Consider the following 72,089-nt stretch of genomic DNA (forward strand, 5'->3'; position numbering starts at 1 on the left):
GCAAAACGTGTATTTCCTGATGTTATTGCACTTATCGGAGGTTCTGTGCTCCGTCTTGGGAAAAGGTACATAACAAAAGGAGCAGTCTACACTTTTACCTCAGGGCCGCACTGAAGCCAACAAAAGACATAAATCGAGAATAATATGAAACTCGTCAGGCTTCCTCTGGTGAAAGGCTGACACGACTGCGGGGCCAGCCTGTGCCCTAGATAAGTGAGTTCCACGAAAGCTTAAGAAAAGGCTTTGGTTTAGCTTTATTTACCCTTTTTGTCCCTTGTTTCCTTCTGTCTGTTCTTATGCAAGGCTGGCTTGGGGTTTTGTCACTTCGGAGGGCAGTGTTAGGACAAGGTCACCTCGTCCAAGTGTGCTGGTGGTAGCACCTTATATCGTCTCCCCTGCCACATCCAAGCCCCTGAGGGCCAAAAGAGGATCGGCGGCAAGGAGCTGCTGCCTTTCTGCTCTTCCCCATGACTGCGGGACGGGCTCTGACCCCATGCGCAGGATTTGCTGCAGGGAGTAGCTGCCCTGCCGAGCACCGAGGGGGAGAATGTGCAGTGCTGGGTGGATTAGGGGTTAAAGAAAAAGGGAAATGGTAAAGCAGGGCTGAGAAGGGCGTTATTGTTCTCCCCTCCCGTGCCTCTTCTGCGGGGATAGCATGCTGTAATGCACAAAGAAGTGATCGCTTTCTTCCGTGTGTCTCGCTGTGCTGCTGAGTGATGGAGTCAATTAGCTTTATACCGGGAGCTTCTCTGTTTCCAGGCTGATGTTGCAGGGCTGTGGTAGAGCATTAGGTCAGATGGGTTAATTTTATAGTAGGGAATCATCAGCCAGCAAGAGCTGGGTACAGCATGTTCTGGCTGTGATCCTTTTCTGCTTCTTTCTTGGCCAAGTAGGACTGGCAAAACCAAATATTTTTATAATTTTGTTTGTGTATCCCCCCCCTCCTTAAATGTGTGTAAACAGTGGTTCTCAGGATGATGTCTCAGATGCAAAACTTGATTTTTCCAAGGGAAAAAAAGGCTAATTTGTTAGGATTCAAACAGCATGATGGAATAATGCTCTGCTTTTCTGGAACAAATTTTATTAACAAACGTTTTCAGTTATCACAGGAGAGAAATAATTGCACCATCAGCATGTATCGAATAATACATTCATCCCAGAGCATATGATTTTTTTTAACTATTGCATTTCTTTTGATTTTGAGCCAATGTATACTTGCAGGGAATTAAGGGGAGGAAATGAGTACAAAGCAGGATGACTGGTCAATAAACACCATGGTGATAAGATTTCATGTTCTTCTTCCTTGCTTGGCATACTGCATCACTGAACCCTGTATGATAAATTGTACCAGGGAGGACACAGTTTTCATTGTATTGACAAGAGGACACGTATCTTAAGCAAAGCTGACATTTTGGCAGAGGGAGAGGTGAGGGAAGACGTATGCCAATACGTGACGCTGTTTTGAATTAGACAGGAGTTTCCTGCTGTAATCCAAAAATAATAGCCATGAATTTCGTCCAAGAGAAAGGTAAGTCTCAGGAAACAATGCAAGGCCTTTTTCACCCCAATTCAGATTACGTACTTCTTTCATGAGCAAATGTAGTGAAATAGTGAAAGCCATGACAACAGCAAGCACTGTTGCTGGTGTCTCTAGTGGAAGCGGACACCGTGCTCCCAGCATGACTCTCTGTCTTCTGCAAACAAACTGAACGAAAGCATCGTTCATGCGTTGAGATGTGTACCTGGGTGGGACAGACCCCATCCGGGAGCCGGCTGTATCACCCTGGCAGTTTTCTGTGCTGTGCACATCCAGGACAGTCTCTCTATTAGCTTGTGAAACCCACCAGCTGAATACTGTCTGCACGTGGCATAACGTGACCATGCCCCTTCGCTCTGCCTGCCTGCTCCCGTTAACTCGTGTGGCCCCTGTGTTTGGGCCAAGGGCATCGTAACAGACTGCCACGCCAAAAAGAAAATGCCCCTTTAATTATTTTGCTCTTATTTTCTGGCACAGTCAAGACTTTTTTTTTTGTACAAAATAATCTGTTTCTCCTTCTAGATAATTTCCCTTGTTCTTCCCACTGGCAGCTGGCAGTCTCTCCCTTTATTGTCACTCTGGTTTTTAACATCAGTAGCAATGCAGGAAGGACAGCAGAGGCAGCCCCGTGCTGTTGTGAAACAATGTGCTAGATCCCGTCATGAAAGGAAGATGGAGCTGCAAGAAACTGAGGTACCCATGGGAGCCACGAGAAGGTCTGAATGGCTGCCTGGTTTGCTGAGAACAGACAGCCTCCAGGTGCTCAGGAAGTGCAGAGAGCTTGGTTTGGTGCACCCTTGGCCCTGGGGAAAGGAAGTGAGGACAACAGCAGCTCCTGCCCATGCTCCTGGATAAAACAGGACTCTCAAAGAGGGGTGGCGTTGCACTCAAGGGTGTCCAGCCAAAAGCTAAGACATTGGCACTTGCTATTTCCTACTCGTATATGTCCATGGGTATCACATATACATACATTTATATACAAATACATAGTGAGTGTGTCCTTTCTCACCCCTTTTCCCTCTTCCACAGCCGATTTTTGTCCCTAACACCACTTCTTCTCACAGTCTTGTGAGCGGATGTGTCTGCTCCTTATGGAGTCCTCTGACCAAACAGAGCACTAAGATCAGGCTTTCTTTTACACCTACTTCTGGTGAAACCTGGTCCCAACACCTTTTCACAGGAGATCTGGATTTCATGTGGTGTTTCAGGTAGTGGGAAAGCAATAACGCTAGGCCATGTAGATTTATTTTGGCTTCTTGAAGCTGGGGTTGCAGAATAGCCCAAGAAGTTATCTGTAAGAATAAATTGTTTGCCAGTTCCTCACAAGTGGAAAAAAAAATCCCCCAAAACCCTAACCCTTTCCTGGCACACCCAATGTTCATGCTACTGTCATTTTTGTTAAAAAATCAACTCATTCTTTGTAAATAGTTGAGCATATGCATCACTGTCTGGAAATCTGTCTGAAAGCATTATATGATCTCTTCAAGTGAATCCATTCTTTTCTTTTTTTTTTTTTTTTTTAGTTGCTGACCTCCCATCTGCTTCCTTAAGTAAAACTGACAGAAGTTTCATTTTTGTTCGCAAGTGAGGTCATGGTTCCTTGCAGACTCACATGTCTGACAGTGATTTCTGGGAATGTCCCCTTTTTACAGAGCATGTCTTTTTGTCCGGGGAAACAAGTTATAAGTTTTGCTTAAAAAAGGATGATAAATCCCAACGTGGCACAGGCTGTAATATGAAAAAGTGAGTTTATAATCTAAAGGTGCAATGAAGTAAATTTTTCTCCATGTCCTTCATCTTCATGTGATGGCATATCAACTGTTCTAGAAACTTTGCTCCTAATAATAAGTTTTTAGACACTTCTTCTGGCTGAGTAGCTCTTGATTATGGTCTTGGGGATCTTGGCCTTTCTCATGAGGAATTTCTTTTCTTCATTGGTTCAGTTTCTTGGGGGGGAGGTTCATGTCTTTAATGAATTGCAGGATCCTTCTACATTTATATATATCTCGGTGTCTCAGCTTGCTGTGGAAGTGGGATCTATGTGATCCATTTGAGATGGCATGATGCACTGTGGAGAGATCCTGTGGCTGCAGTACATTTATTTTGTCATGAATACTGGAGGTCTAATACATTAAGTATTATATTTCACAAGGTTAAATAATATTCTAAAATAGCCAGCTTTAAAAATCCAAAATATATCAAATTTGTGTAATGGAAAGGATACAAGCACAAGCCCATATTTCTCACTTGCTTTCTAATCCTTGTGGAATACTGTATTAATAGTTGTTGTAGTGTGAAGATATCTGGTTCAGCAGATTTTGATCATAAGACCTTGAATTTCATTTAAGATGTTATGCCTCAACAGGCGTCAGATCTGAGGCATTCAGAATATTAATATCTACTTCCCAAATATTCTAGTGGAAAACCTCCACATTTATCATAATAAAAATGAGAAATGCATTAAGCAAAGGAAAAAAAAAGGCAAGTGAACCCTAGTTTTCTGTGTAATTTATTCCTGCTTTACGATGTGACCATTATCTAAAAACTGCATCTGCAGGCTTTACATTATTAATACAAATAGTAGTGTTTTAATAAAATCTTTCAATTGACCCTAGTCTTTCCCTTATGGCTCATTTATAATCCTGATAGTGAGTAAACAGGCTAGACACTCAACGGTATCTTTGCATCCTGCACATTGGAAATCTCACAGACACTATAGTTGTAGGAGTGATCTAGCTTTAATAACATTTTTATCTGTGTTCAGTATTACTTGAGTGGTAGGGCCAGTTGTATGTATTCCCAAACTAAACTGAATATAACTCCCACATGCCTTTGCTGGGCCTGTTTCAATACAACTCTGCTGTTTGCAAACAAAATCTCTTAGAAACAATGGTCTTCTTTCTCTCTCTTATTTGCATTCTACTTTTCTGGACTAGTAAGTGTTAACAAATGTGATGAAGGAAGGACGTTTATCAAGTAATATACCATAACCATGCATGCCAGTACACTGGACAGATGTTTCCAGAGATAACTGCAGTTTAAAATATAAGAAAGTTCTCCCTTTGTGATGGGCACTCCAGGGAATGAGAATAATCTTAAATACCATCATTTTTTGTGTTCTTAGGACATTTTTAGAGAAAATATTTTTGTGGTAGTATCAGCAGTTTCTTTTCATCTCATTAACAGACTAGAAACCTTTGTATCCACGGGTCCCTAGACTTACATGGAATATCCTGGAGTGGGAGCCTAGCATTTCAGCTGGGGTTCTTCAGGTGCTAGAATGAAGTAGGAGGGACTGTTGCCGTATATGTATGCATATGTATATATATGTATGCATATGTATATTTATATATGTCTCTCGCTTCATAAAAATAAAGCAAAACAGGACAACAGGGAAAAAATTGAAATAACAATTATGGCATCTTGTCAAAATGGTATTTTAAAGGAAGGTGAAGCTCAGGATTTATTAAATTTACCTTAAGAACTTACTTGAAGGACCAAAATCAAGTCTGCTTGACATGGAGATTTTGGGTTTTTTTTTTGAGAACATATGGCTGCTGCTAAAAGGCTATTCCTAATGCCTTCTCCTTGCTTTAAGCAGACCCCTGTGTGCTGAGGGACGATGAGCTATATACATAGAATGTAAAATGAACAGGTTTGATGACAGTGAAAATGTACTTTTCTGTTGACTGATACCTATGTAGAGGGTAAAGAGATGAATTTATAAAGGCTGTGTTTCTATAACTTTAGTAATTACCACAATTTTTAGCATAGAAATAAATTAGGGGCTGCTGGATCATTATTTCAACAGACCTTAGGACTGTACTTTTGATGTCTGTAGACTTCCAGTGACATGTCTACAAATTTAGCTAAAATATATTACCAAGAAAAAGAGAAAAAAAAAATTATTCAAAAGATCCCACCACTAAATTTTGGAAGTCATCAGAAAAAAAAGGCATAGTATAATTAATTTGTCAGTTGGGCATATTATTTTTTGCCATTTGGATGGCTTAGCTCATTATAAGCTGCATGGTGTGGCAGACATTTGGAAAAATGTTTTGAAATTTTGATTTTCATCTTCTCCTCGTATGTATAGCCCTGACTTCAGTGAAGCATCTCATGTTGCTATCTTCTATCAACGTTCACATAAGGTATATTTCATGCTCTGAGCAGCAGAATTTGGGCCATGGTGAAAACTGATGTAACTCTCATTTTCTGTTTCATCTCACAGTTTGCCCTGTGGCTTTCCCAAAACTTTTAAAAGAGCAAAATAATTTTGTTGTTGTTGTTGTTGTATCTTAGTTACAAAATTTAGGGTTTCAGCCAGGGCACAGCATGGATTATATTGAGTGACACTAGGTTCTGTACCAAAAGGTTGAAAATAAAAACAATGAGGGCTGAAGGGGGGGTCTCTTAGTGATGCTTTCCCTCTAGGCAACCACAGTCTCTAACTGGAACTAAACCAGCTAATTGGAATCCTCTCATTGAAACATCGATCGATTCCTAGATAGTCTAATGAACTGCTAAAGCATCACAGGCTGGAATAAATTGTTATTCAAATCTTGCTGGTCCTTAACCAGGAAAGAAAGAAAATTAGAAAATATAAGACAGGTAAATCTCATATAAAGCTTAGCAATTCATACCCTAAAAAGTATTATTACTCACAATAAGAAATATTTTAATTGCCATTTGACTTGAAGACCAGCAAAAATATTATGGTTTCGCTGTCACATGTCTGCAGAGTTTATACACTATTCATTAATTTTTGTTCTAGAGTTTGTAACTTCATACTGGAAAAAAAACCCAACCAAACCTCTTGCTGATTCATCTTATGATATTTATTTTATTAATGCTTAAATATTCCCTTTCTGTTTCAAACATATTATAATAATATGGCAGTAATTCAAAGGAAAATGAAATTACCGGTTATGTTGCAAATAAAATAAAATATCATCTGTTTTTATGTGCAGCCTGTTCTGATTGAATTTGGTTTTGGGAGGCTTGATGCCACAAAATACACTTGAGAAAGGAAAAAAACAACAGGAGATGAGTTAAGGAAAGTGTTTGAACCTTTGTAGGAGAAAATTATTTCTGAAAGTTATAGTTCATACTAACATTGATAGGGAAGAACAAGAATACATTGGGACAATATAAGCTTGTGTTGCTACTTGGTGAGATGATTGCATGTAAAGATGTTTAGCTGGGGTATACACTGATGAGTACACATGTTAGTCCCTTGGAAATGAGCTATGCTGGGAGAAAAAAAGAGAATATACTTAGAAAAAAGTTATTAATCTGCCCTTTCCTCTTAAAAGCAGTGCTTGTGATAACTGTGAATCTCTAGTAAGTTGAGGGCAGTGCATCATTCGTGTATGGATGCTGGGTTTCTCTTGGTGTCTCTCAGAGAAACTGCTCTCTCTTCATACTCCCAACTAAGACCATAAAGACCGAGACAGCTGCGATGCAGCTACCACCCCATACTGGCTTCAGTGCTAGTGCTGAATCCAGTGCCAGTGTTGTTTTTTAGCAATCTTTGTAGTAATTTATTTGTTCAATGGATAGCTAGAAATACTTTCCTGTTGATCAGAAGAAATTCAGATGGTTTCTTTGGGGCCTGATACAATCTGTGTTTACTGAGTATTCACTCAGTCAGAGTGCTTGCTCAAAATAAAGGACTCTGCCAGGCAGAAATCAGAATGAGTTCATCCCAGGTTGGGTAAGACATGAATGTGGCCCAGCAGAGGCTGAAGAAGATGCATTGTTCTGTAACAAATGTCACTAACAAAATCCCTCAGAGATGGAAAGTAGTAGTTTTATAAAGTTCTACTTCTAATCAGAGAAAAAATATGCATCAAAATAGCTACTCTAACCCCAGCAATCTTTTTTTTTTTCCCCCATGCAAAGCAGAGGAATATTACCCTGTGAAAGAACTAAAAATATTTCCTCAACTCCTGGTCTTCAAATGCTATCACAAAAATAAACTCCTCATCTCCAGCTTGCACAGAAATAGCTTGGAGACCAGCAGTGGCTCCACAGAAGGGTCCTGTTCTGCCTGCCCTGCTCTGGCATCAGCAAGGCTGCTGCGTCAAAAGCAAACAATTGTGTGCTAAAAGTCTGAGCTCAGATGCACACCTGATGGCATCCTGAATCTGTCAGAAGAGAGAGATAACAGGTGTATTTTATTTAGATATTAATTTTTCCAATTCCTTTTTTTCCATTCACAAAATTATACTAGTCTGTTTACAACAATAGTGTACAACTGCCTGCATTTCTGCATCGATATTGCTAAGTTACAAGCTCATTGTAAGATCTTAAAGGTTTTCAGTGCTGGGTATTACGCAGCCGTAGCCAGATGGTGTCAGGGTTAGGCTACAAGGGTGCCGCAAATATCCAAAGTAGGGATCAAATGCAAGGACTGGCTTCTTTATACGCTTGTTACTCATGCCAGTACCCTTATACTACAGCTTGTGTTACTCCAAGGAGGAGGCAGATGGATGTAAAAGAAGGATGAACATAACCTAAGCGATTATGTGGCCTGCAAACTAATACTGCTTGTATTTTTGCCAGTTGTCCTTAGGTCTGCCCAGTACCCACTTGATCCTAATTCAACTGAAAAGCAGTTGAGTTGACTGCTAACTATCCCCATGTTTTCAAGCACCTCTGACTACCCTCCAGGTTTATTACTGATTTTCCTGTGTGTTCCAGCTCCACGCTGTCTACTCTGATTTATTCCATATGTCTTAAATTGAAATATGTCATGGTATGGAGGAAGTTTGTAATCCCTCTCAAGTTTCTGTTGAATACTGCTCGAATCTATGTGATGTCTGTTGCTTTATATTATCCCCTGATAAAGGCTGTATTGAAACGGTCTAAAATACCAGCTGCTTCTTTCTTTTCAACTCTTGCTTTATCTTCTGGTAGTCTACCTTTCAGTATTAAACGTTATAAACCCACACTCTGGCTTGTATATAAAATGCAAAACAGACAAGAAACATCATGAAATGCTTATAGCTAAAGCTGTGTTTACCGTAGTGCTAACATCAGTGTTGCAATTACCTAACCGTGATCTCAGCTGCAAACGTGAAATGGTGCAGCTACCCTGCTCTACGCCACTCCAGATTCACTTCTGGGATAGCAATGGGATAAGGACTGTGACATCTCTACTGTCTGCAAGGAATGTAGACATCTCTACTGTTACTGGACTGTATGACTTCATTGTTATGCTGGTAGAAAAATAACCCTTTCTGCACTCCCTGTTTGAAAAAGAAACAAATCACTCCCTACTTTACTGCAAAGCTGAATCGACTGAGCTATTTTTAAAACTAGATTTAAAAAACAGTTGCTAATATATTAAGCGATTGTATTCCCTGTTAAATGGGCACATAACAATATATTTTTCCATCCTGGATATGACCTACAGGGAGCATTAACGTTTCCCTAGCTTTGAATGTCCTGAAATAGTTTGTAAAGGACCTTTTTCTTTCTTTCTTTTTTTTTTTTTTAAGGAGAGAAGGCCTATGGCTCTTGCATAAAAAAATGCTTGTAGGACTGCACGCCTCTATTTGCATTCTCATTTATTCAGGCTATGTGTCCAGACTGACAGCTGGCAAGGGCAAAATGCAAGACACAGCGCTTTCTCAGGGACTGGCCCGCGAATGTGGAATGAATCAAGGGCCTTAATAAGACCCAACACTTTCTCTTCTAAGTGTAAGAACCATAACTTTGACTTTCCCTTTTCTAACAGAAACACTACACCTCACACACTATTTCCTGGGGACAGAATAAGGAAAATTAGAACAGGAGGGATGCTGCTCTTGTTTTTTAAAGCATAACCAAGCATGGCACAGGTGCCCTAGTAACGAGAGCAGGAAGGCAATATATTTAGAAATAGACTAGAACAGAAACCACAAATATACCTGTTCAAACTGCCCAGCATTAGAAGAAGAAACATCTTATTTAAACATTAAATGCAGATGATAACAATCCTCATCAATCATCTCACTGAAACCCATACTAAACTAGGCTTTAAAATAGTAGGTTTCTGAATTTGCCTAAACAGATAGTTAATACAGATTGTAATGTTATCTAGGAATATTCTGTATTTAATTTTCTTCTGAGTTCTTTTGTCTCTTCTATGTATTTATAAATTTTGTTTCCTTTTTGAGGATGAATTCTAGACTATTGAATCTATCATCATCACACTTTTTTACTTTTTCTCCTGAAATCCTTAAGAAACATATCAGTAATAAAGATGAGAATCAAAGTCATGAGTTGGTGGGAAAGGTTTTTTAATCTGGCATTGAATTTCAGATGGTCACGACACTTCTCTTAGTGCTCCATATTACATCTATTTTAAATGCAGTGCACATGCATAAGCAATGAATGAAAGACTGTTTTAAACGGATTCATGAAAAACAAATGACTTTGGGGGAAAGCAAGAAACCCCTCAGTAACTTACCATGCATTTATAAGAAATAAATCCAGATAAAATCTTCCTGCTATGGTTATTATGGTCATTATGTATTTTTTTTTATTTCAATAAATCATAAATGATGATCAGTTTATAAAAATTTAGGACTAGGTCAAACAAATGAAAAATGTGAACCATAGACTGATGCATACTAGTGAGTGTTGATATTTGCTTAGGGACTCATAGCCCATTTATCAATCCTGATCCATTTACTGATCCTAGAATCCATCTCTACTTTCTAGTTTCTTTTCAGTATATGTGGAAAACTGAACAGAAACCCACATGCAACTGCACTCAAACCTAAACTTGGTGTTACAGGTTATTGAACTGGATGTGGAGATCGGTCTGTTAGAAAAGGTCAAACTACAATAATTTTCAGCATGCTGTAGCAAGTTCTGCTCATCAAAAAGGGAAAATTTTGGAATTAGTGGTCTTTTCCACCGCAAATTAAGAATGCAATTTTAAGCAATAAGTGAAAAATGGCTGTACTAGGTCAGATGAAAACTCCATCTGCTTTAGGACCCTGTCTCTGAGTTTAGCCAGTAAGCGAAGAGAGGTTTTTAAAAAAGCATATGAGACTTCTGCAAGTACTCAGTAACCTAGACGGATTCTCCTTGATTCACTGTTCCTTTTCTAGCAACTTCTGCCGTTCCATTTGCCTTCTGACTCCTGCTAGACATTGAATTGATACCCTGTAAAAAGCATCCTCAGCAATCCCACAATCAATTATTTTGCTCCTGTTAGTAATGTACATTATTTCATAGTCATTCAAACTGAATTTCTCTGCTTTTTTATCACCTAGTTTCTCAGTATCTTAAGAATCACTTGTGACTCCTTTGAGGTTAAGTTTTAATCGGCTTGACTACTTTGGTATCAGCTGACAACTGCTTTATTCAATACTTTCCCTTTCTCCATATTATTTATGAATATTGGTAATAAATACATTCAATATTTCCATCTATTTTATGTAATTTTTATGTATTAATCAACATTAATAATTTAACCTTGTATTTTATAAATAATTAATATTTATCAAAAGGAGAACCATAAATGGAAACATTTGAATTCTGTATAACAAATATCAGCAGTCTTTGAGAATGTTTTCCTGAAAAATGTGTATAATGTAGTATTCTTTTCTTATGCATTGTTCACAGCAGGGATGCTTTATCAAAGTGTTATACACCATTTTAAGGTATACCGGGGTGGCAGTTAGAAAATGGTATTTTCATAGGGTTTTACAACTGACTGTGGCTTTTTGTGAATCAGTTATTTTGATAAATATACACATATATCAGTGTATGTGATACCTGACACATTGTTCGTCAGAATGGTTCTTGAAATCCTCTTTCCAAGAATATAAGCCAACTGTAGCTTACAGAGGAAATTGCACATGATATGGTGACAAAACAAGAAAATGAAGAGGCCTCAATGACTCTTTCATGGCATTATCCTTCACTGGTAAGGCAGCATCACTAAACTGGATGAGTGTGTTATTGAAGGACTGGTCTAATTCTATACGTTTATGAATTGTTGCCTGAGAGGTTGGCTGCAGGTGATGCTTGAAAACGTACAGTTTAATTGCGAAGGATTAATAAAACCTGGTGTATGATCAAGAGGCTTTCTCTCTACAGCTTCTAAAATCAGCTTTTATTATCTAGGCCCATAGCTGGTGAGGAAAAGGGATGGGGAAAAGGTAATAATTAATCCTCTCATCCTCCAAAATTCCTGCTGGTTTTCCAAGTAGGAATGTGAATGTTTCCCTTTGTTATTATTACCACTACTATTACTTACAGTAAGCAGTGACAGTATATCCCCTCCACAAAACAAGGAAAGAACCAAGGAAGCATTCACGATCCTAAGAACTGCAGTTTTTACCTCAAGCAATGCCTCTTTCCCTCAGTTTGGAATAACCTTATTCTCAGCCACCACCTCGATTTCATTAGAACTTCTGGTAAGGTTATATTCCTTTCCCTGTGTGCAAGGATTTCAGAGTCTGGCCTTCACTTTGCCCAATACTGTTGGGTAACATCATAGACCTAGTAGTTGAGAAAATTTCATACATTTTTCTGATGCAATCAAGACAATCTCATGCATTTTTTTCAGTTATACTTGTTATTAATAATAGGTATTTTTTAATGCTATAATGTTTAATGAATATCTAGTTTATTTTAATACTCTTGTCCCTACTCCAAGAGACTAGACACCAAAGTAGGTAAATGCAGGATATGGAAACAGACATAGAAATGGGTAAGGCAGAATAGGAGATAAGATTTAGTCAAGGAAGATCATCATCATTTGACAAATAAATCATAAGGCACTGTTTAGATTTTTCAACATTTTGAGTTACACAGGCTGGAAAAATTGAGGTTGTTACAGTCTTTTGTCCACATACTTGTGCACAGGGAACTGAGCTCTGCAAAATGACACTAATTAGCTGAAGATTGTTAAGGAGAAAGAGCTTTCCATCCATCAGGAAAAGGCACAGCACAGCAGCCTGAGCATTGCCAAGACCCAGTGCACTGCTGCTCAGTAGTACTGATGAGTTTTATTAGTTTACAGTATCTAGCTGTGTTTTTATGGTTTGTGAAATGAATGAATAGTATATAAACTGCACTTTAACATAACAAGATACCACTGTTCTTCTAGTTTGCTTTCCAGGAAAAATTTCTCAGATGTTCCCCAGTAAGAAGTTTTGTTTGTTTTCTGTGGGCTACATCCCAGGTTCTTGGACAGTGCTTCCTATCACTACTATAGAAAAAGTGTAATAAATGGAGTCATTCACATTATTGTTAGTGATGGACAACAGTCAAAACCTCCAGAGGTTTGGATCAGCTCGGACAAGCACTGACAAATCTGGACTTTCTAAACTCCAGGAGGCTCCTTTGACCATCTCTTTAACACTCCACTTTATTGTAAGCTTCTAGCAAGGAGCTCTCAAAGTCTGTTTGTTTTTATACTTTTTGCCTCACTGGCCTCAACTTGTTTTCACTCTATGGCAGATAGATAGATTTGGGTTTCAATTGTGGGGCACTGGTGCAAGGCAGCTCTGTTTCAGATTCATGAATCTTAGTATTTACGCAGTTACAAGACCATTACTCAGCCTTAAGGCTCCAATACGTGCCAATGGAAAGGGCAACTACAAAACAATGATGAAAACCTGGGTTTGCTTACCTAAAACACTTATTTGGAACGGCATGGGAAAAGTTGACTTCTTGTCTTCAGTGTACCAAGAAAGCGTTGTACAGTAAATTATTCTCTGCCTTCATTTGAGTGGCAAAATGTCATATGTAGCACAAAAGGAAGTCACACATTGTTATATTTAAATATTTTAAAATATTACACATTGTTATTTTTCTTTAAATACATTGGTAACTATTCCTAAACCAGTTATTTTTCTGGCTACTTTTTTTAGCCTCTCTTATGCATGCTTAAGAACTTTTAACAAGTTAAATCCCTTTTTCCTCAGAGTTGTGTGGAAACTTTTACTTCTTTTTTAACCAACTTTGTGTGACTTAGAACAGAAGGCTGTTCTTTTTGATTTGATCTTTCTGACTGAAAAATCACTAATCCTAATGACCTCATTTCAGAGTCCACCTGTGGTAAAAGAAGGTGAGATGCAGAAAACCCCCTCATTTGCCATGTTATTTAAGGGGCTTTGGATTTTTCTGAGGATGCAAAACTTCAACTTCCTTATGTATGCAGCAGATTTCCAAGAACCATCCTCCCTGATTTTAGGAAGAAATTTCTTCTGGATGTCAGAAATTTAACTCATACCATTTCTTCATTTGGAAGGCATAACATACTGTAACTATTAATAATTACCACTCAGATTCCTGACTATATTTTTATCATTGGAATGTTGGAGCTGGAAATAGCAACACAGGCACACATGCATACACACAAGGCTCCCAAAGAAAACATTTTCAGAAGAAAGCAGTATCCATAAAATTGGAAGTGGTAATTCATTGAGTTTAGATGATTAAGTGAATCATTATCAGCCTTCTACTGAATATTCTAGTTTGTAGATTATCAAATTTGTTGCCATTCTTAAAATTTTCCTGTCCCCACAGTGGAAAATCTAAAAATCTAAACCAAATAAAACAGTTAATATCTCATCAAAATCACCAATATTTCATCTACTTTCCCACTTAGCTTCACTTGTTTGTTAAATCCTTTAGCAGTAGAAAGTTGTTTACATTTGAAATACATGTTCCATCCAGGCTAAATAGCTGGGAAATATATTTTCCTCTCTAAAAACAAAAAAAAGCCAAATAAAAAAACCCCTTACTGTTTAAAATATCTCCAGAAAATAAAACTCATCAAAATATTTCTGTTATCAGTCATGGATTAATATCTGATTAATGTCCAAAATAATTTATATTTTCAGAAACAAAAAGGGACTGTTTTCAGTACAGACTTTTTCCTGCAATGTGTTCTTCCTTTTCTTGTTGCAAAGTTTTGACATTTACTGATGCTTAATAAGGCACAGAGTGGATACGCTGATTTATTCAGCATTGTCCTCCGAGACATATACTTTCAAATCACTGGCTAAAAGGAAAACAAAGAAAGCATAAATTCTCTGTTCCAGCAAAAGGCAATAGCTTTGCAAACCACCAGAATGCAATTTTAAGTTTACATGTACCCTAAGAAACAGGTAGTCCTGAGTAATACTTCTTCTATTAATAACCTACTGCATCTTTTTGGAAACCATTTAAACAAGTATGTTTACTGATAATTCCAACTGTGCATAGCGTAGCATTTGTTTGCAAACAAGTCTTTTGCCATTAAGAGCTAATCCACCCTGCCTGCTTATTGCTCCGCTGGGACGTTGTTCCTGTAAACCCTTGTAGCACATGCAATGGGAAGCACGAGCCTGCCAATCCCAGATCCTTTCCCCGCAGGGCCAGGAAGGATCGGTGGAGGTCTGCAGGATCCATCACCTGATAGCAGACCAGCCTGAGCCTGTGCTTCACCAACCTCACCTTGTAGCATAACACCTTGGCTTTTTATTTTGCACTTTCACAGCAATGAAGCAGCTGCAGAGTGCCGAGAGTTTCTCTCTTCTCACTGCAGAAAGTCATCTCCATAATTTAATTTTATATGTGAGTACACTTATTTAAGGCTTGAGCTCAGGGCAGTTGAAGCTTATTGATGCTGTGTGTTTTGATACAAAGGAGACTCTCTGGCCCCAGGACAAGACTCCCCCACACACATGTGCCACGCTCCACACCTGTACGTCAGGGGTCTTGGCTCTTTCAGCATCTCATCATCACTGCACCAGCTGGTGGCACTCTTGCAAACACTGTATAAAGATGAGTCCCTCATAGGGGCTGAGCAGCTGGGGGAGATGAAATCTTAACAAGGATCACCTCAAATTGCCATAAAAATGCAGGAAGAGAAACAGAGAACACCTAAGATACTTTCTGAGATGTGTTCCTCACCACTGCAATCTTTCAAGCTATCACATCCCATTTTTGTGATGCGCTGGGGAGAAGCAACAGGCATGGGCATAGGCTGGATTGAGCTTATTAGTCACAGGTTTATACAAACCTTCTGGGGAGGCAGCTGCTCACTGTTTTAGGGTGTTCTCATTTGGCTCTTTTCTGTGGGAAAAGCATGAGATGGAGGGCAGAGTCTCATCATCTTGTTTTTCTGGGATCACTTTAATTGCAAGCACTCCTGAGTTCAGAAGCAGAGACTAGGAACAGGAAATTGTAGACGGACTGGCAGAAAGAGACACGGCCACATTCTGGCACCTTGTCTATACATATGTGCTGGAGAAATGCATACCTTTGAAGATGAACTCCATGTGCTATTTTAGAATGTTTATACATGAAAAACCAGTTTCAACACTGGCTTTGGTACCTCTCAAATAAATGAGACAAGAAAGTAAAACACTACTGTTTCACAAGCTAACTAATCTGATCCTGATTCTAGGCACTGCAATACATTTATAATACTTCACAACATATGGTGTCTAGAGGGAACGCTACCTTCTTTCAACAGTCTGGCAAATGTGTTTTGAGATAGTCTAATGACAGGAATGATTCAAGGGGTTTCACTGGTTTGCTCTGGCACACGGGTAATCTGGACACAAGTGCTTTTAAATGGCATTTTCAAAACTTTCCATGAGATAATGGTGGTTCTTACGGGATTTACTTCAAAGCAAAACAGATATCTCGATCCTCTCTTACACATCTAAAGGCACCACACCTTTGAGTCGACACTATATTCTTCACTGTGCACTCCATGCATCAGAGTTAGGTGGAATAATTTATCTTTCTAATAAAAAGAAATGATGGGAATTGTAAAGGTTTTGAACAAACATGTTGCGCTTGTATCTAAATAGGTGTAGTATTTCCTTTTATTGATCCCTGATGTGTTGGCTGCTGTGGGAAATGACAGTGTATCAGCTCACAAGAGCAATCATCCAACATAGCTGGGTTAAATGTTATTGTCATCTGACTTAGCTGAATTCATATAAAGGCATTTTGGCCGGTAGCTTCCAACAGCTAGCCCCATTATAATTAGAATTTGTTAGCACTGTTGGTGGTGTATTGTCTATTTTTATGCCCCTGGTTTTCTTGCTGGAATGCCTGAAAGGTGTTAGCATGTTGTACTGCTCCGTCACTGCCTTGTGAAGGTGAGGCGTTGATGGATCGTAAGCTGGGTGCCAGTCTTATAATAGGAATCATATGGTTTGAGATGCCTGAGACCACTGCTGGGAAAAACAGACAGAGGTGAGATGATCATGGACCATTTGGGGTAGGAAAAGTAAAGAAAAGACCATTTACAGGAAATATTTTAAGCCTGCTAATTGCTTGGTGATCTGCAGCAGACTTCCATTTGATTACACATTTGGACTGCTTCAAGGCACATACCGTTTCGGTATCTTTGGCTCTCCATAGAGCTCCATTGATGATCTAATGTGTAAAGTGTTGGTTTATTAACTCACATGCTTCACATTTTCACCAAAAATGAAATAAACTGGGAATGGTGAAGGTGGGATTTGAGCTCCTGTGAAGCTGAGCTCATCTGTAGAGGCAACAGAGACACACCACATCAGCCAGGAAGGCCAGAATTGCTGTAATTTGGAAAAGCACGCTGTGTGCCAGGGAGAAAAGACTTGGAATCATCTCTATTGGTATGTTCTTTAAAAGCAGTGTAACATCTACATGTCTTTCTTTTAGAGTTACAACAAAACCTGATTTAGTTTGCGAGCAAAACAGTAGATGAATCCAGGTTTGTCCCTGTTTAGTTAAATGACCTTTGGGAAGTGTCTTGGGAGTTTCTCAGGCTGAGTCCCAAATTAGGCGTTGTTGTAGCACAGAGCATATTTAGCTGTAGAACACAACTACTAAAAAGCACAGAACAGTGACAAGTCTCCTGGTTAATGAGTCCGATGGCTTGATATCACAGGCATTGTGTCATATAATGCTTTGTGTAAACTCAGAATTATATAGAGCCTTGGCCTTCAATATTCCCATCCTAAATTTCTCCTAGAAACTCACTCCTCTGAAGGAAAGTGTTTCCAACTCACTATATATTTTAGACAAACTTTCACAGAGAAAAAACGGATTAGCTATAAAAGACTTGAAATTAATTCTATAGACTACAGACTACTAAAGTACGAAGTGCTTAGACCAGTACATACCAGTACTTAGTATGTACTAGAAAAGGGATAAGTAAAAAACCAGCAAAAATAAGGAGGTTTTATAAATCAGAAAGCTATCCTGAAGCTCAGATACTAAACCTTTGTCAAAAAATATTGCAAAGATCGTAACTACAAAACATGGATCAAATGTTCTTTTTCTTAAAAGAATGAGCCCTCCTTACTTCATTAAATAATTATGAAGGATAATACTGTAGCATCATAAAGGGGTTTTCTTTAAGATATCAATAGACAATTCAACATGCAGTCTCTGTCTTTCTATGTTTATGCATTACCTTGCCAAGATGTTAGTGGAAAGCTGCCTGCTATTGTTTCTTAACATCAGTTATTAAATACGTTGCATGGATTTTTCTTTGAAGATAAAGTTCACTTATTAGAAATGAGATATTGCTTTGAAACTCAGAAGAGGTAAGATGCAAAAAATTGGTTGCTGAGACACAGAATGCACTATTTTTTCCCTTTCCTATTTGTTCTCCTATTTATTAATAAAGCAAACAAATCCATCAAATCCAAAACAAAGCTAATTAGTTTGCAGAGAACAAATTAATGGAAAGACATTGGCCACTTACGTTCCCTGCCCCCCCTCCCCAGCCAGTAATATAGCATGTGGTAGATCCTTTATCACCGCAGTTAATTGTTTATACTAGAAAGTCAACCTTCCTTGCTGGCATGGATAATCTTGCCAAGTGGAATTATTAGGTCTGGTCTCCTGCCAGAGTTTACTCCCAGACTTCATTATTTAACTGTTTCTTTGTATAGAGATAGGTTGTCATTGAAGTTGGCATGAATTACTATGCTACTTTTGTGCATACATTCACCAGAGCTGTGGGAACAAAATGAAGGATCTTGCATACACACAGAGATATTACAATAAGAGGCCTCATTTCCTCCTCAAATAAGTTAACAGCATGTGAAAAGAGAAGCATGGAAAACCATGTGTGAAGAGCACAAAGAACTCAGAACTCATTTTAAGAAAATGTGGATTTTGCATTAATTTTCTTAATTGCCTGCAAATGCTTCCTGACAAGGTAGCTCTCTGTCACTTGAAACCTTGCTGCCGGACTGGTCCCCATTGCCTACACAGTATGATGTATATAGGCAGACAAAACAATTTCTTGCTGTCTCGATTGCGTAAAACAAGTTGCCTTTTGAAGAACCCAGAGGTCTACAGCACACAGTCAAAACATTATCCTGGTAATGTTGATGCACTGCAGAAATCTCATAAAACTGCCATGTTGAGCCATGCTCTGTTTTGCGGTCTTCACTGTAAAGGTTATGCAAGCACTGGAGGGCACATGGCTTATCACAATATTGAGTAAATGAAAGCTGCTATAATCTCAGAGGAGTCATTTATAGTTTTAAATTGACAGAAAGGATGAAAATTCTGATAGAAGGAACATATCAGTCACCAGATGAATTTGAGCAAATGATTGCTCATTAAGAACACAAAGAATGACCTACCAGATGCATACAGTAGCGGTGGATATAGAGAGTACAGCAGCAGCATGATTTCTCCTTCCTTTCCCAAACTTCACTGGCATTTCAAAAACTCAGAGCACAAAGGTCCACTGGAAAAACAGAAAGAAAACAATCTTTTCCCCACTCCCTTTGTCTTCCCTTTGATTTTCTTATCACTTTTCTTTAAATAACCCTCATAAAACAAAATCTTCCATTGCTCAATGGAAGGTTTAGTAAAAGCAGTCCCATGAGCTGAGAGTATGTCCCACAGCCACTGCTGATGCTGAGCTCCTCTTCTTGGGCTTTCAAAGCCTCATTATGGTCTTCATGTTTCTGAAGAGGTTATTTCAGTGACATGAGGAAAATAACATCTTTAACTTTAGTTCTGTCTCTCAAGGAAATAAGAGGGCCATTTTAAGCACTTTCTTGTACTGGATTTTCTAAATATAAAAGGAACATTTTTATTTTTTATAGAAACAAGAAGGAATGGCTGAGAAAGACAGACAGGGACTGAATGCAGCAACGGGAGCCAGGAATTCCTGCGTTCTATGTCTGGCTCTGATCTCTGGGGTCTTTAGTGCATGACTTGGTTCTCATCCCTTGATGCCCCTCCCTTTGAAATAGCAATTTTAAATTTAAGTAAAAGCCATGCAAAGCAAATCATTAGCTGATGAGGAACAATTCATTAGCAGATTCTTGGAAGGTGGCATTATAATCACATTGTAGGATGGCTGATTTACCTCACCACAAGAACGGCTGTTACAGATCATAACTTCTGCATTTTGCTTGCCAGGATTGCAAGCCTCTGGGTCCAAGAAAAGCTGTGTGGTGATCTGAAGGCTGGTAAGACAAGCACAAGAACTTGTGCAAGTATCAGGGCTTCATAAGTATGACAGAAGAGTAAAGAAGTAAGTCACTGCTGCTGAACTCCTTTTGTGACTTGCTAAATCTACTCAGAAGAGGAACAATTAAAGGCTGAAGATTTCCTCAGACATCATTGTTTGGGGTCATGCGCAGTGGGGAAAAAGCCAGTCCCTTATGAATGCTGACTCTATTTAAATCCAGTAGGTGCTCTGGGGCAAATACTTAAATTGTAAACAAGGATTTTGACCACAAAATACACATTTTAAAAATACATGATAACTTATGACAGACTGTGTTTTCCTACAGCATAATGTAACATTGTAGTTGGAGCCCTTGGGACTGTGGAGAAATTCAACCTCAGGTTGTGTGGAAAGGGTGAAGGAGACGGAAGCTGAAAGACATTGCTTTCAGAACTCTTACGTAGGCAGCAAACTGAACTGTAATTTTTCCATTTCTTGGAACCACTACCTATCCTTGAAGCAATTGGACCTACCACAGTCTTGCTTCACAGCTGCCTGTCCCGTCACCCTTTCAGTGAGCAATAAACATTATGTGCCACTGTTCAATTTCTACAGAAAGCTCCTTCTGAGAAAGAGTTTATTTTAGAAAGTTTCTTAAGATATCTCTTCATCTTGCTTCATCTATTCTTCTTACCTTATAAAACCTCTTTGCCTTCCCTCTGCTTCCTTCTTTCCCTTTCTAACTCTGATCTAAATTAGAAAACTCTGAGTTTCCCAGTATCAGTTTTTTTTTAACTTTCCTTCTTTTTTTTTCCATTCTTCCCACCACACCTCATATCTTTTATACCCTATCTCTGCCGATGTAAGATATCCCCAAGTGTTTAGGACCAGACAGGAACAAGACAGCAAAGGACCATGCCAAGTACACTATCTTCATCTCCCCTGTGAAGGGGAGTGAGCGTGCAAACACAGCTCCATGCCATTCCCAAAAAAGTTTGGCATGTTCCAAAACAAAAAATTCAACAGGTAGCAAGGCAGACACCGTATCTTATCTTTGCAGATCTTATCCAGGATCCTTGCAGATGGAGCCAGGAGTCTGGAGAAGGCACCTCCTGCCCCTCATGTTTTGCCACCAGATGGCAGCCACTGTTGGTGGAGGAGAAGATGATTTCCTCCTCTCTCTCTTGCCATTAATCTCTTCTGGAAGTTGTGGTTACAGTTTAATGCTGTTGCTGCTGCTATCTCACTTGTGATCTTTGGTGAACCCAGGAAAAATGACAGCTGTTTCTTCAATGAGTTTTTGTACCATCAAAGGAGCCTGGGAATCTGTTCCCAATTGTGGACTGGAAGAGGCTGTGCTCAACAACTTGGCCACTCCCAGTTTTTTTCTCCCTTTTAGAAGAGGGAGGTATCAAATAACTTTCCATTTTAAACCATCAGGAAAATTACATATCCTCTACTTCAAGCATATGACCTTGAAAATCATAGGGCAGGAGGCCTCAGGAACTGCTCTTGCGGCTGCCTAAATGCGACTACTCCCTGCCTGATTCCATGGTGCTGTCATAGTCTGGAGCTGTTGTGTGTGGCACACAGCATCACAGCATCCCAACAGTTGTGCAACCAAAGAGCTTCAGCTAAAAACCCCCAGGGCCCTAAATTCCAGTTCAGGTGAAGTGGTCCTGGAGTGCAGCCAGGCAAACACAGGCACACGCTAAATAAAGCAAATTTGAATTTGGGACATTTCAATGTTTCTGTGTCCACATTTAGGCAAGCCAGGGCCTTTCTTTGATACTGGGTCCCCAGAAAACTCCTCCTAACTTCCGCTTAGCTCCTACAAGAGTGCTCTGCAAGGTTGTGTGTGTTGGGAAAGCTGAGCTTACAGTTCATCTCTTCGGTCATGGAAAGAAATGACTGTTGTATACATCACCTTCTCTTATTTACCCGTGCTAAAGGATGGTTTCCAGTTGGTTTTTTTGTTTGCTTTTTGTAGGTTGTCTCACTGGTGTATTCACTGAGTCAAGGAAGCAGGCAAAGGCATACGGATATTATCTCTTCCCTGAAAACAAAAGGAACAGCTCTGTTTCAAAAGTATGACAGTTATGACCATGCTCCTACCACAGTTCATTCCATTAACTTTTTGAGTAAGATTTTTTGAATTATCGTGTTCCTGTAGTTCTATGCAACTGAAATACCACGTATCACATTCAGCAACATCATAATGCAATAACACACTAAAGCAATCAAGTGCCTCTGTAAAGGTTCAGGGTTTGATCCTTGAGCTCTTTAATGTGCAGTGACACTTTCTATCCTTACAGTTGGCTCCAATACTCTGCAGAAGCAATACACTATTTTTTTTTCCTAAGAATAATGAGTTGAAATCTTTCTCTTGTGTTGAGGAAGTCATAGCTACAACCCAAAACTTGTTTAAGCAAGCCATAGAAAAATGAGGTTTGAACTACAGACAGAATAAATAGAACAAAAGTAAAATGACAGACAATCTGTTTCAGTGGATTTCCCATAGTATTTGTTTACTTTTTTCCCAGTTATATGCCCTTGCTGATTTAAATATTCGTGAAAGTGGAGTGAAGCACTTATAGCTGTGGCCTAAGTCAAATATACTGTGTGATGCAGAAGACTCAAGGCTGTAAAGTGAGATTTGGCTCTGTGGTTATGTTTGACAATGTAACAGGCCATTTAGTCAGTTAACTTCAGGTCTGGGGTTAAAGACATTTAATTGTTCATCTTGCTTTTTGTATTGCCATTTGGAAGACACTTCTCCTTGGCTTGGATTTCTCAAAAAAGATACAGAGAGATGTCCCAAATGCTCTTGCTTTTCTCAGGATGTGCCATCATTTCCTTCCTAATCCATGCATTAAAGAAAGGCTAATTTGAATGAGTTTGATCCTTCATACTCTTGTTATACATTTCTTGCCAGGGGCTGGATGTAACATTTCATTTGTGTCTGCAAGCCAACACCTGAGCTGCAGCTATCCTGGTGATACTGAAACAGACGGCCAAGATCTAGTAATGTAACAACCATATTTGAAGCAGAACTAAGGTAAATTTGGCAGAAAAATTAGCTCAAGGAACTTTCATAATTTAGGAAGTTTGAGAGTCTGTTTCTTGCAGAATTACAGAATTTTTACTAATGCTGACTTCAAATTCCACTTTTTTGTGGAATGTTTTACCATGTTTTTTTACCAAACATGGATCTCTTTCAAGTACACTCTCCTTGCCGTTTTGGAACTGCACATGGGTTTGTTAAATGAATACATGTTAATGTCATGTGGGTGAAGGGGTTCTTTTTTTCTCCCTCTTAGGAGCAACACAGAATTTTGGAGAGAATATTTTATTTTCCTGATTGTTTGATTTTTTAAAAACATAAATGCAGGTCTCCCCTAAAAGGAGGTGAATGAAGGCACATGGTATCTAAAACTGCCATAAGGCTAGAATGTAAGACTGAGATAACAACTCGATAGATTTTTTAATTCAGATTTTTTAATTCCTTAGGGTGTTTCGCTTCCTTCTGTTATAACTTATTGACACAGATTTCTCTCTAATCATAGCTCTTCAGGCAGCATCCTGTTTATAAAATTTACTTCAACCATTCACCCTGAAAACCAGCTTAACTGCAACATCTTTACAGAACATATCTTTTGTACCTTCTTACTCAAGAGAGGTTATTTCTGAAATATTTTTTTTTCCCTCTGGGAAGATATTGTGGTCTGCAAAGAAAGCAGGGTTCCGGGGCATAAACAGAGTTGTCTTCTTCCTCGCTCTGCTATTTTTATGGTATAGTATGTGTATGTATTTAAGGCTCACCATTCTTTCCTGATGTTTCCATACCATAGCAGTGAAAATACATGCTTTCTCCCTTCCTTCCTTCCTTCCTTCCTTCCTTCCTTCCTTCCTTCCTTCCTTCCTTCCTTCCTTCCTTCCTTCCTTCCTTCCTATTTCCTCTTTTTCTCCTTTTCCTTTTCCTTTTCCTTTTCCTTTTCCTTTTCCTTTTTCTTTTTCTTTTTCTTTTTCTTTTTCTTTTTCTTTTTCTTTTTCTTTTTCTTTTTCTTTTTCTTTTTCTTTTTCTTTTTCTTTTTCTTTTTCTTTTTCTTTTTCTTTTTCTTTTTCTTTTTCTTTTTCTTTTTCTTTTTCTTCTTTTTCCCCTTCCCCCTCCCCTTCCCCTTCCCCTTCCCCTTCCCTTCCCTTCCCTTCCCTTCCCTTCCCTTCCCTTCCCTTCCCTTCCCTTCCCTTCCCTTCCCTTCCCTTCCCTTCCCTTCCCTTCCCTTCCCTTCCCTTCCCTTCCCTTCCCTTCCCTTCCCTTCCATTCCCTTCCCTTTCCTTTCTTCTCTCTGTCTGTCTCTCCTTTTCTCTCTCCTCTTTCTCCTTCTCTCTCTCTTGTTCTTTATCTCTTTTCCTCTCTCTTTCATCTATCCATTAAAATGAATAAAAGGTCACCGGGAAAAAAAAAATTGAAACTCAAAGCACATCACCGCCCCCCCACCTCCCCCCGAATTACTGTACAACACAGTTGAAACTTGAATCTGGTTGAGGAGAATATATAAACTTTACAAGTCTAATAAGAAACAGATTTTGATGGCTTTGTACTTAACAATTACTAGGAAATTGAATGTAAGAAATATTTAAGCACAACATGAAGATTTCAAAAGCAATGTGAAATTGCCCACATTTAAAAACTGTCGTGTGATATACTATGATAAGTTCTATTTATTAGTCAAAATTGAAGTTAAATAGGCATTTCAAGTATGAGAGCACAATCTCTTTACTCACAACACCTACCTTATAGACCTTCATCATATTTTCATAGATTTCAGTTGGTTACTAATCATAATTTAAAAAGCATTAAGAGATTGATTATCTATTTCTAATATAATAAACTCAGACAAAAAATGCATGAGGTTGAAACAAGGCCAAGTGAATTATAGTGTGAGAACGCTAACTTTTTAATTTCCTTTTTAATTTAGAATGTATGTTGTCTTGTGAGTTTTACCACACACTCTTACTTTCACGTTTGCACAATTCTCTGTTTTTACCAGTAGCGCAGGAAAACAATTCTGATACAGAACATTTTTTAAACAAAGGAATCAGGTGACTAGATACACTCTGAATCTGGAAGATCAAGGCAAGCTTATTGGCCATATCAGGCTGCACAACAGAGAATCTGGTAGACAAGCAATTGTCAGATTTATGAATAACAATCTTTACAAGTGCAGGCAGCAATACGCTTGAAAGTCTGCTACATATTCAGATATATTGTGCAATTAGCCATACCAAGAAAAGGTTAGGATCATGTCTTTCATGTGTATACTCAAATGTATCTTAGTAAATGTATTTACTCCAACAGAAAGCCAGAGGAATAAGATGGAGAATGAGGTTTATATGCTGTACTATGGTAAGCATCTCCCTCTTTCCGAATATGCGATGTGAGAACAACCGAACATGCAAACATTACCTCCCTCATATCCCAGAACTTAGAGGGATCGACTTTTTCCTGTGATCAGTCTCTGATGACATTTGTGATCAGCATCAAGAACCTCGTCTTGTACAAGTCTTTTCTCCTCCCCCTCAATTGTACACTCCTGGTTGCAATACCCTTATGGTTATAAGGCAGATGAGGAGGACCTTACTCAAGCCCCTTTGCATCTCTGCTGGATTGCAAAACCAAGGCAGAGATAGCTGAGCATTTCTTACTCTGCAGAGAGAAAGCAGAAAAGGTTCTCTCACTGTTCCTGGAAAGGGAAATGAGACCCTGTGAAAGGCTGAAGAGGATCAAAAGCGGCACCTTTCACTGTCATCTAAACTGGAAATCCCCACCTTGGGCAATATATACCCAGTTGCTGTTTTTATGACTGTAGCAAGCTGAGGGCATCTGCAAAACCCTCAAAGGACATGAAAATAAGGTGATATTGGGAAAAAGCAAGAAAAGAATGTCTGATTTTCAGTGTGTGGTGGGAATGGTATTTCGTTTTATTTACTCAGACTACCTTCACTTAAGAGTTACTTTACTATAAGCTGATCAAACCTGTCTTTCCTTAATTACTGTAATTATTTTTGATCCCATCCTGCAAGGTGGTAACTAATGGCCAAAGATGCTCAGCAGCTCTCTGTAGGATGGGAAGTCCTGTATAAAGTTCAATAGCTAGTCTGTCCATTTAAACCTGTGCTGATTTAGCAAGGTAAGCCTGCGCTGGAGGCAATTTTTAAGCTTTTTAATCTTAAAATGCTTGATTTCTTAGACACAGGAAGAACTACTGTTTGAAGCTGATCCAAGGAGGGGGAGGAGGAGAGGCCTGGCAGATGTCAATCTGAACCCTAGTAATAACAATCTCCTCCAAGCAACCTCACTCATCAAGCTAATAGTTACTCAGTCTGATCCTGCAGTGCCTTTAGTTTTATTTCTGTTCGGGTGTTCCTGAGATAAGGTTCTAAAAGGAAAAAGAAAAAAAAAAAACACAGTGGAAAGCAAAACACATATAATCAACTGTCTGCAACTTTCAGGCACAATCAAGCCTGGAGTGAAAAGTCTTTAATGTAAATAATCCACTGACGTATATCGTGAGAATATTTGGTGTCGCAAAAACACTGTGATACGTGCCTGATACTAAACTGTTAGACAAGACTCCACATGCCTCAGAAAGTCTAGGTTTGCACAGTAGCTCAATGGTTGCAACTGCAGCAGTAACTTGTGGGCCAGTGACCAACAACAGGTACAATGAATATTCCAATAAAGTAAATTAGTCAAAAGAAATAGAACCAACATCACAGAACACTGTAGAGCACTTCCAAACTGGAACTGTCTAGCAACACTTTTATTAGGTACGCAGGGCTTAAGCAGAGAAGGTTTCCTACGGAAGAGCCAGCTGGTCAATGGTTTATTCCCATTGACACATGCACAATCCCAGATCAACAGAAATTCAGCATGGTTGTAATCTGTGCTGCTGAGACCAGCACTTGGCTCCCTGAGGTGACTCCACTACCATAACTGATTTTTGTTCCATTAGGTGGAAAACAGTCTTTTAACGTTTGGTGCCATTAGATACTCCAGTCTCAGAGTGCACTGGAAAAAAAAAGAGGGATGGTGCCAGGAACAATAGCTAACATCCAAATGTGAAATCTTAGCTCCACTAAACTAAATGGGAATTTTACCCCATAGCATTGTGTCCAGAAATTTGGTGTAGCCTAGAGCCCAGGGTGTTACCAGGTCCTCATACAAGGAGGGAACAAAGAATAACATTAAAAAAACCCATTAAAATACTGCCTTTCTCTCCCAGGTACAAGATGGGCGAGTTCATATTTTCTCTTTTTACGGTAAAACAGCTGTGATTCTCTTGACCACATCAAGCACAAAGCCTCTGGGAGTTTTTGTCTGGGGGGTGGCATAACCCAGCTGAAGAGGTATTCCCCATTTAACTCTTTATGGAAGAGATGCCCTAAAGAATTTGCAGGCAGTTTTTATGCCTTTAAGAATGAGAATTGAGAGTAACATATGGGTCCAGCAGTTGGTAAATTACTGCTTGCCTGTCAGTATGAAATAACATTCAAATGATTGTTATAGCTATTTCATGTAAGTACTTTCAATGGCTCTTCAATGATACCTACCAAGCATAAGGTAGGATGCAAAGATTAAAACCTATAACTGTAACTTGGCACATGTAACTCAGTTTTGTGGTGAATTCAGATACTGAATGTGTTTGCAGCTTCACACAAGGTTTTCCATTCCCAGATTTGACATGTTCTGGAGGGAACAGACATTTGGACTCTTCTAAAGGCTCATTTTTGTAATTATTAATTTTGGCATATTATTGAGAAATGGAACTTGTGGCTATTAAATTATGGAGTTCTTTCAGATTGAGGTCAAAACTGACATAAGTGTGATTGTCTTGAATGAGTCTTTAGAAGCCACAGCAAAATCCATTAAAATCATCAGACAGTGCAAAAGGACTGGAAGAGCAAAGGCTGAGCCAGTGGCAGGGGCTGGGTGGGGGGGACGATGAGCTAATTCACAGTGCCTACGTGCATGGATCCTAGTTTTTACCAAGAACATTTATACTGTGGATTTGGAAAGAAAGCATTCTCTGTTTTGTAACATAATAAATTGGGTGGCACAGAACCACTTGACAAACTTGACAGTTCAGTTACTGCTCCTTTACAGCAACGTCCATTTCATGCACAGTTCAAATTTTGGACACAAAAAGTACCACTGAAAGAGAAAAAAAAATCTGACTCTACCGTCCTGGTTTTAAAGCTGGGCACATCATTCACTGTCCTTCTCTGGTGTAAAAAGATGGAGGAGGGAAAACAAACACTGTGGTAAAAGCGGTTTACGGACTGTGTTTTTCTCATGTCTTCTTCATAAAGGCAGCACCATTTGTAACCAAAAGTCTTTATTATGGTTTTGGCCCCAAGGACCCGTCCACTGGCAAAGTTGTCCCCGTGAAAAAGAACAGCGGCAGTAATGAGACAAAAAAACACATAGGAAAAACAAGGCAATAAAGCTAGAGCATAGTGCTGCAGATGTATAGATAAAAGCCTCATAAAGTAGACCTTGTATGGTCTGGCAGACCCACCACAGGACCTGAATTTTAACTCAGTAAACCTAGAAACGTATAACAGTGCAGTAATTCTTTTAGACTGGGAGAAAAGCTGCTTGAAATATTACTTCCACCCACTAGCAGGGAATGCAATTTATTTGTGTTTTTGATCTTATATATTAAAACAAACCAAAACTCTTCTGACTTCTGGACAAGCAGAACTGGTGTTAAGGTTAAGCTAATGCTGTAGCTCTTCAGTCCAGGAATGCATTTCTTATTTGTACTCGAGCCAACTTCATTCACTTATATTTTCACTAAAGCCACAGTCTTTTGAAGATGTTGCACTTGGACTTCCTCCCTGCCAAGTTTCTAAATTACAATGTGCTGTGTCCATGAGAAAACTGAAGAAGATTTATTAGAACAAGGTGCCAGAATATTTTGCCCTTCCCTCCATCAGGCCAGGGTAGTAGTAGCACATGAAAAGACACTGTCAATACAATTTGTCCCCCAAATTTATAAAGAAAGATATATTTTTTTTCTCCTTTCCCAACACTGGTTGTAAAAACATTGAAAATAACTTGAAAGAAAATGTTTACTGATCTCTCAGATCTCCCTGTGCACTTCCACTCAAAGAGAACAGCTGTCTGCATCTCCTGCCACTCTTCTGTTATCACAGTAGGCTTCAGACAGCGGAAAGACCCATTACATCAGTGAAATGTAAACTATAATTTATAGCTTTATTGATGAGAAATTTATTAATTGGGGATTGGCTAGATGGGTTAAACAAAACAGCAAATCAAAACCAAGCTTTGTTTTAGTTGGATTGAAGAAAAAAGATAATCTGGGATGTGAAGCCCAGCAAAAATGTTACCGTGTTTCTGTTTCAGAGTTATCTAAGGGGGAACGTGCCCATTTAGATGTTTGCTGCTTTCTTGTTGAAATTACTGTGCCGGACCTCCCAGCCTTCAGACACAAGCACATTTCCTCCCACTACGCTGTTTGATTTTGGTCCCTTGGACCAAATGTCACCTTGGGTGGCAGTTCTGCAGTTCAAATCATCAGGTGTTATACGATGTAATATTTCTTCAGAGTTTGGGGGAAGGCAGATTTTTCATTTCCCCCTTTTGATTTCCTTTTGGTGATGATTAAGCTTTTGTAAATTTTTAAAAATATCCCATAAAATACTGAGACGGCACAATTCGTAGATACATACCATGACTTATATTAAGAAATTAGAAACTGGCAATAATTGCCATTTCACAGCATGACTTGAGACAACATATTTTTCCCTGTATGTGATGTAGGAAATAACTGTTGTATTGTCAGCATTACTGTGTGGTAATGTTGGATTTATTATGGAGACCATGGTCCATTAGGGAGCCTGATCACTTCTGTAACAGAAACACTTTGCCTTTGTACTGAGCTGATTTAAACTTACAAATGTGAGAAGCTCCACACTGAAAGAAGAAAGCTGGAGTGCAGAGCACAGAGTACAAAAAAGCACTTGGGTTTACAAGTGGGACACAGGTCAGGAATAGTATAGTATTGTATATGATAGACACAGTTTTTCCTTAAGGCACAGTGGCAGCACAAACTAAAACCCTCCTAGACAGAATACAGAAGGGTCTTTGAAAAGCTTGAATTGTTAAACATTTGTTACTAATAACCCAAATGACTTTACCAATTTTCATAAACACAAATTGCGATTATCCTCTTCTAGTCAGAATAGGACTTCATGATTTAATGCAAATTGGTCATGACCCACAGGCACAGTTGGATTTTAAACTATGAGGATTGAGTTGCTTCTCAAAATGTCAACAGGTGAAATAAATCTGTCCAGGAAATTTATTAACAATTGCCACTTTCTCCCTCCCACTATTTGTGAAAGGCAGTTCTGACGCTAAGTGTGGTGAGCAGTGTAGGTATGTATGGTGGATGGGAATAGTTCCTTATTACCCTATCAGCATTATGTCAATAGAGAAGCTAGGAAAATCAATTTTCCTTTGAAATATTAGAACACAAGTGGGGGGAGTGTAGCAGGGGGAGATTTGTCACCAATTTCACAGAGGTCAGTATTTCACCCTGGGTTTTTTTCAAGACTGAGTTCTGTTCTCAAACTCTGAAATAGATTCCTCTCCTTTTTAATGTTTTCTTTTGGTACATTTTTATGTTCTGCTTTGATTGTTTAAACAAAGTCCACAAGGTGATATCTAAACCGACTGGAAAGTATTCAACAGAGTCTTCTCTCAAGGGTGAATTTGTCTCAGCAGTATTAACATATCAAACAAGACAAATGATAAACTTTCTGCTTGCTGAAGTGCAAATTGTTGTGTATCAACCCTCTGTTTACTAAAAGGGGAGTGGGGGAAGAACCCGTTTCAGAACGTCTTTATTATAGCCCCTAAATGGTGCAAACTAACAGCCAGTGCTTAACTGGCAATTAATAGTTCATTAAATGATCTCAAAGATCTCATTTAGGCTAGGTAAGCCCTGCTAGCCAAACCTGATTAGTAGATTTACTAGAGCACTGGGAGATCAGAAATCTCAGGGCCACACTGAAAGAGTGGCGGAACCCATCAGTAAGGTGCCACTAGTCTACAGGTATAACCACTGATTTATGCTTCATCCCAACTTGTTGTTCTACCTGGGAGGTGCCTCTTGCTCCTTCTGAACATGTTTTTGGAATTCAGTTCCTGATGTCCACCAATTCAAAACAAATCACCCACAGCTCTCCCCTTGTAGAAACCTCAGGAGCATCTTGCCTGGAGAGGTTGGGTTGTCTTTCAGTGTGCACATAAAATATCCCTTCAAGTGTCTGTTCAGATTACCCAGCTATGTACAAGAATAATCCTAGTGGAGAAACACACACGCAATACATACACGAGAGTACATTTCCAGGATTCATTCTGGACAATTTAAAATGTGAGCTCTGGACTTGCCTGGATCAGTGATGCATATAATTGCAGCTCACATCAGATATCCAGCTCCAAGAGAATCCTGACAAAGATCAAGAGGACACCTCACAAACTGGCTAGTAAATGAAGGTCCTTGAATGATGGATTTTCAGACAGTACTACGGCAGCAGTGGCTAGGTTAGTTGTTTCAAATCTCTAGGGAAGGTTTTGGGAGGGAAAGCTTGGAGTGGCAGACGTAAGAAAAAAAAGTCAACATCCATCTATCATTCACACTTCCTTAATATTATCCAGCACCACTGATGTCAGTTAGAAGTGTATTAAGTAAAACATCATGTTCGGAATTCAGCAAAATAACACTTACACAAAGGTATTTCAAATTGGACAATTAATTTTACCTTTGCTGTATCTAATTAAATTTTTCCTCAAATATCTGTTGGAAGTGAGAAATAATGAAGAAAATCTTGTACAGATAGTCAGAAACTAGCACAAATATCTTGAAAAGCCATGATATGAACTGGGAATATATTTTGAATAAAATTACCTATTGAAAAATACAAAAAATTGCATCTAACTTTATCTCCTGATATGGTTGTATTTCAAGTCAGGATTTCTGATCTGAAGGCAAATACTCAGAAGGTATTTACGTTTGCTTTGGTTATTCATGTATTTATTTTTCAGAAAAGGAATATGTTACAAAATAAAACACATTCTCAACACATCAATATCTTAGTTGTCCATGATTTTCTAATATTCCCAAGGTTGGTTCAGATTACCAGTAGAGCATCTTTCCCACTGGCTGGGTCACTTTGCAGGAGTCAATGCTGTATTTGCTGTTCATGCACATGAACTCTAGGGCCAGACTTCCAGCAGAATTCAATTCTGGTTTTAAACCCCACCAAAACATGCAGGTGGCTTTGTTTAGAGCCAAGCAAGAACAAGCAAGCACAGCGCGCCTTTCTGCTAAGTGGCAAGAGACGTTGCTCTCTTAACGAATGTGACACTGCTGAAGTATTTTCTTTAACTGGATGCCAACATTACGTTACTGCTCAGGAGCTGGTTTTGCTTGCAGCCTGCAGTGACAACTAGGGTGCTACATCTTGACGGCCCTGGTGTCCTGGTGGGCAGTGCTAGCTACAAGGAGCTGGAAGGAGAACAGAAAAGGATCTGACTCCAGCCTGGTGGTGCTGGCATTAGGTGGGAAGAAAGGGAGAGACCTCAGGTGCTAGTCCTTGCTTTCACTCCTATTCTTTTGTTGGTAATAAAATTCATGCATACATATGGGCACTGAAGTTCATAGAAATGGATGCAAGGCTTGGCATCTGTTGATCTGGACCAAATGATGTGCTAAGGATCATGCAGGAAATCTGGGATGGATCAGGAAACTGAGCCTTGGTTTTCAAAAGCCTGGGAGAAAGTTTAATTACCAGACCCTTTTTTTTCTCAAGTTTCAGTTCTGTCTCAATATTAAAGACATGCTCTTTCCTCTGATTGGCTATGACGGTTTCCTTCCCCATCAGACCGTCTCTTGCTAAAGGGCATGAAAAAGATTTCAACTTCATTTTATGCCCACAAGTAACCCACTCACAAAGGAATTCTTAGAGGGATTTCAGCTGGCCCCAGAAACACCACCCTGAGCATGCTGTACCATTCATGCCATGAGATGCAAAAGATAAAAGCTAATTTAAGTTACAGTCATGCATTTCCACTTTTCTCTTGCTCATCAAATGGTAGGTCACTTCTTGCTTGTCTGTGAAACCTTATGCAACCGGACCACCAATCAGATATTCATTTAACTGCACATCTTAATACAGAGTATTAGAGGGAAGCCTGAATAGGCTCTTTTGGCTGGAAAGCAGATATCTGCATAAATGACAGCAAAGGAGCAGAATTATCTCCTTCACCTTGAGATACAGGTGGAACAATGCATAGGCCTGAAGGGTGAATGGGAACATCTGGTTTTAATAGCTTAAAATGTTTTCTCCAAGTCTGTAAATTTTCGTTGTTGTTTTGGCAGTTGGGAGCTCTCATGCACAGTCTCTAATCCCAGTTCTGCTGCAGGGTTTCTTCAGGATGACGCAACAGTGTGAGAGACCTGAAAACTCGCCAGTTCCAGGCTCTGAGCCTTTGTCTGTTTCTTGGAAGCACAGCTCACTCATTAAGCATCACTGAATTTTGCCGGCAACTGTGGCTGTCTGGACCATATGTAAGATAAGCAGATTCACCTTTCAGTGGACTGGACTTTAGAGAAAGAGAACAGACAAACTTCTGGCAGATTGCCCTCTGTGGCTGTAAATGAATGTAGTATTTCCTGTTCGTTTTACAGTTCCAGGAGCTGGAACAGAAAAAAATGACTGTTTTGCCATGGAGAGCACGTTTAAGCAAGGCAACCCAATAAAACACTGGCCCAAACCCATGTTTTTTAAATCATAAAGCAATGGTTAAAGTACAGTTAATGCAGTATAACTCTAGCAGCTATACAGATGTTATCATACCCATCTAGTTTATTACGTGAAAACTATAGTAAATCTGTCATGATTGCAAGAACACTAGATTCAAGTTCTAGGTCCCATAGTAATAATGTGGTAAAACATGCTGAAGTTTAGTTTTATTCTGGCATCTACCAAATTTATTAGACTGAGTATATCTTGAGAACATTGCAATCCCTAGAAGAGTGTTATGATGACTAGGCACAATTTTTAATGAGTTATCCTAATTTTCGGAAAGTGTTCTAGTACCACTAGAGATGATGTTTACTGAATTAAAGGCAAAGTGTGAAAGAGCTGGAGTCTGAATTTGCTCTGACATGTCATGGCATACACATAAATTTTATGTCTGTTGTGTCTGCAGGTTGACAGTGCATTACAGAGTTTATAAAAAGTGAAGCAGTAATGAGAAATTAGGAAGGAATTATTTCTTCAGTAACATTGCTGTCAAGCCTGCCTATCAGCAGGTGTGAATCCTTTCCCTTGTGTAACTTGGACACACTGTAATATGAAATCAGAAAGAAAAATTTCAAGTGAAAAAAAATTAAGACAAATAAACTGACGTATGTTTTCATTCATTGCTACTTTAATACTTTGGGTTCATTTGGGTTTTGTCCCCTACTGGTTTTATAGAGGGAAGTAATCCCAAAAGTCTTGAATTGCTGTCCGTAAAATCTTGGCTATGACCCACTTTCCCCTGTGGGCCAGATGACACAGCATCTGTGACAGTCCAAGAAATTAGCTAAGAAGTCACTGTGATGGAGAGAATAATGAACGAGTGGTGATAACTAAGACGAAATGGTATGTAAGTGTACAGACATTACTACATGTCTTACTCTTTTCACCTCTGCTTCATAGGTTCCTGGCAATATTTAATGCAGCGAGGACAGTGTCTAAAACTGGATATGAAGATGTACATTTAAACTAATGTGAATGATAATATGTACATAAGCACTCACAGTCATCATGTGGTGCCTGCTCAAGGGTCTGAGAGCATATTTGTAAGTACTGTTAAAGTGCTCGCATTTGAAACTGGCAGTAAAGTCAATAAATGTGTATCTGCAACAGAGGCTAAATAAAATAACTGAAAACATTTTAAGCTAAATCTTTAGAAGATGGTAGTAATAGCCTGCAGTCATGGGACAGTAACTGAAATGAGGAGTGGATTTCTTATTGAACTATGTGTCATAATATTCACTTTATAGCTTGCAGTTACTCTTGGGAGATTATAAAGACAGAAAGGGGCTGTAGGGATTATCTACTGAGGCTTTCTAAGCCTGTGAGAAAATTAGCTTGTTGGGAATATCACAAGGTGTCTTTTCTGAGAGGTCCTGGCGAAGAGCTAATTAGTAGTGGGGCAGGGGAGGGAGAGCCTGGCTCAGGGCAGCTCGGCTCTTCCCTGCTTACCCCTCCACTCCTCCCAGGTTGCTGCTTACATCTTTGCTCCTCAGGGAGACAGATAGCGGATTTTTTGTCTGTTCCTACCATCCCTTGGAGGTTGCTGTTTGGCACTATCTTGACAGTGTCAGTGTTTCCTCATTGCAGCTTGTTTTTAGCATTGGAATATCTATATACAATTTATATTCAGGGTGCCTTCAGACTCTACTTCTGTCCTTCTGTACATCAGAATATGTTGTGCACTGATGAATGAGGGCCCCTTTCTACTTCTTAGAAAGGAGCACCAGAGAAAGCCTCCTTCTGTGCTCCTTCTTCCCATTTGCCTCTTTATCACTTTCTCTTCGCCAGCTGCATAAGGTGGACAGAGGAACAGGTTTGCGTTGCTGACTGCATCCTTTTCATGGCAAAGCACGGACCGTGAAGCTCAGGCAGGGTCCTCATTCCCTGGCTGCAAATATTTCGATGCATTCTATTGGTAATATGTTATAGCAAAATCTTTTTGCCTGTTAAATTAAGATTGAGATGGAAGGCTGAGATGTTGGCTGTAGATGTTTTGATTGCAGCCTATAAAAACAAGGTTTTTCTCTGTAAGAGAGTAAACTGTATTCTTTCAAAGTGTGTCCTAGTATTTATCATAAGGACCTTTCTTTCCATAAAATTGTGTTTTCTTTTTCTCTAATGAAGTTCAGGGTCAACAATGAAGTGAAATCCTAACTTTTGGAAAGTGAAATTAGCAGCAAATGAAGTGAGTGGGGAAAAATGTTTTTTTTTAAACCTCAGATCAGGAGTTTAAGGAGAAGATAACAGCATGTATTAAATTAAAGTCCTTGGGTCTGTCTGGCTGGCTGGCTCATGGTTGTGTAGGTGTGCTGATCTCTGTCAGTCACTCAGATTTGTTCTACTGTTACTTGTGAAATGTATGCATGTAACAAAAAGTAGGTGGTCTCTCATGCAAACAGTAGTAAGTTTACAGTCTAAAATAGACACATTCTTCCTTAATGAATAAGGAATTATCAGGGATAATCTGCATCTGGAATTATGTTTCCTTTTGTGCCTTTTAATAGGCACAATTTAATAATACTTGTGTAAACATATGCTGATTTTAAAAAATTGTAGATTCCTGTGTCAACTTAACTTTCCAGAAGAGGATGAATCTAGGCATGGGTCTGGGGAGAAGAAGTCGGGGAGCATAACTGTCAAGGCTCAAAAGGAGCAGAACCTCACCAAGAGTTTGAACACCTTAAAAGAAACAAGAAATGTAATAAAGATTCCTTCTTTGAATACATCAGGGTCAGTATGACCAAGACTGCTAAGGAGTTTGTAGGACCAAAAGAGAGAGAGGGGGTTTCCACACCAAAACCCTCTTTATAGAGGATTAATTAAAAGATCTATCTCAAATATGAAGTGCTGGTAGAAAAGGTGTAGTATGAATAGGTAAAATGGTGTTCACGCAAGATATCTGTGTTCTAACAGAGCTCAAGGATTAAATTGTTTGAGCTGTTAGATCCAGAGAACTGAGTTCAGGGAACTGAAAGGTGGCTAATGTAACCCTAGTTTTTAAAAGGATTTCAGGTGATATCCAAACCAGGAAGCCTGATGTCTTTATTTGCTCAGTAAAGAATAGAATTAATGAGCATGGGATAAATCTGGCATTGATGATGATTTGACACGTTTTTTCGTAATAGGAAAGAATGGAGCACAAATCCACTGGAGTCCACAAACATTTCAACACAGGAGATCAAGTTAATACAATCTACTTGGTTTAGTGCTTGGCATTGGCCAGCGGCATTTGGTAATCTCACATCACAGGCTTTTAAAGAAAGAACAGTGGAAAACACATAGTATCCTACTCCAGAACACTCTTCCAGCAACCTGTAGTTCAGAGACTTCCTGAAGCAGGTGTGGTGTCTGTTTTCTATAGCTTTTGGTGTTTTTTTTCTTCCAGGAATATATTGGTTTCTTGTGTCCATATAAACCTTCAGCCTATGTTGTGTCTTGCGGTAAGGAGTTGCACAGCTTGTCTGCATGTTTTGTAAGGATCCATCTCCTTTTGATTTGTTGAACCTGAGAGACAACTAGTTTTATTTGATGCTCTCTCATGTTGTCCTCAAAAAGACAACAACTAGTCCACATCAGGCATGATAAAACAGATGTCAGTCACCTTTCTGTTGCCTGATGTTGTTTTCTTCCAGTTTCAAGAATTGTAATGTTTAGTTATTTCTCATGCCAACATTTAATTGACCTTGTTGTTCCCTGTAATTCTTCCTGTTCTGCTATTATTGAAGACAGAGGACCAGAAGTACTTGGAGTTTTAAACTTAGAATTACCATGGATTTATACAGTGTCAGAATAAGGTTTTATTTTTTGTCCAGCATTCCTTCCCTCTAATTTTGAATGGTCTGTTTGCTTTTTGTTTGCTGCTGGGTGTAGAACTGATATTTTCAGAGCTCTCTCACCCAAAGATGCCATTCCAGGACAATAGCAATCAACTCAGAGATTATTACTGTACAGATGAAGATAAGGTTGCTTTTCCTCATGTGTATCACGTCTATCTGCATTGATGTTCACCTGCATTTTATCACTTAGTATTTCACTGTTGAGGTCATCCTGGAAGTCATCACAACTGGATGTGATTTCACTATCCTCAATAGACCTGTCAACAGATCTGCAAGGCTGGGCTCTAGAGCAGTGAATAGTTGGATGTGATTGTCAGAAGCCAGGTGTTACTTTGGTTCTTAGCTGTTTGTGTGTCTAAGCACTGCTGACCTGATGGCTGTAAAAATGTATATTGTTGGAGGTTCACAAATGTGATCTTGAAATGTGAACAAATGCCTACTGTCCACATGCAGCTTCATCACTCCTCTTGAATTAAATACTGAAGTGGACTGGAGTGTAGCTGAAATGACTGTGTAAAAGAACATGCAGGTACATTTGCTACAGCACTTCTTCTACAGAAGATTGGGTATAGTTAGTTTTAGGATTTGCTTTTCTAATGGTTATGTCTTGTCTGGTCATGGAATACATATCTTTGAACGATGAAGTACAGAATAGTAAATTTCTGGAAGTTACAGCTTAGCTAATAAAGAATGCAGGCAATGGGTCAGTGTAAAGATCTAACCCATCTCATTACAACTTCTTTCTTTCAGGTCTCTGACACTGAAGCACTGCATTAAATTATCTAGATTAAAATTAGTTTCATAAAGGTGAACCTTGAGCATGCTGTGGCATATCTAATTAAGTTTTTGCTGACATTTGTCTAGAGGAAAAACTAAAATCAACTGTATTATTTGATTATCACTGGGCCGAGTTCATGATGCTATGATTAAGGCAGTGACAACATTTTCATCACAGGACTCTTTAGCAGCTCAGTCATAGTTTTAAAGCTGAGATGAAATCTAGCATCCGGGATCTTACTACAGTAAAAGAGATTAATTTCTTTTTAACCACTTACACAGAAATTAGCAGGTCACTTCTGAACTACTCTGCATCCACACTCCCCCAGCTGAGATTAAGTTTCATACTGTGGATTTCAGACTGATCAAAAAAACTGTGAATATTTAAATGTTCAATGAGTTTAAATACATCTGCCTAGAATGGTTGCTGAAATAAAACCTGTATAACTTACTGTTTTTATTATTAAAATAGTTTGTGTAAATACTTGTCAAAAGGACGCCCCTTGGTTGTCCCTATGCAACTATGAGAGCTGAGAAATGCACACAGTGAAATTAATTATCTGTTGGTCAAGTTCTTTTTCTGAGGGAAAAGGGAAAAAGCTGAATGCTGTGATCTAAAAACTTGTTCTGGGCACAGTAATTTATGTTGCTGACAGATTTTTAACATGGATATTTCAGTCCTTGATGAGCATGTAAGTTTCCATTAATGGGAATTATGTAGATGGATCCAAGATAATATTTTAATAGCTATGTGAAACAGTAACAGAATTAACACCACAACTGTTAAAGGTCTACAGGTACAGTTATTTGTTTTGTTTCCAAGGATCTGGGCACTGAGAAAGTTTAATTTCAGACTTAAGTAAGTTGTAGCTCCAGATTCCCTGTGTGAGATTCCACTATGAAAAAGCTACTCTATATAGGTTTTTATACGTAAATGATTTTTTAACATACATTTAATTTTTTTTTCATAGCTGTTAGTACTATACAATGAGAAAAGGACAGCATGGATGTAACCAGTGTTAAAGGTGAGCTGTGAATCCTTTTACTGTGCTAATGGTTTAGAACAGGAGACTTGAGGAGGAAGATGGTGCCTGTGATGAGATGCCAAGCTGCCAGTAGAAGCAAGTTCAGCACTGTATCATTTGTACTTCATCATATTCATAGATAAAAGGGAGGATCCTTTCGGCACTTTACCCTGTCAGTTTGTCATGATGAAGCATACACTGAGGACAGCATTTATACCACGTAGCTTTGGACACTAGACAGACAGCATCTAGTCTTCCTGAATTCTCTTTTCTTCATGGGACATTTGAAGTAGAAAATAACTCAAGCAACTCTCCAGTGTTCAAGAGTCAAAATTTGCTTTAATCACTTAAGCAAAGAATAAGGTCCAACACACCAAGATGTAGCTGGTCTCCAACATGCCAGTTAAAACTGCCAAATAAGTTTGGCTTGTTCCTGGAGTTGGTGTTTTCCATCATTTCCTAACATTGTTTTTTTTTTCCTAATGCCAGTGTAACTTTTAATTTGAAGGATTTAGCTTCTTGTTGCCTAACTGTTGCCTTCCACTCCCAAATTGGAGAACATGTCTTCAACCGCTAGGTGAAAGCCAGTACTCAGACCTCCAAGCTATCGTTAACAGCATAGCTCTGCATGTCTGATGTATTCTGTCAAGAACTCTTTTACGTGGGTGGAACAATTCCTTTGTTAAACCATATTTGGCAAAAACGTGTTTCCAAGCGAATGCTTTTTCCGTAGGCATGCCAGGGTACCTCAGGCTAGTTTGAAGACTGTTGCATTGTGCTTCACACGTGCTGTGTTGTGCTTCAGATGTACTACTACCTTTTGTTCTATAGACGTGGCCAGTGTCTGTTCAAAACTAACATATGCAACTCCTCCCTTCAAATAGAAAGAGTATTCTCCAAGGAAAACTGAACCTCTCAAGTTTTCTTGTTTGTTTCTGATTCATTGGCAACTGGAACATAGATGTGAGGACTAGTTCAAACTTTGTGGCTCCCCCTGTTCAACAGTCTCTCTCAGCAGTTTAAACAAAAAAGGAGCATGAGAAAGTTTCAATGTACTGCCCTATATGTTCATTAACTGAAAGTTGAACCACCAAGTGTCTTTAATAGTGGCTTGTATTGTCACTTTAAATTAAAATCAAACCACATTAAAGTATAAAAGTTGTCCTTTGAAAATTAATGCGGATACAAATCTTGTATCCCACTTCAGTGCGCAGCTCACCCAGAGTGTCTTTCAGCTATGTCTGATATACTCTCATTCAGTGAAAAATTCTAGCTTGTAGGTAGCATATCAGAGCACAAAACATGTTAGTGTGACATTATCAGTAAATATATAATTATTTTTCAAATTCCTTCCTCTTTCTTTGACTTCTGACATTTGGGTGGAAAATTTCTCAGTTTTAGCACTACAAATGTGTTAATTATGAACGTGAATCCTATGAAAGAGAGAAAGGAGCATGAATCTTTAGAAATTTTATTCTAGACTTGGCAAAAGAAAGATGAACATTCATTCGTGATGAACTATTTTTATTTTTTTCTTTAATAAAAGAAAAGTCTTGTTGCTTATTCACCTTTGCTTGGTTTAATTTCCAGAATCCCTATCTGGATTCTGACCTTTTTAGTGTGGTAGCTCAACTCCATCACTGAGTGCAGTGTACAATGGGTCATAGTCTCTTCTCAGTTACACCCATGCAATGCCAAGCACGTGAGGTCAGTGGGATTGTAGGGGTGTAACTGAGAACTTGTTTTGACCCATCACTGTCTCCCACAGCATTCTCCTAGAGAAGCTGGCGGCTCACGGCTTAGACAGGTGTACTCTGCGCTGGGTGAAAAACTGGCTGGACGGCCGGGCCCAGAGAGTTGTGGTGAATGGAGTTACATCCAGTTGGCGGCCGGTCACGAGCGGTGTTCCCCAGGGCTCAGTTTTGGGGCCGGTCTTGTTCAATATCCTTATCAATGATCTGGATGAGGGGATCGAGTGCTCCCTCAGTAAGTTTGCAGACGACACCAAGTTGGGTGGGAGTGTTGATCTGCTCGAGGGCAGGAAGGCTCTGCAGAGGGACCTGGACAGGCTGCATCGATGGGCCCAGGCCAACTGTATGAGATTCAACAAGGCCAAATGCTGGGTCCCGCCCTTCGGCCACAACAACCCCCTGCAGCGCTACAGGCTTGGGGAAGAGTGGCTGGAAAGCTGCCTGGCGGAAAAGGACCTGGGGGTGCTGGTCGACAGCCAGCTGAACATGAGCCGGCAGTGTGCCCAGGCGGCCAAGAAGGCCAATGGCATCCTGGCCTGTATCAGAAATAGTGTGGCCAGCAGGAGTAGGGAAGTGATCGTGCCCCTGTACTCGGCACTGGTGAGGCCGCACCTTGAGTACTGTGTTCAGTTTTGGGCCCCTCACTACAAGAAGGACGTTGAGGTGCTGGAGCGTGTCCAGAGAAGGGCAACGAGGCTGGTGAGGGGTCTGGAGAACAAGTCTTATGAGGAGCGGCTGAGGGAACTGGGGTTGTTTAGCCTGGAGAAGAAGAGGCTGAGGGGAGACCTCATCGCTCTCTCCAACTCCCTGAAAGGAGGTTGTAGCAAGGTGGGTGTCAGTCTCTTCTCCCAAGTAACAAGCGATAGGATGAGAGGAAATGGCCTCAAGTTGCGCCAGGGGAGGTTTAGATTGGACATGAGGAAAAATGTCTGTCCTGAAAGAGTGGTTAAACATTGGAACAGGCTGCCCAGGGAAGTGGTTGAGTCCCCATCCCTGGAAGCATTTAAAGGACGCATAGATGAAGCGTTTAGGGACATGGTTTAGTGGGCATGGTGGTGTTGGGTTGACGGTTGGACTCAATGATCTTAGAGGTCTTTTCCAACCTTAATGATTCTATGATTCTATGATTCTATGATCATCACATTCTCTTTGGGCAACAGATAGAGGAACAAGCTGGTGACACATAGATGGAATACCAGGTAGTCAAAGAAATATTTGATCGCATTATAACTATGCTGGCCTCTGTGTGCTTTACAACCTCAGATCATTTGATGAACTTTTGACAGATGGCTTATTAAGAAATATTTCTGCTTTTGATGCATTTCCAAACTGGCTTCTTAATTATTCATTATTAGTAGTTTGTTTTTCTATGGTAGTTCCTTGGAGTTGTAGGTAGCAGCTACTACAGAAGCAATTAGGACATGTTGAATTAAATAGATTCATCAGGTTCTGTAGTCCCTTGTGTGTACACAGCAGAGCTTACTTTTCCTTTAAGATGCTGGTGTGATAGCAACGTCCTTAGACATAGTTCTCTTAAGATGTGATTTATTTGGTAGTGATCTTTTTTAAGTGGAAATACACAGCAAGAATATCTGGATTATTTTTTATTTTCTTTGAGCTGTACAATATGCCACCCCAGAACCCACTAATGCAGCACTGGGGCAGTACAGGTGTAAATAGGGTGTCTATGACGCCTTTGGCCTTTTTATCTAAATATGGCATAGATTTGTTTTATCTTTCCTGGAAACAGATTTTTTTATGATGTAGCTGAAAGCAAATGAGATTCATGAGGATTAGCTTATCATGCAACAGCAACTTTCCAGCACAAGAAGATTGTGTGGGAACTACATTGTTTATGGCCACTATGCTTTACAGTCCTTCTGCTCTCTGTAAAATAGTCAGAGGCTCTCACTGGTTCTGCATACATGTATGTGCTTCACCTCACAGATTTGCAATGCTGTGAGCAGAGCAAGGGAATTCAAATGCACTAAACCTAGCTTGTTGTAAGGAAGTTCAGCACTCCCATCTGTTTTCTTCCACCAAGAGTCATCAGATATGGGAATCGACCTTTGGCTTATTCTTAACATAGAGGGCATAGCTTCACTCCTGGCCTTGTCCAGCCACCTCCTCTTCCAGGCAGAGGTCAGCACTTTCCCAGACAGCTCCCTGGGATGTGAGCTAAGTCTATAAATCTTCCTGAGAAAGTCAGGATCCATCAGCACGCGAGAATGCCCTGAGGCCGTAGTAGTGTTCTAGGGAACAGGCAACTCACTGTAGTAACCTAGTCCGTGTTTCACCAGAAATGATGAAGCTTGAAAGCTCCCTTTGCACCACTTTGCACTTTCATTGTCATCCCAGACCATCTTGCTCTACTGAGGACTTGTCAGTCCAAGTGTGACGACATGAGATCAAAATGATTATGAGACTACTCAGCTTATCATGAAATTAGTGTGATCGCTTCCAAGTCTCTTCCCTTTGTTTTACGCTTCAGATATTTGCTTTTATGTGAATGAAGAGACAAAAGTAATGGATTGGGGAGGAGGAGGAGATATCTTTGATTTTGTTCTGAACAAATTTAGATTCAAAATCAGGGACACTTTCCCAAAGCAAACTACTCCACTGTCAGATCTGACATAAGGTTTTCTCTGCTGCCAGGGTCCTGACATTGTATCCTGCAGTTAGCCCACCTGCTGGTTTTTGGGTGGGCCTTTTTCCCCCAAAGAGCTCACAGGTTTGTTTTGGGATGTTTACATCTGAAAATTTCTCCAGGAAGTTGAGCTACCAATTCAGTTTTTCTTCAGCCAAAGGGGTTCCCTCTTTTCCACATCTGTTGGCTATGCTGATGCTTCATCACTCTGCAGCAGAAAATGCAAGACCAGTGTTTCCCCTGACACTCTCTGGATACGTAGCTTTGCAGCCTGATGGCTGGCATGCTCCTGGAAGAACATTCTTGGTTCTGATCCCTACTCCTACCTCCATCTGTGTTGTCTGTAACCTAATAATTAAAGGTCTTTTTAAGAAGGTGAGCAATGAAGGACTAAATGCTGTCAGTCTAAAAGAAGGTGATCAAGCCCAGTCTACTTGCTGGCTAAGCCCTCTCATGTAAAGTTTAGACGGTAGTTTCTGTTTTGCTTTGTAAAATAAGTGAAAGTGTATAGATGTTATGAAGGTCCTAATCCTTTGGGCAACTCTCAGGTGCCTTCAAAGCCTTCAGATTTGGGCTCTTTTTCTGCATAGCCTTTACAGGTATCAGCCAGATTTAGGGTCGCTCAAACAGCTGCATGCAGACATATAGAGCTTTTGTCTAGGGAAGACAACAGCGAGAGATCAGGTAATGTGGCCACAGCCAGGCTTAAGCAGCAGGCAAGAAGGAATGGATTGCTATTTTGTACTTGCATGCTTTACTTCCAGCTAGGACATGCCAAATTAGGATTTAAATTAATAAGCATGTTAAAATGCACAGGAAGATATACTGTATTTCCCATCTGTGACTGTGGGTTTTTTTTCCCTATAGTGTGCATGTGGTATTGTCAGTAGAAGTGATTTAGTGGAAATGGCAAGGATTCTAAAGACTATTTTGGGCTTTGGTGAAGGATGAAATGCACTAGCGTTGCAAATTCTACAAACAATTTCTTTCACCAAAGTTTTGGTTAATGTCCTCTTGCGTACTCATGCTCATGACTTCAATGGGAATCACAGATTACATAATGCAGAGTGGAATTTACTCTCTTATGATAGACAAAAAAAGTTTAAAAGATAATATTTTTACAATTAGGCTTTTAAAACTTCTTTGTGAGTTTGTTTATACTGTGGTTCACTCCATCCCAGAAACCCTTCATTTGAAGTGATTAGTTCAATAGAACAAGGGAGTTAGCTTGTAATCTGGGAAAATATTCCAGATTTAATCAGGATGATCAGTTGACCTAAAAGCTTTACCAGGACTCCTCCCAAAAGATATTTTTACATGGAGGTTGTTTTTAAGTGATGGTATTTTTTTTTAAAGGTAGGAGGAAGGAAGACTATTGTTGATTACACTAACCCAAGGAATTTAATGTTGAAATCAAGACAGACTGAACCAGGGTGACCCAACATGATACTTTGTTATGATGTGATTGTAGTTAATTTCTTAGAGTAAGTTTAAAATAAGTTTTTAATCTTGTTGTGGAATAAAACCCAGTGAAGGACTTCACTGGTGGGAGATGCCTCCTTGCAGTTTTGAACTAGTTGCTCTTATTGAACTAGTGAATCCTAAATGCCAGGAAGCACTTCTGCTACTTTACTGCATGTGCTTTGATCCCCCTCTAGGACTACAGTCATTTGGATAAATTTGTGTTTATAGAGAGAGATTTCTGAGCATCCAATATACACCAATATACATCCAATATACATCTCTCTCATGAAGAGACTCATGAAGGGACTCAACACAAGGACAACTTTCGAAGAGCAAAGGAAAAAACTCTATTCTGGTAATTTTATTTCAGAATATAAAGCGAATAGAGTGAAAACTGTGTAGAAGATTGCCAGCTTAATAAATTCTTGCAATTTTAGTCTGTGAAGTTGGAAGTGAAATTTAAATTGTGGGTTTTGTCTTTATCATATTTCAGTGCTGTTTATAAATTTTATTGCTGAATTTGCAAGTAAATGGGGGGAAAAAGAAGGTGAAAAATTCCTCTTTGTGCAACTTGGAAACTCAGCTTGATTCCTGAACATCAAGCTGTTTTGTTCAACTTCATTTATTATTTCTAAACAGTAGGGGAAGTTCTATAAGCAAATGAATCCCATAGTTAAATGTAAATTTAAAAGAATGCTTCCAATTTCAGTGGATTTTTGCACTGGTAGTCAATAGAGACCAGTGCATGAATCCTAGAGTGGTAAAAGCATTTTCAGCAGTCTATTGATAATACAAAAGAAACATTACAGTTCGCCCTGCTTTGTCTCCTGGTATCCTTGAGGATCAGAAAATGGGAGAAAATATATATATTTTGGCACATTCCTAAGTGAGATACATAATTTTATAGTACATAAACAATCTACAATAGTTTTTGATACTATTGTGTTTGCTAATATAATACCTCATGATAGAGATGTAAGTCTGACTACATACCACGCTCAGGTTTGTTTCATGAGACATACATTCACATGTCTTTACCCCCAAGAATCACTTTCTATAAAAATGTAAACTGTATCTGGACTTTTTTCTTTAATTCTGTCTAGTTAAAAAAAATCACCTCAGATCAAATAATGGTAAATACCAGTTTTGGCCGGTCCATATTTAACACTTTTGCAAACAGGATTGATCGAAAATAGAATTAATTCTGTCGCAGCTTGGGCAGCCTTTGCAGGTGTTTGTTGGGTATTATAGAGTATCATAGTTGTAAGGGATGAAAATCCTTGGGACTGAGAAAGAAAGAAAATAAACTTACCCAAACACTGTACTGTCATAAGGACTCTCTCTGGGCACATTTGTTTCAGAGCCATACAGATGCACACTAGTTTCTGAGCTTAACCTTTTGCTTCCTTTTGTCTAGATGCAGCTGTGCTGGAGTAGGCATAGTGACTCAAAAGACATTAAAAACTGTTGATTAAGTTGACAGTGCATGTAGAAAGTAATGCTTCCACATGAAGCAACTTGAGGCACCTTTTTGAAAAAATCTATTATCTTTTTCTAGTATTTTCCTAATTTTGTAGTAGATTTAAATATTTTTATATTTAAATATTTTCTTTAAAATATATATTTTAAATATTTTCTTTAAATCTGTAGGTGTTCAGAATAAAGTATAAAACCTTTTGTGTTTCCTCTCTGCTAAATTCTCTGACATTGTCTTAGAGATGCAAAATCTTGCAATAACAGTGTAGTTAATACAATCTGCTTCGTTTGAAGGATGCTACATGGAATTAAGTGTTCCGCTTGTAGTGTTTGTTCCCACTAGTGTGGGGTGTTCTGTTCTGTAACCACAGAATCACAACCCATAATATTTCTAGGAGCAGTATGGGATATTAGATTTCTAGTTGATATAAGAGAACTCATAATTTGAGTTGGGTGGAAAAAAGTGGCAGATCCTGACTTCTAAATTGTCTGCAATTGCCATATCACCTGGAGGGAGACAGTACTTTACTTCCTTGAGATTTACGGTGTTGAGAAATCCAAGACATTTAAGTCCACAGGAGTTTTGTATTTCAGTTACTCTTTGATAACTATTGCTTCCAATGAGAATAAATTGAGATACAACAAATAAGTAACTTATATTTTGCATGCTTCAAAAAATTTGTTTCTGTTCAGAGCACTATTTTGATGGGTTCTCACTGAGACTACACAGAAGAACAGAATCTAAAGCAGTAACTCTGAAATAATTCTTTTATGTGATTCTGGGAAACTACTTGAAACAATTACGAATAAACATATTTGTAATCTGTGGAATACTCTAGACATCAATAGAATTTCACTGATCTAGAAGTTACTTTTTGGAAGGCAATAGCTTGTCTTTTATTCATTATGTGTAGCTTTTACATTGTCTAATTGTCTAGCCTTGATTTCTTTTGCTTGCTCTTATTTCCACATTACCAAAGGAGATTGAACTTGTACGTGAACTACTGTTTGATCCTTTCTGAAAATTGGGCTGTTGTGTTACTCACAGTACTTTACTTATAATCTCAGGGGAAAACTGTCATTTGGACTTTGATTTTTGCCTAAAACTGAGAGCTCTGATTTTACACATAATTTGAACATGTGCTTACATTTGGAGTTAATGGGAAAGTTATTTCCTTGATTAGGATCAAAGCATGTAGTACCTTCTTAGATCAAATCCTTATAAACGTCGGGAGTCAGATGCTGCAAAATGCAAGAAAGATGAAAATGGCTGGTATTTTTTTCACTTCTTGTGGCTCTGTTTGCTATAAGTCTTTATTTCAGGGATAGTTGGGTAATATGGTATATTTACCATAGAATATAGGATTGTAGCAGTAAGGGCCTTTTGCTTGACAAGCCTTTTGCATAGCAAATAGCCATGATGTATTAGACTTGCCAAGACGCAGACCTGATGGCAGGGATTTTAAGTTGAGCTTACAGACCTTGGTAATACAAAGGACACATGATAACATCTCTTCCATTAGCAGCTATTATGATAGCTTTTTCTGCTCTCCATAGTATAAATAGAGTCTTAATACAATAATCCCATTCTATTTCTCTGCTACTGTGGTGCATCGTCTTGCACATGTTGTCAGAGATAAGAAGGAACGAGACTGGGGAGGTGGGGCTATTTTTTCCCCTTGTACTGTTTTTAAAAAATTATGATATTCCCTTTGTTATATTTTTGTAAGAGAATGCCAGAGCCTGTTAATCTAAGTAAGGCACCATTTGGCCTTGAGAGTTCACTGACAGCGTCCATTCAACTGAACAGAGGATGTAGCATAAAAGACACAGAGGACACCAGCCTTCTATGTTGTCTAAAAAACCCACTATTTTCAGACAAGTAAAATGTTTTCTGGAAAACTGAGCTGCAGCACATTCAGGAGAGTGCAGATGGCATTTCTGCATGGCTTTTACAATGGGCTCAGATCTTGGAAATACTGTGACTTGCGTTTTATTTCCAACACACAAAATCTTGCTCTAAAAGTAAAAAGCAAAATACACAGTTAACATTGAAGGTGAGACTAGCTGCACCACCTATTAAAGGTGTCTGTATTTTCACTGTTTTCAGTTCCCTGTTTCTTTAAACTCTGCTAAACATTAATCATTTGAACTTCAACTGTACAGGTGAGATGTGTGCCTCAGGCTAACTGTAATTATGAGGAAAATACCTGGTTTTTTTTTTCAGAAAACAAGAATGAACAAAAGCATGTTATTTTGTTCTTGTTAGAAGGAATTCTGGCAACTTTTCTCTGAGAAGTTCCAGCAACTTGAGTGCTGGCAGCAAAAGCTTCTTTTATGATGCATGTTCTTTTGAAAACCTTTATTAATTATAAGCATTTTAAAGACACTATTACTAGAACTCTGGAAATGGTGAAGATATTTGTCCATGCTGAACGTGTCAAAGCCCAGAATTTGGCAGGACTTCCATTACCGTTTCACCTGTAATCTCCTCCATAATCTCAACCATGGATTTGGTTGAACACTAGACACAGTAAAGGAGACTATCTCCTGTGCTTCCTTGATGTACTCCAACAGTATGGCAGAGACTGCTTGACATGGATGTTGACGTGAAAGTGCAAAAGAGTGTTGATAAGGAGCCCAGGGAGGAGGGGAGGGAGATGGAAACTGGGCAGAGGGTGAAATGGTGAATGGGAAGTAGAAGTTGGAAGTTAGTGGATGAGAAGGGAATAGTTGATGAGGAGTGGAAAAGGTGACACAACCTTGAACTGGACAACAAGAAGACTGGGACCCACTGTGATATGGAAGAAGACAAACATAGGTGATAAGGATCAGAGGTATATGGAAAGAGTTAGGCTTAGCTGAATAAGAAGTCAAACCACTGAGCACAGAGATGTAGAAAAAGACAGTAAATGAGGGCCATTTGTGATGAGTGCGGGTCAGGAAGAGAAAAAGAAGGAATGAGACTTGTGCTACATTGAGAGTTGCCAGACAAAATGGAAATAAGGAACAGTTGCATTTGGAAAGGGAATATGGAAACTGGGCAGGGGTACTGCCAACAGTGAAAAATTGTCATGACAAAGAGGGTGGAAAGGCAGAGGACAAACTGGAGGGAAGAGAGCAGAAGAGACTGAGAGTGGGTAGGAAGCTGTGTGCTGCATGGAGTGCGCTCTCCTCTGGAACAGGGAGCAGACCTGGGGTGCACCTCTCCTCTCTCTTAGCAAGCCTTTGTAAAATCGCTTGTTTCTGTCCGCATGGCTGCTGACAACACAGCAGTGGTTCGCCTGCTTCTGCCAGTTCTGTTCTTCCCTTAAGTGGCAAGGCAGGGTGTTAAATGATACAAAAGGTCTTAATGTGATGATTCATGCCACATGGAGATACGATGTCGTATTCTAGCTTGCTTTTTTCCCCCAGATCTGAACTGTATCAGAAGTGCTTCTTGAATTATGATACTGTGTTTAATCATAGGCGCAGACTACTTTAAACTTTGCCTTTCCTGATTTTTGAGCACACGACGTTGCAGTCTTGCTGATTTTATTTTACTGCAGGTCTGTGTATGTGTTTGTGCAATATGCAGGTGATTTGATACTACGCAGGCTCTGGTTGTGAAATAACCTTTAATAAATTTTATGTAATAGTACTAGAATGCCTTCCTAATCATTTTAGGAAGGAAAACATTGGAAAGTTTCTAATACGACAAGCAGAAGGGTGGGGAGCGGTTGATTTCAGTGAGGTCCTAGCAGAAGCTGGCATGGTGGCAATATTCAGTCACGTACTGGTTATGGATGAAATCTAATCCACTTAAGCTAGAATTTAAAATAAATAATAGCAGAGAAGAAAGGAAAGGAATAATGGTGGAAAGAGGCTTGTATAAACAACTTCCTTTATAACCAATTTATATTATTACATTTCAGCTGAACAACAGATATAGTCCAGGTTTTTCTGAATACAGAAACCAGACGGTTTTTAAAGCAAAACATTAATCGCACTTATTTACTTCTACAGTGACAGTGCACATTTAAACAATGCATCTTTGTTTTCTTTTTCAAAGATTTATTGAAGTAGGCAACTGTTAGTGACTCTCAGGAGCCATTCAGGGAGTCAGATTCAGAGTCTAAACTTGGTGAGGAAACCAGAGGTCTGTTCTGACAGTCCCCTGAAAACGGGGAATGATCCCACAGAGGCATTGCTGGTGAGGTAAGGAAAGGTAAGGGGCAATTCAAGACATAAGTAAATACGTTTGTTTGGGAGTTCTTTCTGAAATAAAACATGCTTATTTGGTTTGTGACCCGCCACAAGGTTATTTCATAGTATCTTTAAATGGTTTTGAAATATCTTAAATCTGGTTAATTATCTATTAGGTAGCACAGATGTCCATTATATGCATTGTACTCCTGCTAAGACATTCTTGATTGTTTTGTTTGGTTTTGTTGTGGTATTTTTTTTTAAATTTTGGAGAAGAAGGTTATTACACTCATTCTTGCCATCAAGAACGTTTAACAGTTTGATTTAATCCCTTATGTCTAGACTAGAAATCCTGTCATCTGACAGTCTATCTCAAATTCTTGCCCATGCTTTGAGGACCCAACACTGGCAACAGCTGTGAAGGAATGAGAGGATGGGGAGTGAGCTAGGAGGAAGCATAAATAAGCTTTTCAAGTTGAGAGATTGCAAGCAAAGTTTACCCAGGCACATGGGACTATTCATTCAACAGTTCAGCTGTTGCTGAGAATTACCCATCTTTTTCTGACGTCTGCCTTTAGAGATAGACATCTTTTCTCTCCCCTTTCTCCCTTCCTTCCCCCTGCTGTTTTGGATATGGAAGGAATGGGTGTTGTGCTTCCTGTAATGTACATTAGTCTACTGAGCACCACAAGAAGGATCTAGGTACGAGTAATTTTTCAGGCCAGATAGATATGGGTAGCTTCAGTGACGTGGGTGCTGTTAAATTCCCAGAGATACTGCTGAAGTTCTATCATCAGCTTAAGAAATATGCAGGGGGAGGAGTAGGTAAAGTGGCAGGACTAGATTCATCTCCACAGCAATACGCTGGTATTTTCTGCTTGTGCATGTGCAATTTTGTCAATTTGTATTTGAATAGCCTACTAAGGCTACTTCTTCATATTTGAGAAGAAAAAAATCACAATATGAATTTATCTGGGAAGAGTTTTGTTGAGTGATTAAACAATTGTGCTGTTTTCTTTGTTATTCCACTTGAAAATCTTGCTCCTAGGCTGTAGAACCTGCACTGGAGTAAATAATGTTACTGAAAATTTACTATTTAAAATAAGCGTGGTGGGTGGCAAAAGCTAGATGTTAAAACCTGACCAGGAAACTGTAAGCATTTGTTGTGCAAATGGATTTGGCTTCAATTGGGCAAGCGTAAGTTTGGCTCTACCAAGTAATATTCAGAATAAGATGTCTTTAGGGAATAGTAATTTCCACTTTTCTTTCAGTGTTACTTTTCTAGGAAAGGTGCTTTTATTCTGTAGCAGAAGCTCTGCTGAGCACCTCCCATGAAGCTAAGAATTGACTCCAGTAAAAAGCATAATGACTATGTGTCAGATAAGACAGTGATGAACTGTGTTTCTTCAAAGAGTGAGAAGGAAACTTGCTTTCCTGCCGTTGACATCAGAAGCAAATCCATAGCCCACAGGACATTTAAAAGTGGATTTTCTGTTTTCAAAGGAGGATATTACTGCTAATACAATAATTGCCTCCGGCTAGTCTCCTTTGAATTCCTTTCTAATTTTTTTGTTAGACAAGTTAATTATTTCATCATTTAAATCATAAGGTGGTAGCAATCTGCTCCATAACACATGAAGCCTTTACCGGAACATACTAATGTATAAGCGTGAACAACCTTTTTTTCTTTCTTGTCTGATAAAAATAGTCCACTCTGTTAGCTAAAGTTTTGCATCAGATAAATGGCTTGTTTAGAAATACCACATGTCTGATTGTCTGATGCAAGATTATGGTTCTACATATTCTTTAAAAAAACCAACAACTTAAGTTGCATTTTGGATGCCCATTTACATTAGTACAAAGTACATACAAAATGCTAGTAAGAACACTAGTGTCCCTAAGCCAACTTTGCATCATCAAAATACTGCAATAATAAATCATAACAATGAATAACCTTATTCAGGGTAACTTTGGTACTCAACATTGGTCCTCGTGCATTACCTGAAAATCATAAAGAAAAAAGCGTAGCCTTCCGACAATTTTCTGTAGAAAAACATTGAAAGCAAAGTGACGAAGTATTTAAAATATTTTAAATTTGAATTTTCTCTTTTTTAAAAAACGTATGGAAATAAAAGAAGCTAATTGTATTTGATTCATTATTCAGTATAATTAGTGTTGCCTAAAGAAAGGACTTCAAATACATTCACTTTTCATACAGAAGAGTATTTGAAGTCTAGTGTTAACAATGAATTTTATAGCTTTGAAATTCTTGCAAGCCATGGTGAAATGAGTAATAGAGCCTACTGCTAGAACTGTAACCCTAAAAATATTTGGCTTTATTTTTCCTTTAATCACATGCAGGGAGGAGTTACTTTCACTCCCTTCCATGTTAGTCCCAGCAAACTTTTAGGGTTTCCTGTTCTGATACTGTGAACTGTTTGGACTTAGGCCTGGGTAATATTTATCTGGTTTAGAGCTTTTTTTGGTGATTATTAAATGTTACAGCTTGGGTCCTATTGCATTTATTTAATTTGAAGAGATTTCCTTTGTCTTAGGAGCCTGCTAGTGGAAAGTTTAGTCACTCTGACAGTAATGAGGAATTGTATCATCAAATTACATTGTTAATGTTTATGGTCCCTATTTTTCGTTCATGAGAATGCCTGCTTAATCACAACTGAGTGGTACCAAATAACTTCCCAGTCTTGTTTTGGTTTGATAGCTTGGCATACAGTACGCTTGAAGTCAAAAGGTCCTGAGAAGGTTTTCAATGGTTTAGTATCAAAACAAAATTTCAGTGTTTTACCTGGAAAGGAAGAGGGATGTATTCTGGCTCCCTTCTAGGGAGTAGGCAATTATGCATTGTGCTTTGCTGTATTTGGATTAAACAGACACAGTTCTGTGTGTAACAGTCCAGGTTCCATTCTTTTATCTCTGTTGCTTGCATAACACTGCATCCTGCTTGCTGTTTATTTTTAAGGTATTTTTCATCTGATTATAAAGATTGATATAGATGTATAGAAGATTGGTGTGCAATACTGCTGGTTTCATTATTTTAGCTGGCATAGCCCTCTTCAGGGGTAGCCGTTTCAACCCAGATCACTGATACCCTGGAAAAAATCATAGAATCATAGAATCATAGAATCATTGAGGTTGGAAAAGACCTCTAAGATCATCGAGTCCAACCGTCAACCCAACACCACCATGCCCACTAAACCATGTCCCTAAGCGCCTCATCTACACGTCTTTTAAAAACCTCCAGGGATGGGGACTCCACCACTTCCCTGGGCAGCCTCTTCCAATGTTTCACCACTCTTTCAGTAAAGAAATTTTTCCTTACATCCAATCTAAACCTCCCCTGCCGCAACTTGAGGCCATTTCCTCTCGTCCTATCGCTTGTTACTTGGGAGAAGAGACCAACACCCACCTCGCTACAACCTCCTTTCAGGGAGTTGTAGAGAGCGATGAGGTCTCCCCTCAGCCTCCTTTTCTCCAGGCTGAACAGTCCCAGTTCCCTCAGCCGCTCCTCATAAGACTTGTTCTCCAGACCCCTCACCAGCCTCGTTGCCCTTCTCTGGACACGCTCCAGCACCTCAACGTCCTTCTTGTAGTGAGGGGCCCAAAACTGAACACAGTATTCGAGGTGCGGCCTCACCAGTGCCGAGTACAGGGGCACGATCACTTCCCTACTCCTGCTGGCCACACTATTTCTGATACAGGCCAGGATGCCATTGGCCTTCTTGGCCGCCTGGGCACACTGCCGGCTCATGTTCAGCCGGCTGTCGACCAACACCCCCAGGTCCTTTTCCGACAGGCAGCTTTCCAGCCACTCTTCCCCAAGCCTGTAGCGCTGCAGGGGGTTGTTGTGGCTGAAGTGCAGGACCCGGCACTTGTCCTTGTTGAGCCTCATACAGTTGGCCTGGGCCCATCGATCCAGCCTGTCCAGGTCCCTCTGCAGAGCCTTCCTACCCTCGAGCAGATCAACACTCCCACCCAACTTGGTGTCGTCTGCAAACTTACTGAGGGTGCACTCAATCCCCTCATCCAGATCATCAATAAAGATATTAAACAAGACCGGCCCCAGTACTGAGCCCTGGGGAACACCGCTCGTGACCGGCCGCCAACTGGATGTAACTCCATTCACCACAACTCTCTGGGCCCGGCCGTCCAGCCAGTTTTTGACCCAGCGCAGAGTCCACCTGTCTAAGCCGTGAGCCGCCAGCTTCTCTAGGAGAATGCTGTGGGAGACAGTGTCAAAGGCCTTGCTGAAGTCCAGGTAGACCACATCCACAGCCTTTCCCTCATCCACTAGGCGGGTCACCTGGTCATAGAAGGAGATCAGGTTGGTCAAGCAGGACCTGCCTCTCATGAACCCGTGCTGGCTAGGCCGGATCCCCTGGTTGTCCCGCTCATGCCTTGTGAGCGCCCTCAAGATGAGCCGCTCCATAATCTTCCCCGGCACCAAGGTCAGGCTGACAGGCCTGTAGTTCCCCGGATCCTCCTTCCGGCCCTTCTTGTGGATGGGCGTCACATTGGCAAGCCTCCAGTCATCCGGGACCTCCCCTGTTAACCAGGACTGCTGATAAATGATGGAGAGCGGCTTGGCGAGCACCTCCGCCAGCTCCCTCAGCACTCTCGGGTGGATCCCATCCGGCCCCATAGACTTGTGAGCGTCCAGGTGGCATAGCAGGTCATTGACTGCTTCCTCCTGGATTACGGGGGGTTCATCCTGCTTGCCGTCCCCGTCTTCCAGCTCGGGGGGCCAAGTACCCTGAGGATAACTGGTCTGCCTGTTAAAGACTGAGGCAAAGAAGGCATTGAGTACCTCAGCCTTTTCCTCATCCTCAGTGACAATGTTCCCCCTTGCATCCAATAAAGGATGGAGATTCTCCTTGGCTCTCTTCTTGTCATTAATATATTTGTAAAAGCTTTTTTTGTTGTCTTTAACGACAGCGGCCAGATTGCGTTCTAGCTGGGCTTTTGCCTTTCTCATTTCTTCTCTGCACGACCTAGCGAGATCCCTGTACTCTTCTTGAGTCGCCTGCCCCTTCTTCCACAAGCGGTAAACTCTCCTTTTTTTCCTGAGTCCCAGCAAGAGCTCCCCGTTCAGCCAGGACGGTCGTCTTCCCCGCCCGTTCTTCTTACGGCGTACAGGGACAGCCTGCTCCTGCGCCTTTAAGACTTCCTTCTTGAAGATCGTCCAGCCTTCCTGGACCCCTTTGCCCTTCAGGACCGTCTCCCACGGGACTCTCTCAACCAGCGTCCTGAACAGGCCAAAGTCCGCCCTCCGGAAGTCCATGGTTGTGGTTTTGCTGCCCCCCCTCCTTACTTCACCAAGAAGCGAGAATTCTATAATTTCATGGTCGCTAAGCCCAAGACGGCCTCCGACCACCACATCTCCCACCAGTCCTTCTCTGTTTGTAAACAGCAGGTCGAGCGAGGCACCTCCCCTGGTAGGCTCACTTACCAGCTGTGTCAGGAAGTTGTCTTCCACACACTCCAGGAACCTCCTAGACTGCTTCCTCTCTGCCGTGTTGTATTTCCAGCAGACGTCCGGGAAGTTGAAGTCCCCCACGAGAACAAGGGCTAGCGATTGAGAAACTTCTGCCAGCCGCTTATAGAACGCTTCATCCGCCCCTTCATCCTGGTTGGGTGGTCTATAACAGACTCCCAGCAGGATATCTGCCTCGTTGGCCTTCCCCCTCATCCTTACCCATAGACACTCAACCGTACCATCATCACAATCGTTGAGCTCTAGACAATCAAAACACTCCCTAACATACAGGGCCACCCCACCGCCTCTCCTTCCTTGCCTGTCCCTTCTGAAGAGTCTGTAGCCATCCATTGCAGCACTCCAGTCGTGAGAGTCACCCCACCATGTTTCTGTGAGGGCGACTAAGTCATATCTCTCCCGCTGCACAATGGCTTCCAGCTCCTCCTGCTTGCCGCCCAAATGCCCAACTGGAGGCAGCACACAAGTGAGCTTTGGGGAAAACTGATCTTTTTGGCAGTAGGTGATCTCAGGGGCAACTGCCAGAGAACACCCAGTCTGAGGGTACCCATTAGGGTTAGACATAAAAGATTCCCTGAGATGTTCAGCCCTGAAAGGCTTGGGGTACTTCTGTTGCAGCACAAGTCCAGAACTTTAGGTGTCTAGGAAGGTTTACTAGGAAAAATGTAATTGTCTGTGGGGTTGGTCATGGATTCTGAGTATTCAGTTTGGGTCCTAAAATGCTCCTAACAAAGCCTTTTTGTAGGTCTAGCCATAAATATTTGCACAGGGTTGTAGGTGTTTGGTTGTGGATACGATGAAAATCTGCCGGCTTTGCCAGCCCTTTGACCAAAATACACAAAGTAGAAATCCCACAGAACTGCTTCCTCTAAGACATGGAGTTTTGTTCTTTTGGTGGGTTGAATGAAATTGGGAGAGCTGAAATATGCTGCTTGTGTCAGGGTTAGAACTTAGAAGGCAAGGAGTTGTGACTCGGGAGCTGTCTGAGCAATGGTCTCCTGGTGCTGTATCTGGCATGGTGACATTATCCACAGCCCCTTGTTGTGAGCTATGCTTCGTGTAATGGTTTAGCCTGTATAGAGTATAAAATGGTGTTCATCTCTCCCGTTCAGTTTCCCTGAATGTACAAATTCATGCCAAATATTAGGCAACATACCCACAGCAGTTCGTGCAAGTGAAATGGATAAAGAGTGTGCCATCTGTTGGTGCACGATCTTGATTCAGGTACAGTCATGGGATCAACAGTGCAGTTTTATTAATTCACCCAATCTAATTTTTTCTGCTGGATAGTTTTACAGTTGCTTGTGGGATTTAGACTTCATTGTTTCGTAATCTCTGAACAGCAAGTTTTACAACTAATTGTTCTGTGGTTATTCATATAACCAGTGTGTATGGAGAATTAAAACGCTCTCAAATCCAAATCCAATTCTTTCCCTTGATATGTACATGAATGTCTGTCTTAAGTCAATAGGAGTGAGCCATGCCTAATACAGTCATGGAAGTCATTGTCAAAGAATACGATAGGGGCCCAAAGTCTAAATTGTTTTAAAAGGATTAGACAAATTTGTAAAGGATAAGTCTTTTGGTGACTGTTACTACATGGGATGGTCCAAGTGTTCCTTCCAGCTCAGTGGGGCTCAGAAGTGCCGATGGGGAGGAGCTGGGGAGATGGGCTGTGTGATGCTCCTCCTGGTTCAAATCTCCTCCCTGAAGCATCTGTCCCTGGCCACGGCCATGTGTTGGGTTTGGGCTCCTTGGATCTTCGGCCAGGCTCAGCATGGCTGCGCTTATATTTTGATCCTATCTGTGTTGCTTTGTCTCTCGGGATTTGGATTTTTTCTTCCCCTGTTACATTAGTTCATCCTATTGTCAGATAGCTAGCTTGGGGGGAGGAGGGGGAATAGATTCTGGCAGTCCTATTGACTAGGAAGAACATTGATTTCCAGATGGTTCTACGCACTGCTTATTGATTTCCATCTTACTTCTCATGATACCAATTTTGTAAGACTTACTGCATTTATTATTTTATAGACATGTTTAAGAGAAAGAATTCATTTTTTTATATGTATCTTTTTGATTCTTTATACAGTCATGATTATTCCCTTCTTCAGTCAATAATGAACATACACATTAAATCAGAAATTTATTTAAAGATTTTATAACCCCTCTGATTAGTTCAGCACAATCTTGCAAGTGCAGCTTATGCCTGTGCTGGGTGGAATGGTGTAAGTGATAAATTCCATTGTGAAATTATTTTTGTCATGGTCCTAAAGGTAGCATAATCATCTAAGTGCCTGATGCCAAAATGGTTTCTTTACATGAGAGACTTCGGGATAACTATTTGCAGAGGGACAAAAGCCGATGATGAGTGAAGCAACTTCCTATTCCACAAATATCAACAGAATTACCCAATGTCTCACAGGACTGAACTGCATTATGTTGGTCAGTCTGACTTGCAAGATTCCTGCCTTATGGGTTTAAACTTGTTTTCAGTTTGCCAAGGGGAATACATCACAGGAGTGCATGTGAGTCAGCATCTCAGCTGGCTAAGGCCAGTGTTAAGGACCCAACAGTGTACTTTCTCCAAAACATTTTCATTTCAAAATATGTGAAAAGGACAGAATACTTATTCATATATTTTTAAAAAAGTAAAAGAAAAAGGGTGAGGTGTTTCTTGGTTTGTTGTTTTGGTTTGGTTTTGTCCAAAAAATTGTACAAGACAGTGCAATTAGTTTAGGAAATGGTACTAATGCTCATTCAATAATGCTTCTGTGGGGATTTAGTGCAGACAGAGCATGCAGGAAACTTGTAGGCTGAAGGGAACTGCTCCGTATATGTCTTTACATTTCATTTTATGTATGGAAGTGACACTGTGTAATGCAGCTTTTTCATGCTGCACGCGAAAAGAAAAATGGAACAAAATGGTATCAAATGCTGTTGTGGATCTGATGAGTTTCGAGCTGCAGAATAGTTCTGCTAAGCTTTGAACGTCCTCTGGCAAGTCTCAGCTCTCATGTTGTCATCAGTAGGAGGGCTGCTGAAAATTAAACGGATTAGGCAAAGCTAGCTGGTCCTCACCAGTGGGGCATGTGGTGCCTTCTCCTGCTCTGTTGTTCAGGGTGAGGAGCCACAGCTGGGGGTGGGGGAAGGGACGTGTAGCAGGAGACTGCGATAAAAATTGAGGAGGTTGCTGGTGGTCTCTAGGACTTTCTTTGAACTGTGCTTAACCCTGTGGTCAGTGGGTCAATTATTATGTCCTGGTGCTAAACGGGCAGATCAGTGGAGTTGTGGGTGGGTGGTGGGAGAGGACGGGGGTCCGTTCCCAAATGCTCCCAAACATTTGGGAAGTTTCCTCCGAGGCTTGTTTACAGTGCATGAGGCAGTGCGAAGTGAAGAGCTGGTTTACCAGAAGCCACCTTGTCGAGCAGCGCAGCAGGACCTTTTCTCAAGCAGGGTAAATTAGTTTATTTGGAGATCAATGTCATACAGCTGGATTGCTTCCAGTTCCAGTGGGGTTAGAGCTCGATGTGCTGCCTTGTGCTGTGTATGCATGTCAATAGGGACCTACAAAGTAATTGGGAAACTGAAGAAAGGTTTTCGGTCTGTGCCAAAAAAATGATGAAGAATCAGTTTACTAAGCATTAGGATATGTACGTGCTGGGGGCTCAGGATTCTCTGACCTCCCTTCTGACACGCAGCTCTTTGGGAACCCGATCAGCTGGAGTGCATGTGCAAAGTTACAGAGAGCCGTGCGTATCCCCTTCCCAGGGCTCAGATGTCAGGTGTCCCGGCGCAGTGTATCGGACTCACTGGAGCACCCTGATTACTAACTTACATTGCCTTTTCACTGGCCCCTTCCAGTGAAGGAAGCCTCCTGCTAGCCGCCCCCTCCCCCCCCCCCCCCCCCGGAGAGGAATTAGGAACACAGTGTCCTTAGTTTACCTTCATTTTTGCCTACAGAGAAAGGCACAGTGTCAGTAAGAAGTGATGGAGAGCTGCGGTGCCGTGCGGTGGTGTCGTACCACTTGAGAGCAGCTGGAGCGCAACCATCAGGCTCAGGTTCCTGCCCAGGTCACCCGCTCTGCTGGAGCTGTCTGGAGGTCAGCATTCCCATCCGCACATAAGGGTCTATCTGCTGATAAAAGGCTGCTGCAGACCAGATATGGATTTACAGTGTATCCGTTATTACAAGCAGATACCCTAATAGCTACCGATGGGCTTACCCCCATGAATCTCTCTAATCCCTTTTAAAACTACTCATGCTCTTGGTCTCCATGACATCCCGTGGCAGTGAGTACCACAAATAAAATGCACTGTATAACAAAACCAGAACAAAAAAAAAAATCTTGTCTTTGTGGGTTTTTTAGCTTTTCTGAGAAGTTTTAAGTTGTGTCCTGATAAATTCACTAGGTGCTCTCTATCTCTTACGACTTTATAGATTTATGGTATGTCCCTCATCAACCACTTCTTTCCCAGGAATTTTATAGCAAAAATTTACAGTAAATCATTAGATATAACTTATTCATCATTAAATTCGCATCAATTGCTGGATTAGCAATTCAAATAGATAATTTTTAGTTTTTAAGAAAGCTTTTCGTATTATAATTGTTTCTGCAAGCAGATCTCCATGTAGTTGTCAGGTTAAGTAATTTTTTGAGGACTTAAGAACACAGTTATAAAGAATCAATTTTGAGCTATTCCAGAGTTCATTCTGTAGCTTATAAATATTTTGTCTTACTTTCCAGCTTTTGCTTCCACTGGAAGTTTAACAAAAAGAGTAAGACATGCCAAGCTCTCCCATTACAAAGTTAGTACTAACAATGCTGTACGTCCATCGTTGTTGTCACTCCTAAATAACTCATAGTAAATGATGAAACAAAACCACCTTTTTGGTGCATTTCACTTTGCAATACTTTGAAGATACTGCTTTTCTGATAAGAAATGAGACTGGGTTCATGAGTATAATTCTAGGTCGTGGAAAGGTGAGAATATCTACCTGGTGATTGCACGTCCTTTCAAAAGTGGAGAGGAATCAAAACCCGAGGAGATGCACAGGCAGGTCAGCAGTCCCAGCCACGTACACTTGTTCATGCTGGTTCTTAGCTGCAGAGACCCTTTCTTGTACAACAGTCTGTGCTTAGTTAAAGGAAAGCAGGGTGGCAGGCAGAGAAACTGGGAGTTTTATGTAATGGCATCTTATGTTCAAACTTACAGGCACATGTGCCACAGGAGAGCTGTCTGAAAAACAAGTGTTATTCATATTTAACAAAGAAATGGTATGTGGAAACATCCAAACTTTTTTCCTTGATTTTTGCCCATAACGGGAGGAGAGAAGATATACCCTTTTTTCCAATGCACTGGGAAAAAAAAGTGAAAAATATTCCAGTATTTTCTCTGTAATTTTAAAAATAAAAAAAAAACAAAAAAATTGCAAACTTGGAAAACCAATGTTTATTGTCTTTTTTTAAAAATGCCCAATTAAAACCATTTTGGCATGCTCAAGGAGTAAAATTCCACAACTCTACGTAGGTAAAGACAAGGAGAACTTGAGGTCAATACACCAAGCAGCAGAACTGCTGTAAAAAGGGCTTCATCATTTCCTAAATCAGTTCAGGCCACTTACTCAGTGAATCTGTATTTCCAGGTACAGAAAATAATTTTTTTATAATGCAAGGGGAAACGTGCTTTCTCTAATGAAGAAAACAAGAAATGCCATCATTTGGCATTAAAGCTTTTTACATTTTCCCTGGGATCCAACGGGTATTTCTTCCTGTCATTCCCTTTGACAATTTTTCCTTGGGCTGATGTTTCATAATTACATCACCAGGGGAGAAAAACAGCCTCATAAGCCTTTTTTTCTTTTTTTTTTCAGCAGGAACATCCTTTAAGGGATCATCTGTTGAAAATAGATTATATTTTTTAGAAAAAGTGGCATGAAGTTTTAAAAAAGTAAAGTAAACACAAGAAACCATAGATTGTTATCTTCCTAATATATGCATTTTTAACACTTATTGTTGTGTTGTTTTGGAGAAGAAAAATTTAAGTTTTCTGTAATTAGTAAGGCAGATGGTGAATTGGGAGCTCAGAAAAGCTGCCCTCTGTTTGCTTTGTTCTGGTTTAAGTTTGGTTAAATATGCTGCCATTCCTGCTGTGCATGAAAACGACCCCCTTCAGTAGCTTGGGACCTCTCCCATGCTGTTCCCTGAGCTGTTCCGGGAGATTTAAGAGTAGACCCAGAATGGTTGCGTTGTACACTCATTGGGTCTTGCATGTTAGCGGGGGGGTTTGGACCTTTTAACTTCATAGTGACTGCCTTCTCATGCAGTGGGAAGGCCACATGACAAATGATGTAGTAAACAAGTGTTTTTTGGGTTTTTCTGGCTTGCTCTATTCCCTCTATTCCCATGAAACAATGTGACTGCTGATGTTGATGTTTAAATGTAGGGTCAATTTGGGATTTTCTTTTTGGAGCATCTCTGGGGGGGAGTTGATTTGGAAGGCTGAGAAAGACCTGAATATTCATATCTGAACTGAAAAGGTGGTGGGTGAATTAACGTGAAGGACATTAGCGAAAGAGTGATAGAAAACATACATGAGGCTTCATGCCTGGATCTCACCACCACCTCCAAGAAATGAGCTCAAGCTGTGAACTTGGTATGGATCCATATTTCAACCCCAGAGGTCTTTAGCTGTAGGGATTTGATTTGGGCTATTTCAAAGACAGAAGTCAACTGAAAAACTTTAGATCTGGGCTAAAGTTTAAATCTAAACAGTCCCAGAGTTGAATGGCATTTGAATTTGGAGTTATGGTTGGAGCCAGTGTTCACCTATAAATACAAATTCACTCATAACACGATGAAAAAAAGTAAGATATAGATGAGAAAGAAGCTGCAGTTAAATGAAAAACAGATTTGTTGCTAGCTCAAATGAAATTAAAAGAATATGGGTGCAAGCCAGCAAACATATTCTATTGTGAGAAAAAATGTTTAATTTCCCATTTGTGATAACATTGAGAAACTAAATAGGGCCATGGTATGAATGTTCCTTCATGCAGCACTTATTGCTGAGAGCTGGCAACATATGAAACTTTCCTACTCTAGGCTGCTTGCCTAAAACCTCCTACCCCTGCCTTCCCTCAGACTTGATACTGCAATAGCCCTTTTGAAGACTGTCAGATAATGCCTTTAAGAAAGAAAGTCTGCAAGAAAATTACTGGGATTTTTGTACTTACATGTATTTAAGATGCCAGCCACAACATGTGGACATTTTGCAATAAAAGGCTTATATCCGTTTTAGCAGTGGGTACCTTGTAGTATCAGCTCTTGAAGGCCAGATGTAGAAAACTTTGTTCTAAATATAAACATTGTTGGACTTGTAAATCAGTAATTTTTAAGTAGTAGAGATTTACCTAGCCTACCTGAAGAAGGTAATACATTTTCAAGCCATAACTGAGAAAGAAGGGTGATCTTTACCCCATTTTCTTCCTCCTGTTCTCCCGCTCCCTCCCTCCACATCGTTTATTCCCTTTTTTTTTTTTTTTTACCAGTGATTATGAACTACTGGATTCGGTGCTTAAACTGTGCAGGGTTAAAAGTATAGCTTTCCTCATATTTCTGAACTTTCTTCCATAAAAAGCTTAGGAAGATGATCTCTAATTTCACTTCCTCAGCATGAAAAGTAAAACATCTGGTTGTCTTAGTTTCCCACCCCAGCAGCTGACTTTCAAGAGAGTAAGTAAGCAATGACATGCTTAAGATTAAAAAACAAAAATCTGCTATGTACATGTTGGCATGGGAGAACAGCAGTGTGATGGAGAAAAGCATATAAGTTTCTATAGCACTCATAATTACAGAGCATAGATAACAGCCTGCAGTTAACACTTTAATATATCCTGGCCCCTGCTCAATTTTTTCTGGCCATTGTCAATGGAAAGCTGATGGTAACAGCTGGTTGGGGATTCCCCTAAAATGAATATAACCATCTGCTGCATGCTGATTCTTGCTTCCCCCTTCCTCACATACATGTACTTTGAACGTGTGTCTGGGACAAGAGAAGGTTCTGCAATGGGGACAGTTACGACCAGCAGAGTAATCAGGAGGGTCTTTTAGCAGGGCTTAGGTTAGAGCACTCTGGAAATAACTCTTTCAGTGTCAGATTGCTTCAATACTGTCCATAGTGGCCTTAAGAATAGGGAAGCTGGGGAAGGAGGCTCTGTGTGCTTCCATTTCTTATCATCAGCTAGTGTGTGGGCCCAGTAGAGGATATGGCTCTTAATTCACCCCCTTCATCTGTTCCACTTACCTGCACGGTGAAATTGAGCATTTTTCCTTTTTATATCCATTTTCCAGGTTCCCTTCAATGGCCAATATTATTATGATGACAGCTGTAAGGGGATATTCTGCCTACTTCAACTTACTTGTTCCTAATAGAGTTAATCCAGGACAACCCATTCTTCACCTGTGTGCAATATCTTTAAGACAGAAATTAAGGGTAGTGGTGGAGGAAAGGTACAAATGTCTCCCAGGTTTTGTGCAATGGCTGTAATTTTAAACACATTGAATTGGGATCCTCTTAGTAATCTCTTGTGACCGATTCCTCATTGACAAATGTCTTGAAATATACTTAAGGTGAGATTCTACTATATCTGGTTCTCCACAGGAAGCCTGGCTGCTTCAGGACCTTACATTGTGTTTCTGTATGCAAGTCAATCATCTCCTGAAGAGGGCTGGACAATTCTTAGGATCAAAGGCTAATTATTCAGGCTGGAAGGGACCTCTGGGCCAACCTCCTGCCCAAAGCAGGGCCAGCTCTGAGATCAGACCAGTTTGCTCAGGGCTTTTTCCAGACAGGTCTTGAAAACCTCCAAGGCTGGGGATGGCATGGATGCTTCAGGCAGCCTGTTCCAATGTTTAACTGCTTTCACAGGGGAGGTGTTTCTCCCTATTTCAGACTGAACCTCTCCCATTTGAATTTGCGTCTGTTGCCTCTCATTCTGCCATTATCTTCTGGATAACCTCCTTGTCCGTGTTGAGGAACTGCTCTTAAGTTCCCTGGAAGCTGTCCCTTCCCCAGGCTGAACAATCCCAGCTCCCTCAGCAAGTGCTCCAGATGCTGACCATCTTGGTGGTCATCCACTGGATTTGTTCCAGCTGAACAATGTCTTGTGCTGGGGGAGCCAAAACGATATGCAGTATTCTTGGTAAAAGACATCCAGCCGCTCTCTCCTTGTCCACAAAGCCAGCCATTTTACTGCAGAAGTCAATCAGGCTGGTCAGGCATGATTTGCTCATGGTAAGTGTGTGCCGGCTGCTCCAAATGTCCACCTTCTCCTTCCTGTGCCCAGAAATGAGCTCTGAGAAGACTTGCCCTGTGATTTCCCCATGGACCAAATGGCTGACCATCTTATAGCTTCCCAGATAGTTCTTCTGGTCTCTTTGGAAGATGGACGCAAGATTTGCCATTCTCCACTCATGAGGGACCTCTCTCAATTTCCATGAGCTTTCAAATATGATAGAGTGGCCTTACAAGGGCGTTCACTCACATGAATGTGCCCGCTATTATCCACCCTTTCTCTAGTTTCCCCCTTCATTACTAATGTGATAACACAAAAATTAATACAGGGGGAGGGCTTGGTCTTTCTGTTCCACAGTACAGTCAGAACAGCATGCATTTATCCTTCATGAAACTCTTTATTTCAAGAGTGTTGAGTGACACTAGGAATAAATTTGTCTACCCTGCTCTGGCTTATTTCCTTATCTTGCTTATATGTGTGATAATTCAGTCACTCTGGCATTCTACAGGCTCTGTGAAATGCCAAGCAAATAATTTATTCATTGTTTTGCTCTTCCTCCTTTCTTACATGAATGGTTTCTTAATTATAAAAATGTAACTTGTAGGTTTGTCTGCTTTTGCATGGATTTCTGCAGGTTCTTACTACTACAGCTGACAGTCTTAGCAGTGACAATAAGGTTATCACTAATGATTTGGTAGCTTTATCATTATGCATCTTCCTGGATTTGCTAATACATACCAGATACCACCTTTGTTCTGCATAACTAACCTAGAATGTAGCCAAAATCTATTTTAATATTGGAGCTTTCCTGTTTATTTGTGTATTTCCTTGGTTTTGATCAAAACCACAAGTTACCATCTGTCTGAAAGGGAAGCAGCAATTAGCTATGCTAATTACAGGCTGAATTAGAAAGTTTTGGTTTTCTTATCATTCCACCATTTTCAACGTACAGAGTGAGTATGGTGACATAAATATCATCTCTCTGCAGTCAAATACAAATGGTTGATTTATGCAGTCATGCAATGGATTCAATATAACGCTGATATTGTAATAAATTCACAGAATAATTTGTATTTAATGAAAAAGGTATGAGCATATGAACAATTTTGGGGGACTTGAGGTGGGGATTTACATCATGTTTGATACACTCCGGTAACCACTGTTAGGCATGTTCTTACCTTGAAATAGCATATGCTTCATATGAAGTACTTTACTCTGCACTAAAAGTTGGATTACTGTAGATAGGAAGATATATTCAGCCCTCAGCTGGCATGCTGAAAAAAGGATTAACCATCTTCTTTGTCCATATTCCCAGGTGCGCCATGCAAGGAATGTCCAGGTATAACAGAGGAATGTCTGCTACACCACCTCTCATTTGTGCTACATTCGTCATTACATGAAAAGCAACTACAGACTTTCTCAATGATCTGTACCTTCTATTAGCAGAACGAGAAATAACAGCTTAGATCCTGTGAGAGAGCGCCGAGAGAGCACACTGACAGCTCTGACAGTTTGTGCTGCCATGAAAACAAAATGGATGCACGTTTCTGAAGACTGCAAATTCCTAAGGTAAATAAAGTAGCTGTTGATCGAACACAAAGGACATACTAGTTACAGCTGAGTACATGAGATGAAGTGTGACTCATCTCACATCTCAGACCAAAACATAAGCTTGCCCAGAGTGGTAAATGTTTGATTCAGATTTTAATTATTTTTTTGTCATTGCTGTGTACCTCTAGCTTTCTGATTCGCAATAAAACCTCAGACTAAGCACCAAAACATGGAAGAAAGGCTGCTCTCTGGATATTTTTTGCAAAACCAGAAATTAAAATCTCTGGGTTTATTACATTCTTGCAGGCTAAAAACCTTTGAATATGTGAATGTTTTGGCTGAGTTTGCCTAGGCAACAAAACTTTCAGTACTGACCTAAGCCAGCCTTTCACTCCTATTGTGATTTGCCCATCTCTAATGATAATGTGAGCAGACAGACTAGGATAAAACAGGTTTAAATCCTCTTAAGCTGTAAAAGGAAAGGAACCCAAGGATGTCTGGGCTGGTTTCTTCGTCAGAGACAGAAGGTACACACCCATCATACAATAAACATCTGGACTGCATCAAACTATCCGGGTGGAGAAGGCAAATGTCTTTGCTGAAGTCTTTCACGAAAGATTAAATGTCTGCCTGCTTTTTCAAATATAGTCATACTAAGTTGCCTTAATTTTATATTTGCTATTAGTTTGAAAATTTAAGTTACTCGCTTTTAGGCATGGCTATAAAACACAGATTTCATTTTGCAACAACAACAACAAAGAGGTTTCAATATTTTATTTTCATTTAGAAGCAGAATAAAATCTAAACTTCTTGAATATCCTGTTGTAGAAAAACAAGTCTCTGCAACAGCCACAAACACATGCAGCCATCATGACTGTTTTACAGGTGGAAAAAATGCAGGTAGAAAGAACTTGAGTGATTTAATTTCCATAAATAAGTGGGGTTTGACCATCTCTCTCCTGCCCTCAGAATTATACTTTCTCACATTTCTGCTCAATGCTGGTCCCTCTTGTGATGTGAAAGGAGCTTTCACCTGGTGTGGTTTTAGTTGGAGAGATTTGGGTTAGCAGGTGGTTGTGCAGGAGAAGGGTAGAGCAACCCCTGACGGTGCATGGCGTGCGAGGTGGGAGCGACGTCCTGAGACGCATCCTTGGCTGCTCGCTCCCCCTCTGCACCAAGGACGTTTCAAGGGCACAGCCTGGCCATCCCAACAGGTGAAGCACCTAGCACAGTATGGCTTTCTACTGATGGTGAACATCATCACCAAAGTGAGCTGAGGCAAAACAAGCAATCCGCCCAAGATTAGTCTGCTGAGACCTGATGATTTTTTTTCCTGACCTGAAGATGCCTGTTTCTGTGCCCTGTGCACTGGAGGATGCTCTCCCTGATTTTCTCAAATAAATTTAATGCTTACATTAAAATCTCTACCGGTCTGCCTGCTGCTGCATGGGTGTAAGTACTGACTATCAAACAAAACGAGTTTTTCCCAGCTGCGAGGAGGCATTGTCGGCTCCTTCAGGAGGACCTAGAAACAAGAGAGTAAGAGACCAGCCTGGCCATGCTCCCTGCGTGACCTTGGGTTGAGATGCTTTATCTCGAAGAGTTTCCATTCCCCCCCACCCCCCCCAGTAAAAAGGGGATAATAATAGCTGCCCATATCGTTGGGGTGGTGTGAGGATTAATAAGCTAATGCCTGCGAGGCTCTCTGGCACCCTGCTGACAAGGGGCTGCCTGAGTGCCGTGACAGAGCACAGGAGTGCAGCAGCTTGCAGAGCAAGAGTTGTTCACTCTCTGGTGTTGATTAGGGGCAAAAAAACAACCATGAGAGCAGGGGAGGGAAGACAACAGCCATAAAAGCTGAAGCAACTGCAGAGGGTGGGCTGCAGTGCCCGGCAAGGCTAGGAAATAGCTTGTTCGCCCACAGAGTTATTCTCACTGACTGCATGTGTGTGCGCACTGTACAACTTCATCCCATACCCATGAGGAGACCTGGGTGTCTTCTGCATGCCGGCATGACATCCCGCATGAGACTGGAGCAATTCAAGGCAGTTCATCCATGCTAGTGGAAAAGGGGGTTAAGAGAGATGGAGTAGCAGAAGGCAAGGAAACCAGAACCATGTGCTTAAAAAAGTTTGTAGCAGCAAGGCAGTTTGTAGTCCCCCAAGGCTTGTGCTTGCGTGTGCCCAGCTAGTCATAAAGGATGGCATAGGTGGGTTTTGTGGATGCTGAGAAGGTGTCAGCATACGTTTAGGTTGGGCCAGACCTGAATTAGAGGCTGTGATTCCTAGAGGCATGCTCATGTACCTTTTGTGGACCCATTGTGCTTCTCTTTATTTCTTTTGATCATTAAATTGTTTTGGTTTGAGGGGTTTTTTTCTTCTTCTTTCCTCCCCAGTAACTGATCCTAAAGGGAAAACAATCTTTCCACCAAGAACTTAATCTATTAGCTATCAGTGACACAGAATAACAGTTTATATTTTATAAGAAATTACTTATATTAAAAATCTCATATGTCAGAGTATTTGGTGGGAATTTCTGCTTTTGCAGAAGATTTGCATAGCTCGATTCACACAGTTACTGAAATGTTATTGTTATCTGTGTAGGCATGGTCAGGACCTGATGTGAAATTTCTCATGATCTAAATCAGGACCACTCAAATGTCAGTCTAATGAGGATCCAGATGCGAGTAATTTATATTTTTCCTTAAACCTCACCATAGCCTAAGGGTGAGACACCTCCCTCATTTCTGCAATTGCTGCTACTTGGAGGAGCGGCTGCAATGTGTGATCGCAGTGCCCAGCTGGAAAGGCAGAGCGCCAGGCTGGCCTGGCAGAGCTGGTACACTGCTTGCAGCTGAGCAGAAGGCTTGTACAGATGACACAAAGAGCAGAGTAGTGCAGTGATGTGCCTTACTTCACGCTTGGTGAACCTCTTATTCATGGCTCTGATCACTGGATGAAGCATCATTTGAATGTGGAAGGCGAGACCTGTTGTCATAGAGGAGAGCTGGTGATGTGTTACATCAGGGAGACTTTTGCAGGTGCTTCCACTTATTCTGGAGGGAAATAAACACCTCTATCTTTCAATACACTGAAGTTCAGATTAAAGTAGAAATGACGGTGGAATAACAGTAGCACTTAGCAGATGGATCTAGAGCCAGACACGGGGGTTTTGCAAATCCTTATGCTATTAGGGTCTCATTAATAGCTCTTTAAAGTGTTATTTTTCTGGTCCCTTAAAATGTTTTCTGTAAGCTATTTAGTAGGATGGTGTCCTACTGCTTTTACTGGGCTTAGTAAAATACAGCCTGACTCAGCTGGGACTTCAAGGTTTTTTACTGCAGTGCAATAAAAAAAAAAAAGAGACAAGTTTAAGCACTTAACTTTAATGACAAATCACAATTAGTACACTTATTCTCTTTCCAGCACCTATAAAGCCTTTGGTCAGAGGCTGACAAACTTCATGGGAGCACTTCAATGATTCCCCTATTTACATGCTTTAGAACAGCAATATTCTTATAGGTATACCTTATGGCAAGGCAGGAGTGGGCTATGTCCATTCTGTTGCTACAAAAAACCCTTGTGACTGTATATGGTATAAGCATCTATAGTTCAGCTATAAATTCTGCTTTTATTTTGGAGAGAAGGCAGAGTGAGCCTGTGCCTACCTGATTTCATGTAGACCTACTGAATCTCAGCTAAGCCCCCCACTTTTCATGCCTGAGACCTTATATCACAACTGAGATCTTTCAAAATGACAGGTATTTGTGCCCATATTTGACCAACAGGATACAGGTCTCCATGGCATGTACCAACACCAAGTATATTTGTCCATTTTTGCAACTTTCTTCATCTACTTTACAGCCCTGTGATTCAGGCTTTGGGGGATATTAGTAAATTGTTTCTACCACTAAGAAAGGAGACATATGCATTTCAGCATTGCTCTGTTTTTTTCTGGAGAGTTCATAGTCCAAATAACTCATCAACAGTTGGGTTCCTTCCTGTGTAAGATATGATGAGAAGTGATTCATTTTTATGCCTGATTCTTGATATACTCAAATCAAGATTTTATATGGATGATTCATGAAAATAATTTGTTTTGTTGAAGCAGTATTAAGCAGAACTTAAATATATTGTACAGACTAAAGAGCAGCATTTTCCCAGTTGTGGGGGAAGGTGTCACTAAGATATAATTTATTCGGTGGGAATCACTACACCATCCTTATAGATGAATATATGCACAGGAAGGTCAATCTTAATTCACAATACACACTACAGGTGTATGACAAACAAAAGCAGCAAAAGAAGTCTTCTGCTTATCTGTACAACTCTTTAGGGACTTGACATGACCGCCATCACAACATGCAAAAGACACTGGTTTTGTGGCAGGAAAATCCTGCACCCTCAACCATTCCTTTGGGGGTGAGGTGACACACTGTTTGGGGGGACACAGCCCGAAATGCACAGGGGGTGCTGGAAGCTGGGGCTAGCAGTAAGGCTGATCTCTGCAAGAGTATGAAAGAAAGGAGGAGAGTCATGGCTGGAGAGGAGAGCTGGCACCTCTGGTGTGACATGGTGGGAGCTTGCGATAACCCTTTTTTTTTTAATAAAGGAGCTCTGAATGCATGCTCCTTGCTGCTCATGCAGGGCTCATGCATAACAGTGAGATCAGTCATCCCTGCTTTGCTGTTCTTGTAAGCCATGCTGGACATGG

Source organism: Aptenodytes patagonicus, chromosome Z (assembly GCF_965638725.1).
Source record: "Aptenodytes patagonicus chromosome Z, bAptPat1.pri.cur, whole genome shotgun sequence".
In the NCBI taxonomy this organism is placed as follows: Eukaryota; Metazoa; Chordata; class Aves; order Sphenisciformes; family Spheniscidae; genus Aptenodytes; species Aptenodytes patagonicus.